This window comes from Felis catus, chromosome A1 (genome assembly GCF_018350175.1).
Source record: "Felis catus isolate Fca126 chromosome A1, F.catus_Fca126_mat1.0, whole genome shotgun sequence".
Classification (NCBI taxonomy): Eukaryota; Metazoa; Chordata; class Mammalia; order Carnivora; family Felidae; genus Felis; species Felis catus.
Genome location: NC_058368.1, coordinates 209,707,992 through 209,780,080, shown reverse-complemented (window position 1 = coordinate 209,780,080; position 72,089 = coordinate 209,707,992). Strand labels below are relative to the sequence as shown.

General features: G+C 41.3%; 3 long non-coding RNA genes and 1 other non-coding gene across 5 annotated transcripts in view; 3 read left to right on the top strand and 1 right to left on the bottom strand.

The window, feature by feature from the left end:
* LOC109491962 overlaps positions 1–4,618 on the bottom strand; it is a 13,215-nt gene extending 8,597 nt beyond the window's left edge. Inside the window, exon 1 of one of the 2 annotated variants that reach the window (XR_002145631.3) lies at positions 4,315–4,618. This is a non-coding gene — a long non-coding RNA (uncharacterized LOC109491962). The other variant, XR_002145635.3, reaches the window with a different exon arrangement.
* A 53-nt stretch (positions 4,619–4,671) lies between these two features.
* LOC109491964 lies at positions 4,672–12,409 on the top strand. Its single transcript, XR_002145636.3, has 2 exons — positions 4,672–4,920; positions 12,121–12,409. It is a non-coding gene; the product is annotated as an uncharacterized LOC109491964 (long non-coding RNA).
* Positions 12,410–24,986: 12,577 nt separating this feature from the next.
* On the top strand, positions 24,987–66,867 carry LOC123380241. The gene is made up of 2 exons (XR_006585783.1): positions 24,987–25,591; positions 66,681–66,867. It is a non-coding gene; the product is annotated as an uncharacterized LOC123380241 (long non-coding RNA).
* On the top strand, positions 61,232–61,368 carry LOC111556705. The gene has a single exon (XR_002736416.1). It is a non-coding gene; the product is annotated as a U4 spliceosomal RNA (small nuclear RNA).
* Positions 66,868–72,089: the final 5,222 nt, after the last annotated feature.

The following is a 72,089-nucleotide window of genomic DNA, read 5'->3' as shown; positions in this document are numbered from 1 at the left end:
GCTTGTGAACCACGAGATCATGACCTGAGTTAAAGTCAGATGCTTAGCTGACTGAGCCACCCAGGTGACCCTCAAATAATTTCTTTTCAACACAATGAGGTCTTGAAAACAAGATGAGAAGACATTCTTCAGCAAGGATGGAGAAACATGCAAACTCTGACTCATAGACTGAGTTTCCCAAGACAACATCAATGTCCAGACATGTACTCAATGACAGAAAAAAAACAAAAAAACAAAAACCTGATGATTTGTCAGAATGAAAATTAGCTCCTCTGATTCAGTGGGTTTGAGTGTATAAATTTTGTTAATAAAATCACCTGCTATAGATCAGATTCCAGGAGACCTATCATGTCTTAAATCATTTCCTGAATTTATTCAAATCTGCCTGTTGAAGAAAGGTTCACTCTCATGCATAATGCCTTTGACCACAAATAAAGTCTCTGCCATCTGTTTTCACACTAGGAAAACACTATTTGGATTCAGTGATGAAATAAAAAAAAAATCCTATTCACATAAATCCAAGTTTTGTTCTCTTACCCTGGGATCCCTCCTGCTGAAATTACAAGAAAAAGAACTTTGTTAATTAAAAAGATGAAGTGTGAACATGTGTTATTCAAGAATATTGATACCTCCACCTACATCTCCAAATTATTAACATTCACATGGCCCTTGGTTTTTGTTTGTTTATCGGCAACAAGAGCTTGTTTAAATCAGGGCTTCAGATACGTCATTTTATCAGGCACCAGCAATGTTTCAGAGGGTACATGGAGATGTCTTTCTTTTTGGAGCTCTTTATAGCCCTTTTAAACAAATATTTCAAGGATATTTATTGCCACTGAGTATCTTATTGAAATAGGAAAACATAGGTGGATTCGGTCACTAAAGAACTCCAGAGAATTTAAAACTGGTTAGACAAAGGAAATGTCATTATCATGGTTGATACAGATGGATACTGAATCCTTAAACTCCCCTGTTGATGACTTTTGCTCTGGATTATGGAGGACATTGATCAAGGGTAAACATATAGTCTTCAATACAGCCTGGAGTTTCAGTATCACACTTACAGTTCTACCCTGGGGAGTAGTTTTGAGGACTTTTTTTTTTTTTCCTCCTTTAATACCAGACCTAGAATTAGAGCAGGCTCAATACCTGTTACTTGTCTATTTTCTCTCCAGCCCTCACTATGTTCCTGACTCTCACATCTTACCATTGTCCCTCCAGAGAAGGAAGTAGGGGAATGTGTAAAATGTGAGGGAGCCCTTCCTCTGAACTATCCCCTAGGCTTCTTTTCCCTGGCCCCATCCACAGGAGGACCTCAGGCCTGGAGGTGCCTGGAACCTGACTTTCTATCATCCTAGAAAAGACAGGGGGTGAAGGGTGGTTCTGTTTATAATCTTTACCCTTCTCTCAGCAAGAGCCCCACCTTCTAGCATGCTGGCCTCCTTGAGTGTAACTAATCCACATCAGCATCCCTCCTTTCAGGGATAGAATACGGGGCAGTGGGAGGATGCTTCATCCCTGCAGCTTGGAAACATTATCAACCCGATATCTCAGGGCCACACAAGTCAGAGGTCCTTTCTGCCACCTCTTACTTCTGCCCATGACCCCATCATTCTCCCAGGGCAGAACATCCAGGCCATGCTCTTCCCTTTGTGTCCCAAATTAGTTCAGATGAATCCTTCACACCATTCTTACATCTGTAGCTTTCCATATTCACTGCTTTGACTCTAATTCAGACTTTACTATTTGCATACCAGGATATTTTAGAAGAGGCTCTTATCTTGTGTTCCTTGACTCATCCACCAATCACTCTCTGTTGTTTCAAAGGACTCTTCCTGAGAGTCACTGTTTTCATGTCATGATGGTGGTATAGGAAAATATTAAGGGGCATGGATACTGAGGTCAGTCTGTCTGGGCTCCAATCCTGAATCTGCTACTTATTAACTGTTACTTTGGGCAAGTTACTTAATCACTCTGTGCCACAACATCCTCCACCTGAAATAGGGATGATATATACATATCTCATAGGATTAATCTGAAGATGAAATGAATTAACATAGAAAAGGGTCTGGTATTTAATAAGCATCCAATAAGTGGTAGCTATTATTACTATTATTATGGAATATGGCTCAGACTTCTTGGCCCAGCATCCGTTGGCCTACACAATCTCTACTCTGGAACTGTACTCTTAAAACGGTAGATGCTATCTTGGAGCTCCCCATAGCTTCTAAAAGAAATTAGAAACCCACTTAAGGTGATAAGCATGGTGGCCAATGAGCAAATATTTAATTCGAGCCAAGAGCCTAGAAGAAGTACAAAAAGCCGGGGAGGAGATGTGGTTTTCTTCCCTCTGCTGCTCCTGGGGACACATGCTATGCTCTGTGAAGCCAGAAGGAAGATTTGAGCTGATTATAATCTAATGAGGCTGCCAAATCAGTTTTACTTTCCAATACAGCATAATGACTGGTGAGTCCCATGGGCCCTAAGTCAGGGTTATTTTAACTGGTGGCATTATCTGGGTCAGACCAGTCAGCCTCCACGGGGAACACTCTGGGAAATGTCATCTTCCAAGGCAAAGTGGGAGCAGCCCTTACCACTCAATAGATGGTGATACCCATGGCATTTCCAGGGCAATTTCTGAGTTTGTGCGATATAACAAGGGAACACAGGATGGGAAAAAACAAAAGGGAAAGGAGAGAGAAGAGGGACAAGGACACAGCATAGCAGGGGGAAAAAAACAATACAAGTGGAATAGCAGTTAAGGGGCAGAGGAAAAGTGATTTAAAAAAGAGAAGAAGAAGAAGAAGAAGAAGAAGAAGAAGAAGAAGAAGAAGAAGAAGAGGAGGAGGAAGGAGGAGGAAGGAGGAGGAGGAGGAGGAGAAGGAGAAAATAAAAAACAAAAAGAGTAGAAATTAAAGGAACTGAGTACTGGGGGACAAAGCATGTCTGGAAAAAGAACTAGAAGCTCCAAGGGGCTTGTGTGACTGATGGATTCCGAAGACCTAAAATACACAAGACCAAAAAAAAAAAAAGAGGAAGGAAATACACAACACGGACACACCTTTGGCGTCTAAGCAGTGTCATCTAGAAATATTTGTTAATAAGCTCAGTAAAGTGCGAAATCGAAGACTGGCCAGTTAGATTCTTAAAGCCTCAGACCTCTCTTCTCCAGCCCTAGCAGGTGGCGTGGGCAAGTTACTTGGGAGTTCCCCCATATACTGCTTGGAAACAAGGCTGGTTCAAGAGGCTTTGAATCCCCAGGCAAACCCATGCGGTTGCTGAGAGGAAGTGGGATCCACCGGCTTTGCCCCAAGGTTAGCAGCACGGGGGCGGGGCCTCTGCCTCCCTCCCCATTAACGGTCTGGAGGGGAAGGAGGCCTGGGCAGCATCAAATACGCTTTGGGGTAATAATTTAGCCACCCCAAGTTACAGGGTCTTCACAAAATGGTCACTATCTTTCCACACTACATTGTGGAGAGACGGTGAAAGAGCTTATATTTCTGAGCTCTTTGTCTCGTATGTCAAAAACATCATGAAAAATACACTTGAAAACCACTGCTATCACCTACAAAATCAGGAATGGAGATCAGATTTACAGACCAGTTTATCCTTTATACCGCCCTCCACCCCTCCCCCGAAGTAATAAAAATGGGAATATGGGGAAATGCCAAGGTGCAATTCAACTAAGCAATATTTTTCAGAAGTTGAGAAACCTTTCTCTATTAAAAGTTCCAGGGGCACCTGGGTGGCTCAGTGGGTTGAGAGTCTGACCCTGGATTTCAGCTCAGGTCATGATCTCCCAGTTTGTATGTTCAAGCCCCAGGTCAGGCTCTGCACTGACACTGTGGAGCCTGCTTGGGATTCTCTCTCTCTCCTTCTCTACCCCTCCCCTGTGTGCGTTCTCTCTTTCTAAAAAATAAATGAACTAAAAGACCAACTAAATAAACTAAAAAAAAAAAAAAAAAATTCCCACACAGGAGATGGATGCATTGAAACTAAGGAAGGGGGTGGGAATTAAATAATATAAACCTTTAGACTAGAGGGCACTACTTGGTTTTGTTTTGCTTCTCCTAAAGTTTCCCAACGTTAGCCGATTGCAATGTGTTTTTTCTTGGTTTTGCTTAGTTTAGGTTTTCCATTTACCCTAGGCCTATGACGGGGACTTGGTAACGATGAGGTCATGTTCCACGGCAATCGGTTAGGTTCTTAGAAGGTTTTTGAGTTTTTTCCGCCTTTCTCCAACTCGAGGGCCACCCCTGTAACGGAGCCACCACCACCTCTCACCGGCTTTCCTGCCGTGGCTTCCACACTTACCGGCTTTACTACCCGCTGTCCACGCGGCAGCCGGCCAGCTCTGCACTGCCTCTACCACGCCCCCTGCCACTTCCTGCACCCTGTGCTTCTCCTTCTTGGCACTGTCCACAGTTTGTAAACGTGCAGAGGTGCAATTATTTGACTACCGACTCTCTCCCGCTGGACTATAAGCACAGGAAGGCAGGGGCAGCGCAGAGCAGAGAATCCTCAGGGCCTGTTACACCGCCTGTTACCCGCTGGAGCGATGCCGGCGGGCTGGCGGGATCAGGTCACGTGGGTGTGGGGGAGGCAGGGCAGGGAGGGTAGGCTGCCAATCAAAGGCCACGGGCATGTGACCTTGGCTGGCCAATCAGAATTCTTTGCTGAGTTGGTAAAAAAGCGAAGCTGTGCGAGGCCTTCTGTGTTGGGTTGGGGTTTTCTAGAAGCGTACGTGGACTCGAAAACTCAGGCGCAAGTGCGCTTTTGAGGCAAGGCTCCAGAAGCCTCCCAGGAGAAACTAACAAGGAGAAGGGGAAGCAGGATAGGGAAGAGGCCAAGCAATGGAGGAGGCGTCAGGAAAAAGACTTTGGCGGCTACCCTGGAGCCCTCTTCTGGGCTGTTGAGGAGGTAAGGTTGGTTCAGACAGGAAGGTTGGTCCTTGTCTCTTCCCGGAGTCCTGGGCTCTAGATAAAAAGTTGCCACAGCCACCTGCGCGGGCTTTGGTTCTGGTTCACTTTTCATCCGTTTTATCAAACTCTTTCTGCCTTGGCATCCCTCACCTGAACCACAGATTTTGCATTTTGCTCTTTTCCATCTGCACCGCTAACCTGGCTCCCGATGTTGGAACTACGCATATTCTCTGCTTGCTTCCATGCGCTGCATCCCAGGCACGAGGTGCCTCCGCGGTTTCTATGCGCCTTATGGGAAAGCCGAGGCTCAAAGACCAACCCAACTCCAAGACGCTGTGCTTACATGAGCTTTTTTTTTCTTTTTTAAATGTTTATTTTTATTTGAGACAGAGACAGAGTGCGAGGGGGGAGAGGAGCAGAGAGAGAGGGAGACACAGAATCTGAAACGGCTCCAGGCTCTGAGCTGTCAGCACAGAGCCCATCCTGGGGCTTGAACTCACAAACCGTGAGAACATGACCTGAGCCGAAGTTGGACACAACCAATTTTGCCACCCAGGCATTCCCTACGTGAGCTTTAAAAAAAAAATAGTTCATATTATTGAAGGAAAACCCCGGAATCTATTAAAATCTCTTGATATGTTTAAATTAAATAGAAATGTGGTGAGTTTCCCCCAATATTTTCATCTAAGGCAGCTTAAATGACTATGATGGGGGAAACTGCCCTTTTAAAATTCAGTGCTCCATTTCTTTCATGTATCTCCATCATTGATAATGTAAAGTACCACATTTAATGCCAGGGTTTGTGTATTCACATACAAATTTCATTCTCAGGCTTGGGGGAGATAATTGCCCCAGAGTCACACAGCTGGTAGGTGGAAAGGCTTAGGTGCAAATTTGGGTCTCCTTGACTCCAAATCCATGCTCTTAACTGTTTCACTCAACTTTTGCCAGTAATTATATCTCCTGGGCTGAATGCCAAGACTTAAATCCATAGGGATTTGGGAGTAGAATGAGGAGAAAGAAAGTAGGTCTTTGGAAGTGCTTCGGAAATGGTTTCTACATATCTGGGCAGCATTCCATGACCAAAGGATCCCAAGTCCTTTACCACTTGTACTACAGTGTATTCATTCATTCAACAAATACAGAACACTTCTTGTGTTAGGTACTCTTCGAGGCACTGGGTGTTTGTTAATGAACAAAACAGACCAAAAAAAAAAAAAAAAAACCCTAAAACAAACAACAACAAAAAATACCTCTGTGCTTGCTCACAGAGTTTATATTCTGGGATGCAGGAAGGAGGCTGAGAATGGTGGTAGGCAATAAAATACTAAAAACTAAGTAAATTTTGTAGTGCTCACTATGGGGGAGGGGGAAGTAAAAGAAAGGAAATTTGGAGTGCAATTTAAAATAGGAGGATCAGGGGCACCGGGGTGGCTCAGTTGGTTAAGCATCAGACTTCAGCGCAGGTCATGATCTCATGGGTTGTGAGTTCAAGCCCCTTGTCGGGCTCTGTGCAGAAGGCTCAGAGCCTGGAGCCTACTTTGGATTCTGTGTCTCCTTCTCTCTGCCCCTCCCCCACTCATACTCTCTCTCTATCAAAAATAAATAAACTTAAAAAAAATTCTTTTAAATAGGGTGGTCAGGTTAGGCCTCCCTGAGAAAGTGACTTTTGAGCAGCCTTGGAGGAGGTGAGGAAGTTGGGCATGTAGCTATCTTGGGAAAGAGTGGAATAGGCATAGAAAAAGAACCAGTGCAAAGGCCCTGAGGCATGTCCCAGGAACAGTGACATGGCCAGTGTGGCTGGAAGTGAGGGTGATTAGAGATGATGACAGAGAAAAAACATTCACCAGAAAGTCCAGAAGTTTAGGGCACTATTTCATGTTCTGGTCTCTTGAAAAATCAGTAATGTATAAAGTCCTTGAGGTCTTTATGTACTTATCATTTTCAGGATTCCAAATGAAAAGAATAATGTAGTCCTGATGGTAACATATGGCAGCTTCTGTTGCTCATTAAGCCAGTCCCCTCCTACCCGTCCAACCCCGACACCCACACTCGGTTTTTTCAAGAAAACCTTTTCAAGAAGCTGGAGTAATTGGAAACCAGAAGAGACAAAACTCCCCACGTCTCAGGCTATCTGCAGCTGCCACTTCTGCACGCCTTCTCTCCCTACGGAGCCGGAGCCTTCCCTTTCCCTGTGTACTCGGGGCTAGCCCCAAACCCATGCTGACCTTCTACAAGAAGACTCTCAGAGAACTTTCACTTTGTTCGTGAGACCCTTCCCCACCCTGGGCCCATTCTGTGTAACTTTCTTCCTTATACTGTTGACCTGGTACCCCACCTCCTCTAGGACTCAGGGCATGCCTTGGTATTGTCAGCCCCCAGCCTGGCACACGTTCAACATGCCAGCCTGCTCGGAAGTCACAGTGACCTGTCAACCTATGGGGACTAGCCTTTCTCTGGGGACTGGGGCTCCCACCTGAGGTCTGGGGAACCGGTTTGCAGAACTGGTCTTCCACGATGCCTTCTAACTTATTGCTGCCATGTCACCTTCCTTCTTCACTGTGAATTCCTATCCATGATGATATACCCGAAAGGCCTACAGCAGAGTTGAGGGGAGGCATGCAAAGTGTAGCAGAGAGCGGCTACTTGCCACTGCTGACCTCTGTCCAGCCGTCACACCCTTGGGTGCTCAGATCCTCCTAAGGCAAGCTCGAGGGGAGGGGCGAGGGCATTGGCCAAGGGAAATCTGAAACCTGTGAGCGGAATAGGGAGTCCTGGGAGTACTAGATCAGATGGGCTTCAAGTCCTACCTGTCGTCTACATTTGTGGCAGAATTGTTTCAATTATTGCTACAATTAATATATAGAAAGCATTAGCTTTTTAATTCCAAAACTCACACATGCTTATATATTTTTTTGAAGTTTATTTATTTTGAGAGAGAGCGAGCACGCAAGCAGGGGAGGGGAAGAGAGGAAGAGAGAGAATCCAAGCAGGCTCCACACTATCAGTACAGAGCACAGTGCAGGGCTTGAACTCACGAACCGTGAGACCATGACCTGAGCCCAGATCAAGAGAGTCGGGCGCTTAACTGACTGGGCCACCCAGGCGTCCCTCACACATGCTTATTTTTAAGAATTCACATAATCCTGAATCTTATAGGCACTCCCTGCACCCTATTCTGATCCTTCCTCAATCCCAGCCCCACTCCCAGTCCCAGACTATTGTTAAGAGTTTGGTATATATCATTCCATATATTTTTCCTATGCAGATGCCAAGTCATAAAGTTTATCTATTATATACACTGTTCTGCAACTTGTCTTGTTTTTTAAACTGAACAGTATACTGTAGAGCCATTTGTAGCCGTACATCTGGGAAATATTAACACATACAACCATGTCATGTTTTTAACAGCTGCTTGATTCTATAGTATAAACATATCATGGAATCAAGTAGCCTTTATTTGCTTAATTAGTATCCTATTGATGGATAGCAGAGGGGTTTTCCTTTTATTTATTTATTTGCTAGTACAAACAATACTGCAGTGCACATTCTTTTAAATGTAACTTTGAACAGACGCATGAGTAGTTATATAGAATAAATTCCTAGAAGTGAAATTACGGGACAGCAACTGCCAAATTGCCTTCCAAAGAGTCTATTTACCCTCCTGCCAACAGTGTATCAGTAAGTGAGAAGATTAGGATTGTAAATATTTTTTACAAAGTACTTTTTCCAAGAAAGGGAGGCAGAATTGCAGTTGGGAGCTAACTGTCATTAAGCAGGAAAGCACCAAAGTGTATCAAATCTCAGGGACAGGATGAGCCCATGATGAGCAAATGAGTAACAAAATCAGGGACCAAGAGAGATACCAGCTAAGATGCAAGTTTGGGTTTGGTCTAGTTTCTTGAGGGGAATGGAGAATTCCAACTTGTGCCATAGAGGTGGTTATGTGTTTAAAGGAGTCCTGCCAGTCTGGACAGGTGTGACTGCAAATCTCACCGTCCTGAGTTCAGGTCATCCATTTTATTTATCTTAACTTATTGGTAGGGGGCAAAGCAGAGCTTTCTGCTTCCTGTGGCTCCATAGAGGTGACACTGGCACGTGTCAGCCTAGATTGTTTACAAAACACATTAGCCCCACTGCTACTCTCCCCGGAGAGAACGTGACACACAGCCAAGCTCACGGTTTCAGTCTGGAGTTTGAGCTGCCTATGAACACCACCCAGCATTTGGAGTCCTACACAGGAAGAAGGCAAAACCATAAGACAGAGAGGTCAGAGACTTGAGGTTGAATCCCAGATCTGCCACTTAACAGCTGGGTGGCAAGTCACTTAGGTTCTCTGAGTCCTTTTCTTTAGAAAACCAGACCTCAAAGGATTGTGAAGATGAAACAAGATGTAAAACACCTGACACAATGGCTGGCCAGTAGCACCTGCTCATATCACCTGTTTTGGAGGAACACCATCCAGGATATCCTTTGGACCACAGAATTAGATGCCACATTTGAGAACCTAGGAGAAAATATGGAAATCTGAAGGACACTCTCCACAATTTACTCTCCACGATAGTGAATCCAGCCTTAGATTCCTGAGCATCGGAGGAAAAGTAGAATTTTCAGCGTTTAACCAAGGGCTTTGCAACAATGACTCCAAACAAGCACAAGAAAAATCCAACTTGGATATCTTGTTTGTCTTGTTTGTTTTTAGTGGATTTTATGGAGGAAAAGATTTAAATAAATGAAAAGCTTATTCCAGTACAACACTCTCTAAAATGATTCTAAGGAAAAGGCAGCAAGTAGAGATCTCTTGGCAGTATTTACTTCCCTTGACATTAATTTGCATAACATGAAATTGATTTCAAAATATTTTCCCAAATATTTACCCAAAATCATTAAAGGCAAACACAGCTAATGTTTGTGTAAAAAGTCACCTCTTTCTTACAAGTTTTGGACCTTCATAAAGATATTTTTATGCAAAAAATAAAGAAGCTGGCATTAACTGGCCAATATTTTAGCAAGAGAGTCAGAAAGATCGTGGGTAAATTCAGGAGTTTTTTTCCCCCTTTAGTTGGTACACACTGTAAGAGGCAAATGATTTCTAAGATTTACCACCAGAGGGCACTGATGCAAAAGTGAGTCACAAAGAGTGTGTTTGGTCTTTTATCACCAAAATGCTGCCCTTTAAACAAAATGCCCCCTTTATTTGAGCAAACCTTTGAATACAAATATCTCACACTAGCATTTACTGAAAGTAGAATGTCTAAGTACATGCAAATACACAAACACAAATTATTCCAGTATAGTATTCTTAAGTGTTGTTAATGTCTTGTTAAAATTAGAAGGTGCAGGAGCACCTGGGTGGCTCAGTCAGTTAGGTTTCCAGTTCTTGATTTCTACTCAGGTCATGATCTCGCAGTTCGTGGGATGGAGCCCTGCATCTGGCTCCGTGCTAAGCTCATGGACCCTGCTTGGGATTCTCTCTTTCCCTCTCTTGGCCCCTACCTGCTCACACTTGCTCTCTCTCACTCCCTCTCAAAATAAATGAATAAACTTTAAAAAAAGTAGAAGTCCATAACATTAAAAATAGGGTGGAAACAAAAACATGTTCAGAATGACCAGGCACTTATCTCTCGAGCTCACTTCTGCATTCCTCCACTTCTCACCACTTATACCACTCCTTTGGGCTTAGTGCCTAATAAACTCCAGTGTAGTATGCGTTTGAATCCCAGCTTTACCACATAAGAACATCTCCAAGCCTCAGTTTTCTCACCTGTAAAATGGGAATAGTAATGCTTACCTTGCAGAGCTTTGGTGAGGTATAAGAGATTATGCTTACAATAAAGTCCCTAGCACGTTCTGGGTGCCTAATTCTTTTACTAGGATTATATATGAGATTTACACACACAAAGAAGTACTATTATTAGTCCTATATTATGGACATGAAAACTAAGGTTAAATAACGTGACAGATGTCACAGAGCTAGTAAGTAGCAAAGAGGTTGACAAAGCTCATATTATTTTCATTTACTTTCCACACTGCTTCCCCTTGGAGGATAGAGGGTGAGTGGGTGGGTATTGCATATTATGCTTCTTTGTACCTCCAAGGCTGACAAACATAGTTGGTACTCACATGCCTGATGGTGATGAATATGCAACTTCTTTAAAAAATGAGACAGGGGCACTTGGGTGGCTCAGTCGGTTAAGCGTCCAGCTTCAGCTCACGTCATGATCCCATGGTTCATGGGTTTGAGCCCCACATCGGGTTCCATGCTGACAGCTCAGAGCCTGGAGCCTGCTTCAGATTCTGTGTCTCCCTCTCTCTCTGCCCCTCCCCTGCTCATACTCTGCCACTCTCTCTCTCTCTCCCTCTCTCTCTCAAAAATAAACATTAAAAAAATTTTTTAAAATACAGTTTGCTCTGACAAATCAAAATAACTTTACCAAAGCGATGTATTGTTATTATTATCATCATTATCATTATGATTAAATGCATCACTGATTTGGCAGATTGTAGGGTAATGATATACAGAGACTATAATTCAGTCTAAAACATGCTAACTTTCCAGGAAAGAGAAAGAAGGGAGGCCACGCTGGTGCCCAGGTAGTTCAGGGTTTTTGAGGAGAGAGAGAAGCTAGGCCTGTGCGGGTAGAGAAACCAAGGGGAGCACTGAGACACACGTAAGCTGGTCTGGGGCCCAGCAGGTAGCCACACCTGGATCAACGACATCCCCCCAGCAAGACCAAAAGAGTGGTGTGCACCCAAAGTGGCTTCATCCCTGAAGCCAGCGAGAAAGATGTAATCACCTTTTGCCCCTGGTCTCTGTGTGTTTATCCCTGCCTCTGCCCCCATCATGATTCCTTGCAATCAAAGACCATGTCGAGCCCATCAGTATATTCCCAATGCTAGGCCTAATAGCTTGCTCAGGAACTCTCTGTAGCCTGAAAAATTAAAGGCCCAGCACTCACCACCACCACCACAGGAAGAAGCTTTTGCCAGCATCTGTCCTGCAGCATCAACATCAAGGGCTTTTAGCTACAGCACCCTCAGAGCTCTCCTCAGAGCTCTGGGACCAGTGTTGTCTTGCAGTAAGAAGCACGGGCCTGCTGCTGCTACAGCAAGCCAGACAGAAGCTAATTACAGCAACTTGAACCCGCCATGACTAACATGCTTATTTAATTTCAGATGTTTCTTTGTTGACCCACAGAAATCAAATGCAGCAGCCTCACAGGCCAGGGCCCCACCACGGCCTGAGGAGCCATGTCTGCGTGCACATCAATTACATAGGCCCCACCTGGGCAGGGATTGGCTCTCACGGTGATACCTGGAACAGAACCCACTCTGGAAAGATGTCAGCTCTTTAGGGAATGTGGTTCAACTTTGGCAGCAAATGAAAGGCATGAAGTTGGTCACAGAAGGCGCTTGGCCAGTGAGGGCTCTCCAGCATGAAGGCTAATTTGCAGAAGTAATAAAATAGCTAATTCATTTATCAGGAATCTACTATGCATCCTGTCCTTTATGTACATTATCACATCTATTCCCCAATCCTTATGAGACTGATAGAACTCTTCCAATCTCACAAGTGAAACAATTGAGTCTCTGAGAGGTTAAATAGCTTCCCATGGCCATATGTGAAAATATTACTGGTAACAAATATTTATTGGGTACCCACTATAATTCTGAGCTGAGCGCTTAATGTAGTACCATTTAGTCCTCGTACTAATCCTATGAAGTAAAGATTATTTTAACCCCATTTTTCAGATGAGGAAGCGGAGGCTCAGGGAGATTACGTACTTTATCTAGGGAATAAGTATTTCAGCATACACAGTCTTACTCTACAACTCAAGCCTGAAATCACTGGGCTATGCCAGCTCCCTGGGCTAGGCTTCCTCAGATCATAAGATGTGAAACTAAGATTCAAATTCAGTGTGTCTGGCTTCAAAGCCCATTCTACCTTCTGGCTCAAGATTACACAATTCTCCAAATGAGGCTCTAGTCTAAGAAGCAGCATCGCCCCATTTAAATACTGACATATTGACACAGGTTACTCTGACCCAAGGGTAGTCAAAGAGAATTGAAAGTGGAAGCATCTAGGGGCGCCGGGTGGCTCAGTCGGTTAAGTGTCCGACTTCAGCTCAGGTCATGATCTCACCTTTTGTGAATTCAAGCGCCATGTCAGGCCCAGTGCTGACAGCTCAGAGCCTGGAGCCTGCTTCGGATTCTGTGTCTCCCTCTGTCTCCGCCCCTCCTCTGATCTCTGTCTCTCTCTTTCAAAAATAAACATTAAAAAACAACACACAAAAAAACTTAAAATGGAGGCATCTAGAAGGAGAAAGGAATCATAAGGGGAAGACTGAAGCTGGATGTTAAGGCCCATTGCCCAAATCAGCAGCCACGCATCCCCATTACAGCCAGAAGTAGGTGCTGTCAACATCGGCATGAGAGGCCATCTGTACATGGGAATTTGGATCAGGCTTGGAATGATGCTCATGACCACTAATATTTACCAAGCTCCAGCCAGGTACCAGACATGCTTCTAGGCCACTACATGCATTCTCTCACCTCTTATATCCCCATTTTACATACAAGATAACTGAGGCTCAGAGGCCTAGAAGACCTGCCCAAGGTGAATCATGTAGGAAGGAAGAGGCAAAGCCAGTACCCCGATCTCAGTCACCCTAGAGCCCCCAAGCTGAGCTCTTCCTGCCACTAACATCACTAGGGGGTGCGCTAATTCAATGCCTCATTTAACTAGGTTTCATCATCTACAAAATGAGCTCATAAGTTCCTCTCCTCTTTTAATAAGGAGTGAATGTTTTAAGCCAGTTTAAAAAAAAAAATCTTCCAAATGCTTTAAAATTTTCCAAGCTGTCATTAAATGAATCTACCTATCACAGAAAGGATGCAAGACCCTTAAAAAAGACAGTGACAGGGGCGCCTGGATGGCTTAGTCGGTTGAGCGTCCGACTTCGGCTCAGGTCATGATCTCACAGTTTGTGGGTTTGAGCCCCATGTCAGGCACTGTGCTGACAGCTCGGAGCCTGGAGGCTGCTTCGAATTCTGTGTCTCCCTCTCTCTCTGCCTTTCTCCTGCTCACACTCTGTCTCTCTCTCAAAAATAAGTAAGCATGAAAAAAAAAGTGACAACATCAAAACCAGGTACATTTCCAGTGTTTACTGTATCAAATAAGCCCATAAAACCGTAAATGGAACTGTATCACATCTCATTAAAATGCTAGTTACACACACACACACACACACACACACACACACACACACCTTTACTACCCTATAATTTATGGCAAGTCCTTTCTGCAAGGAGGTGGGCAGGTCTATATGAACTGAGCGATGTCAAGTTAAATTCCAACATTATAGCTCCCCTACCTCTATAAGCTGTTTCTGCCCAGTGTATTAGAGAGTTTCTAAAGAAATCCCTAAAAGATTCAACAGGACTAGGAACAGATCTCACAGCTTCATTGATACTCCAACACAGTCATTAGTCATGAGTCACACAGAACAATGTAGAAGTTATCCTAGAACTTCCCCGTCATGAGGCAGAAAGGACTCTTTCTCCTCCGCAGCTTTTCCCCCATCGTAAGAAAAACCACAAAAGGTTCGCGTTGGTTTTGATACTTTCACTTGAACTCAGGCAACTCATTTTAATTCATGTTTGCCTCAGAGTCACAGTATCAAGACCAAAAAAAAAAAAAAATGCTAGCAAGTATTTCTTCAAAAATATTCATTTCTGCACGTTTTCACATAGCACTAGAATCTTACTACGATTGTCACAAATTGGTACTAAAGACCACATATTTAGCAGTTCTGTGTGATGGGTTTATTACTCTATACGCTAAGTCCCTAGAGAGTGTCACTTAATTAAATGCAAAGAAGTCTTCCTGGATAGATTTCTAATTTACCGTTCCTATGCCAAGTCTCAGAGGTCTCATTTCCTTTCAGAAAATTCTACTGCCACAAAAAGAGAGAATAATGAAATCAAATGACTACTACGTCTTGTAAGACTGAAACCTGCTTGTATCTGAACTATGGATTTAGGGCATAGGTCAAAAGAACACTCTTTCAAAAGGGAAAACCTCTTTCTTCCATCGACTTGAGGACCTCTCACATGCCAGCAAATGCCCAACGGTAGCATTCTTTGCTTCTAAAAATCCATATAGATTTTGCAAGATTATTGGAACTGAAGTATTTAAAATCCTTACCAACATGTTTCTCCACTCTAGCCACCATCTTGGCAGAAATTCTTATAAAATGAATGAAAAAAGTCAGTGCTGAGACCTTATAAAAACATTCAAGGCTTGTCATGGAAGAATGCATGTGGCATTGTTAAGTCGTAGGGACAGTTCCAGCTTCTGGTCCTCCTGTCAGGTTTCCTCATCTCTGAACAAGCTAACAAGAATGTCTCTGCGGTGCAGTGTTAGACAGCTTAAAACAGGACATGAACCCTATTCCCTGTCTCACCCACATCTATTCTGCCCTAGGCATAGTTTACCTTAGTCTGAGGGAATGAAAGATTTGGTATTTCTTTTTTTTTTTTTAATTTTTTAAAAAGTTTTTTGCTTATTTTTGAGAGACAGAGAGAGACAGAATGCAAGCAGGAGAGAGGCACGGAGAGAGGGAGAAAGAATCCAAGCAGGCTCCAGGCTCTGTGCTGTCAGCACAGACCCCAACCACAGGGCTCAAACCCACGAACCGTGAGATCACGACCTGAGCCAAAGTAGGTCGCTTAACTGACTGAGCCACCCAGGGGCCCCAGATTTAGCATTTCAAAAGACATCTTTAATAGAACAAAAGTTTGTCTGTTGGGCATTCAGTCAACCAGAGTGCTTTATGAAAACTAGCCTGTCTATGAATGTGTAATGATTATCATTGTTTAAAGTGACAATTTTGATTATCATTGTTTAAAGTGACAATTTTGAGGTCCTATGATCCTGCTGCATCAGCCAGCAGTCATTCAGTGTCTGTGTCCTGTGGATTCTGTTTTCACAGTAATTCTAACTTCTCATCCTCTCTGTTTTCACCCCCTTCCTCAAATGAGGACTCTATCCCCCCTCACCCAGTCTGCCGTCATCATCCCCTAACTGATGTTCTCACCGATCTGTCCCACGCATCACATACTGCCATGTTATTCATCCTAGAGAACAAGTCCAGTCGTCATTCCTCTATTCAAAAACCCTCAGCATCCCCCTGCTGCCCACCACGCTGTGATCTGCCGTTGCATCGTCTCCACAAGATGATCCCCCACATCCACCTTTCCAAATTTATCCTCCAGTGGCCACCATTACATAGTTTCCTGTGTTTCCTTCCACCCTTTACTCCTGAGATTGCAAATCACCTTCCTGCTCCCACGTCTGCCTGTCAGAACCCTACCTCTCCCCACAAATACACACCACATATGATCTCCTCCTCCTCTGAATCCCCTTGCCCTTTGCGCTTTTCTGAAGATGACACACCCTGCCCAGCATGTGAGCTACTCGTGAACTTGCCCTAATCACAAATACCTTACCGCGTCCCATGCAAATTTGTGTTCTTACAATGCTTAGTACAGGGGGCTAAGCACACACCGAATATTTGGGAAATATCAGTGGGCGCTATGGATCGATAATGTGTCCCCCCAAATCCATCTGTTGAAGTCTTAATCACCAGTATGATGATACTTGGAGGTAGGACCTTTGGGAGGTGATTAGGTCGTAAGGGTAGAGCCCTTATGAATGGGATTACTGCTCTTATAAGAAGAGACACCACACGAGAGATGATAGCTCTCTGTCCACTGTGTGAAGACATAGCAAGAAGGCAGACCTGGAAGCAGGTTCTCACCATACACCAGATCAGGTAGTGTCTTGATCTCGGACTTCTAGGCTCTAGAGCTGTGAGAAATAAATTTCTGTTGTTTAAGCCACTCAATCTACGGCATTTTGTTACAGCAGCCCAAACTGACTAAGACAATGGGTACATCCGTGCAAGCAAACAATATACATTCATTTTGCTTACAAATATACTTAGAATTTTAAAAATTTCATACTCGTTAATAAAGAATTTTAAAACAAAGCGCTGTGCTAAAAGGCTTAAAAGTATACGATACCATGCACAATAAATAAGATGTTTGGATCAACTGAGCCACCTTGCCATAAGTGAGCGAGAGCCTGTGGGTTTGACAGTTCTAATGTATAATATTGTGAATGCTGATATTTAATATATCCCAATGATCTGAAGCCAGCCTTATGTTTCCATCTCCACTCCTTGTCCTTTTCCTCTGTGTAGTTTCTTTATAGGCTTTTTTTTTTTTTTTAACGCAAGTTGGTACTGAATTTTTGGCACTTAAAAACCTATCACTTTAAAAAGGGAGCTCAAAAAGTAATAAGCAGACCCAGATTTGGGTTCAGTGCCCAAAATAAAATGCAATTTCTCCACTTTAATCAGATCCAACCAAATGGCCAGTCCAATATGCAACATATGTCCAGCCAACTGGTTGGAGTCCATGCATTTGGTTCCTTCTGCAGATTAATGAGATTATGGCATTGTTTAAAAGAGGCAGAAAATGCTAATTTGACATCTACCATGATATACTTTACAGTTTAGGGGGTTTCTGCATTTTAAGACATTTTTAATTACTTTGGTATGCTGTGCCAATGAGGACCATATGCCCGTTCTTGTGCCTCCACGGCTGTCTCCATAGTCACCTGCACATTCCCAGGCAGTGCAGACTGTCAAGAACTTGTTTATCACAGCCTCTATCTAGAAGAATCAAAGGGCAGCCTTCTCCCTCCACTTAGGCATGAGCTTTCTGGTTAAAGCTGTTTCCGAAGAAAATAAAAGTCACCTCATATGCAGAGCTAAAGAATTAACTGACCTGTAACAAAAACTTTGTTCAAAAGTTACCTTTTTCAAAAGGTACATTCCTCTGTGACTTGGAAAAGCTTTGGAATTTTACTCATACAATGAACATTATCTACATTTTTTTTTAAAAAAATCATCTGTGGTTCTGCAATTTGTTACTGGGCTTCATGCTATAAGCTAACCCAGAAGTTTGCTGGGGATGATTGATGTGACGTGTTAACATATAGGATATTATTTCATCCTTTGCAAAGGCTTCTGAATATTCTCAGAAGCTTTAGCAAAGCAGAACTGTACCTCCCTCTTTCGATCCTCAGGGAAGCCTCATCCGATAATCATCACCTTGTACACTGATGGACTTCACACGGACAGGGTGCTCAGGATGAAGTTCTGTACTACTTATCTCTCCAAAGCTTTCCTAAAAGCATATTTGGAGCTGAGGATTAGAATCCCCCCCCCCAAAAAAAAACCTATGCAAACTAATTAATGAATAATAATGGTAGCTTGACACTATGAAATACCTACTATGTGCCACATAGTCTAATTAACTCATTCAACCTCATAATCATACTGTGAGACAGATACTATTATTACTTCTTTCTTACAGATAAGGAAGGGGGGGCACAGAAATGTTCCGTAATTTGCCCAAGGTCACCTACCTAGAAAGTGTGAGATTCAGGATTTGAACTCTGGAAGAGACTGCACCCTCACCCACTACACTATATGGAGAAAAAAAAAAGAAGAAGAAGAACAAAGACAAGCATCCTGCTGAAAATATAAAGATGGAGAGAACAAGCTGACTTTTCCAAATTCTCCTGAGCAATTATTGAAAACATTTTGTTTACCATGAAAGCGATTTAACATTTGGGGTTCCAAAATACGAAATAATGGCATGCGGATTTAGTTAAACATTGGCAAGATGGCAGCCGTCTACTGAGGAGAAACACGGAAAAAACAGTGCGCAAGCATAGGCACCTCGAATCCACCAAGAACACGAATGGCAGCGAAGAGAACATGAGCATCTCGTCCTCTTCACCCCCCACCCCCCAAAAAAACTTCCTCTTCCAAGGTGGGAATCTGGTTCTTCTTCTTCTCATGTTTTAGGAAGGCAGCGAAAGACGCCCAGATGTAGCTTCCCCACCACCTGCAGGCAGTCAGGTTGTTTCTTGTACTATTGTGTAATGGACAGAAATGTCAGCCCCAGGAACAGGGGTGGAAAGCAGTCAAGAGGCAGTCAAGAAGCTGTCATAGAACTGTTCCTTGGTGCCAGCAACTGTTGCTTGGTCCCCAGGCTAAGACACACCCTCTTCTGGGCCATTGCAGGTCCTGGGGAAATATTAAAAAAAAAAAAAAAAAAAAAAGGGAAAGCCCGTGAGGGGCTGGGAGTAGGGAGAGAATATTGGTAGAAAACCACAAATGAGTCACCACCTTTTCTTCTCCAGTTTGTGGAAGTGTTTTCTGACAACATGGGATGAGTTTCTGAATTAGATGGAATCTCATTTCCAACCCCAAGTTACCACTTTCTAGTCATGCAACATTGGATAAGTCCCTTAACCTGTTCCTACTTTATTTAAGCCACCACTACCTTCATCCTCTGTCAGGTTGCCTTAAAAGCAAGTCCGAGCCTATTGTTTATTTATTTTTAAATGTCTGTTTATTTATTTTGAGAGCCAGAGAAGGCCAAAGAGAGAGAGAGAGAGAGAGAGAGAGAGAGAGAGAGGATCCCAAGCAGAATCCATGCTGTCAGCACAGAGCCCAACCCGGGGCTCAAACTCACAAACTGTGAGATCATGACCTAAGCCAAATCAAGAGTCAGACACTTAACCAACTGAGCCATCCAGGCACCCCAAGTCTAAGGTTTTCATGATAATACTTAATATCTGGTCACTGCTTAACTCTCCAGCCTTATGTCTCCTCAAAATCTGTATTCCAGCCAGAATTAACTCTCAAGGATCATGGTAGTTCTCACCTCTGGCCTTTGCATATCCTGTTCCCTGGAAACACTTTCCTTCCCCTTTGTTGTATCCCTAGAGCCCGGCACAGTGTTCAGCACATAGCAAGAAAGTGATAAATATGGTTGACTGAATGAATAAACAAACCTCTCTGAATCTCCATTTCTCCATCTGTAAAATTGGGGGAAACAATATTCATCTAAATAAGAATGTGAAAAGTCAGTGAAATAGCATGTACAAAGCACTTGACACATGGTAGGAGTCAATAAACGATAGCTATGTATATCCAGTACACAGCTTCATGGTTGCGATCACCCTTTAGGTCTAGAAGAAAAAGAATGTGCATTCAGCAGGTTGCTCACACCCCAGCTCAGAAATATCACTATCATTTTGCTTAAAAATCTCTAGAGGGGCGCCTGGGTGGCTCAGTTGCTTAAGCATCTGACTTCGGCTCGGGTTATGATCTCACAGTTCATGGATTCAAGCCCGGCATCGGGCTTTCTGCTGTCAGCATAGAGTCCACTTCAGATCCTCTGTCTTCCTCTCTCTCTGCCCCTCCCCTGCTCTCTCTCTCTCTCAAAAATAAATAAGTATTTTTAAAACTCTCTACAGAGGAAACCACACCTCTCCCTTTAGCAAATACCTGTTTCACAGGCCCTGTTCAACCAGTCAATAAGTATGTATCAATTATCAACATATGCTAGATATTCAGCTACACTTTCCATGTGCTTATTTGATATCCAGAGTAACAAAACATTTCCAAAAGCAGTTATTCGTGGCCTTTTTCACCTATTCTCTCTCTTGCTCTTTTGCGCTCTCTCTCTCTCTCTCTCTCTCTCTCTCTGTCACACACACACACACACACACACACACACACACACACACACACACACAGAGTCTCCAGAACACAAAAAGTTTTCAAAGGACAGAGCCAGTCACCATCCACTGAGGCCTCACCTAGTGCCAGCTAGAAATATTCAGCTGAGGCAGAGGGACAAAGAGAGATGGACAGGAGCCATGCCCTTTGGGAGTTCGCAGGCTCCAGGTAGGAACAAACATAAACAAATAACCACAGTGTAGTAGTAAAGAGACTGTGGAAAATGCAGGGTAATACTGCGGGAGCCCAGAGGAGGGAGCTAGAGCACAACCACAACCTAGGCAGACCTTAAAATGGACTTTGAAGCAGGATTTCTATTTCTGACAGGATGACTCTATTGGCTACACCTTCAGCCCAGTTGCTCTCATTCTGTCCTCTGTGAAGATGGAGAACACTTCATCAGCATCTTCCTCAGAATAAGGGCCTTAATCCATCATAAAGGCCAGCTCTCACGAACACGGAAGTCAGCAAGGACACGGTCCTGGTCTGAATATTTCTCTGTCACAGGTCTACAAGACGGGACTTGGAATCTGTCCAGGTGAATTAACAGGAGCTTTCTGGACACTTGTTATTCTATCCTTTCATAGATAAGCTCTTTGTAGGTGGTTGTGCGAATATATCACTCTGTTTGCTTCCTCTGAGGGCTACTTTAAGTGCTAACTTGGTCTTCAACCCCCATGTATTTTATTCTGTGTTTTGAAAAATAGGGCCCCACCAAGATTTAGAATCATTATTAAATGAAAAGAAAAAAGTATGAGTTACAAGTGCAGTAAAACTCATTTTTCTGTCTTACTAACGAGAAGGGACACATTTCTTTCTGTTCTGAGCATGCTTTCGGAGGAAGGCACATGGAGAATCTATTGCCAGAGACAGCCTTAGGAACAGGTGGCAGAACAGTCCTCGAACAGCTGTGAGCTGGGTACTCAGAAAGGCGTCTTTGACCAACTCTCTCTTCCACAAGCTCTGCTCTGGACACCAGAGTCCCCACCAAGGGGAGCCTCCCAAGATACCACTGTTATCAAGGAAGGATAACCTTGTTTTTAGTTCACAGGGGACAACATTTCTGATGGCTACTAAATACCACCCACACCATATCCAGATAATCAGGGGCTAGGAAACAGGCTGTTAAAACGTAAGCAGAGGGATATGTTGGCAGCATGGAGCGCCCTCAGCTCAGATGGGCTGGAGGTACAAGGACACTGGTTCCTGGAGGAGAGCATTCGTTTGCTAGGGCTGCCATAACAGGATGCCACAGACTGGATGGCTTAAACAACAGAGATTTATTTTTTCACGATTCTGAAGACTAGAAGTTAGAGAACAAGGTGCCTGCGGGGTTGGTTTCTTTCCTTGGCTTGTAGATGGCAATCTTCTCCCTATGTCTTCACGTGGCCTTTCCCTTGTGTGTGTCTTTGTCCTAATCTCCTCTTCCTCTAAAGGCACTGGTCGATGACTTCATTTGATCTTAATTACCTTTTTAAAGACACGGTCTCCAAATACAGTCACCTGCTGGGGGACTGCGGGATAGGATTCAATATATGCATTTAGGGGAGACACAATTTAGCCCATAAAGGGGGAGGAAAAGAGGGATGAGGCTAGGAATCCACCCATGTGGACACTAACACGGGTTTGACCATGAAAGCCTAGGGGGCCGGAGTGAAGGATTTCAGCCACCACCTCTCTGCTAATGATGGCCAAACCTCATTGTCTAGCTCTGACCTCTCTCTTCCAGTTCCACATTTCCAATGGCCTCCTGGACATGTGCCACCTGATGACCTGCCAGCATCTTCAACAAACACAGCAACACTCAAAATGAACTCATTTCTCATTTCTATTATTTCCATTACCAGACTTCCAGGAATTTTATATCCGTTCCCTCTGTGTCACTAAGGCCCTCTTTTCTTTGTTCTTGCTTTGTCATGTCTCTTTCGTCCATCCCCTTTTCTGAAGCTGATTGCTATCACATCTCCTCCAGTCACTACTCTCTGGACCACTGAAGACATCTCCCAACAGCTCTCCCCACCTTCAAGTTCTCCTCCCACCAATCCTACATTTACTACTCTTGGATCAACCTTCCTAACACAGCTTCCACCACGAATCTACCTCTGCTCCAAAACTTCCCAAGGTTTTCTGCTAACCACCAGGAAAAAAATCTTAACTGTATAGCCTAGTATTCAAGCCCCTCCAGTCTGGTCCCTTCAAATCCGATAGTACACTCCTTCCCTAAACACTCCGGAAGAAAAGTGGAAATGAATGAACACCCCTACACAAACCCTCCATTCCATAAGATGACAAGTAAATCATCTTATTTACTGTCACCTTGTAATCTGTCACGTATATGCTCATGTGCCCGACATTTCCCCCTCTACCTGTCTATATTTAACCTTTCTTTTAGTCCCAACACCAATCCTGCCTCCTTCATTCCTACCTTTCCTGCTTACTGAAAATATCTTCCTTCACTCAATAGTACTTACTGTCTATAGTACCCCATTTAGCACTTTAGTAGGATACTGTTCTGCATCTTTATCTGTTCCTGTGTTATCTAACTTCACAGTTACATGTGGAGTACGCTGTATTCCCTAAACTCCACAAGGCCAGACACCATGCATTATGTATCTTTGCAATCCTCATGACAGATTAGTAATAATAAACAAAACATTCATTGAGTGTTTACCATGTGCCAGGCTCTGTGCTAAATGTTTTCTAGCATTATCTCATTTAATTCAAACAACAAAACAAGGTGGGTACTATTACTATCCCCATTTCACAGATGAAGAGATTGAGGGTTAGAAAGGTTGTGTAACTGGCCCCAAATCACGTAACTAGTAAGTGGCAGAGCTAGCACTCAAATACAGGATTATGAGACTCAGGAGTCCCTGCTAATAGTACCTTTCACAGAGTAAGTGCTGAGCATGTTTCTGAATTAATTAAGACTATGCCTCCCACCAAAGCAGTTGGGGTGTGTGGCAGGCAAAACAGTGGCCCCCAGAGATGTCCACGTCTTGATCCTCAGAGCCCATGAATAAGGCTTCCCCTTTTCCACCCTGACTGCACTATTTTAAAAACCGTCTTACCAAGAGGGACATGAAACTCCGAGGGAAAGCCACGTGTTATTGACAGAATTCTCTCAGGAAGATTATTACAATCTAAACATGTATGGTATCCTTTTAAAATATCATTACCTAATGCTTTTATTCCAAAGCACTTCCCATATATTGTCTCAGACATCTGTGCCAGCCCTTCAGTGTACATAAATGACAGTTACAAGTGCATACCGTGGCTTTTGCATTGCATTTTTTGAGTCCTTTCCAAGAATTTTATTCGTAAAAGGCCCAAATAGCACTTTAGAAAAATGTATTTTTCAAAATAGCAGGAAAACCAACAGTTTAGTATTTTTTGTACTGTTTGAGCTGGTAGGTGGCTTTAGTATAGACTCACAGACTCAGGCCCCTTTTCACTGGGCTTTTCTGACCCTATGGCTTCTAATTGTTTTTCTAGTGTCTTTAGCCGTGTCTGGGCTGTGGACACATTTGGCAAGGTGGTGGGGATGAGGGTGACACATCGATGGAGTTGGAGCTGGGATCCATATTCCTATTCCCCAATCCCTGTTCAGCTGCCTCTGATGGATTTCCCATAACCACGTGGGCCCTCACCCCCCTCGGTCACTTCCCTTGTAAATCAATACTGGGTCCATTACATCTTAGCTAGGATCAGTTTGATGAGTATGTGCCTATAGCCACCCCCTCCCTGCTATTTTCCAGGTACTTTACATACATACGCATTATCGCTTAACGTGCAGTTTAGCATAATGGTTAGAGCGTAGACTTTTCCTTTCCAATCCCAGCCCTACCACTCATCCGCTGTGCGGTTAACATCTCTAGGACTCAGTTTTCCCATTTGTGGAACGGCAATTTTAAAAAGTGCTTCTTTATAAGGTTGTTGTGAGGACTGAGTGCTTAGAAGAGTCCTGCAACATAGTCGATACCGCATAAGGGGAGAATTAGCGCGGCATAGGAAAGTATCAACTTGCCCGAGGTCACATAAATTTAATGAGGGGCAGAGGCAGGATTTGGAGCCAGGTCATTTTGTCTGCACCTACTTCCCACCCTGCGGCACTATCTGACTTTTGTCCCTGATTCCTTCAGAACCAGCCGCGCCCACCCTGCCGGGGTCCATCCAAAGATGAAACGGGCAGTCTCTCGTGCCAGACCTCCACTCCGGGAGCTCCCCCGGAACGCTTAGAGAAAACCAGGAATTGAGAAGTGCGCCCTCTCGCCGGCCCCAGGCGTGCGCTCAGGAGACGCCAGCCGACCGGCTCCTCCTCTGCCTCGGCCGGCAGGGCAGCCGGACGCGGTGGAAGCGCGCGAGGCTCCGTCTGCGAGCGCACCCGGAAGCCCGCGGTCGGAGCCTCGCCGGCGATGCCGGCGCACAGCGCGCACCGTGGGCTGCCTGCTGGGAATCCCTCCCCAGCTGGGGAGAAAGGCAGTTGTTTTCCCCCTGGCGGAACGCTCCACTTGAAACCGTTCCACCAGGGCTGTTCTCGCCTCCGACTCGGGGAAGAACTGTAATTAACACAGCAACAAACGCCCACGACGCTAACTGGCAAAGGGAGTGTAACACGAGCCGCTTCTCCAACCGAACTGGGCCAATTGCTTTCCCTTCTTGCCTCCCCATTTGGTCTGTTTTGGTTCCGCAGTCATCCAACTGTGGCGTTTCTTAAAACATGTCAGTGGCTGGTGTTTGTGTTTGGGGTTGAACAGTTTCACACACGTCGCTGGAGACGGTGCTCGGCCAGCTGCTGTGCTGGGTCTTCGCTTTCTGCGGCTCCGGGAGTGTCAGGTAGAAAAATGAAGAAGTGACTGGGGAAGGCGGGGGGCGGGTGGAGGTGAGGAAGGACGCCGGCCTCCTCCGGTTGCCTGCAGTTGGATCGGTAGCCACTTCTGGACGAGGACGGGTAAAACCGGTCTGCCGGGTTTCCAGGAGGAGCAGTTGGAGATGTCCCACGTGAGTCGCGTCGTCTGCCCGCGCGGCGGCGCTCACCGGGCGGCTGCGCTCCGACTCCGACTCGGAGAGTAGTGAGAGGCACGCCTTTCAGGTCCTTGCAAACAGCTGTCATAGGCCAGCCAGGCGCGACTACCGGCGGGCGAACTTGGGGTGCTGACCCGGCAGGGCGGGGGTGGCCTGGAGAGCGGCCATGGCTAGGGGAAGCGCTCTAGCTTCTTTAGGGTTGTAAGAGTCTGGTCCCTAATGCGGCCATTACATATAACCTTGCATCAGCCAAGTCTGATCCACACAGAAGCCCCGGCATCACGTGGGAGCTTGTTACCAGCACAATTTCAGGCCCTGCCCCAGGCCTATTGATTCACAATCTACTCTTTAACAAGATCCCTAGGTGATTGCTACGCACACGAAAGTTTGTGTAATGTGTATACTTTCCTCCAACGTCTTTTCATCTGCGTTCTGTACTGTCAACACGTTGCCTTCAAAATGTGCGGGAAAGGCACGGCTTTTGGAGAAATGTAACCCTACCCTCTGCTAAATGTCTGCACCTGTTTGATGCTTAGCAGCAATCTATCCACTAATTACCGCTAAGGAGTAATGAGTGGAGGGAGGGCAGAGCCTGCTCTACAGTCCAGCCCTGTTAAAGCTCAGAGATTCGGTGGGGAGCCAAAACCCAAATAAGAAGAACGAAGTAATTATATGAGATAATAATTCAAAGGGTCACACAAGGCAGAGTGACTCTCATATGAGCAGCTTAAACAGTATGTGCTACCTATTTAGTAAATTCCCTGTGCTAAATAGCTACCACCAATTTTGTACCTGTACGTTTTCTCTATATACAGATTCATATACAAACACGTGTGTGTGTGTGTGTGTGTGTGTGTGTGTGTATTAGAGACAGACAGTATGTATTCTAACGTGGTGCCTCACACATAGCAGGTGATCAATATTTATTGCATCAATAGACGGATCCTGTTACAACATATTCTCCTTGGAAGAGAAGAATTTTGTGTTTTAAACCAAACCAATGTGGATCTGTTCCAAAATAAAATATATTACCAATAACCAACAGTCCATTTAATATGTCTTTTATTTATTTATTTTTAAGTTTATTTTGAGAGAGAGAGAGAGAGAGAGAGAGAGGCAGAGTCAGAGAGAGAGAATCCCAAGGAGGATCCACACTCAGTGCAGAGCCATATGTGGGGCTTGAACTCACGAACGGTGACATCATGCATGACCTGAGTCAAAATCAAGAGTCAGGCACTTAACGGACTGAGTCACCCAGGCACCTCTAATATGTCTTTTAAAACATTAATTATACATGATACAGAGATATGTGGCTCCTATTTGGTAGGAGCCCAGAAAGGCCCAACATAGCTTCTTCAAGAATCCTACAAAGTCTTTTATGTCAGAATAACCCAACACGCCTCTCCATATCCATTCAAGCCTCCCAGACCACAGTACCCTCATAGATCAGAGACCAACTTTTTTCAGAGCCATTTCAGTCTTATGAGTTATTGATCTGTAAGCCAAACGTTTTCAAACGGAGACCTCGCTGAATGGCCTGTAATAGCTCCAGTTTATTTTGTCAGATACTCAAAGTTTCCTAACCAGGCACTTAATCATGTGCGTTTGCCTAGTGAGCACTGGTGAGAAGCAGGGGTGGGACACCCTTCATTTCTTGGTGGTTAGGAGCATCTTTACAATTTTTAAAATTCATTTTTTTCCCCCTCTGCAATGTTCTGTTGGCATTAGGCCACCAGGAGATGAGGGATGCTCCTTGGTACTCACTAGGCACAACTCATATGACTGGGTGCCTAATTAGGGAATTTTGAGTACTTGACGGAATAAATGGGAGCTCTCACAGACCGTTCAGTGGGATCTCAGAGTATAGGTAAAGAAGGGCAAGGGTGCTTCTGTCTAGTACAGTTAGGGCAGCGATTGGGAAAAAAAAATCTTTAAAATTTGCACCCCAACCAGATTAAGGTTTTCAATTTTACCAGTTACACTTTGATTCATGATGAGAGTTCAACAGAGCCCGTCTGGATATACTATCGAATACTGCTGAGTAAAGATGAATTGTCAAATGCTAATGAATGAACGAACATTCATTATGAAGCAGTTGACATCTACAGCGTCTCCATTCTGAAAGCTTTCTCTGCCTCCACCATTACGTTAAAACAAAACCAAAAATTCTTTGCAAAACTTTCAGGAGAGCTGAGCAACAAATATCTGAACTGAACAAGAGTAGTCCATTTTTTGTGGCAAGCCACATGGGTACCTGTCCACTACCGGTACAATTTACTTTAAAATATTGGGAATCTTGGGGTGCCTGCGTGGCTCATTTGGTTGAGCATCGAATCTTGGTTTCGACTCAGGTCATGATATTCTCGTTTCGTGAGTTCAAGCCCCGTGTCGGGCTCTGCCCTGGCAGCATGAAGTCTGCTTGGGATTCTCTTCCTCTCTCTGTCCCTCCCCTTCTCATGCTGTCTCTGTTTCTCTCAAAATAAATAAACTTAAAAAATAATAATAATAATAAAATAAAATGTTGGGAATCTTGATACTGAAAGAATTCAAAATGTGTTTCAAATGAGAACTCTGAAAACTGAGATTTGAAGAGATTGCCACAGGGAATATTGTTGGTAAACTTTACAAATAGCATTATTGGTTTGCAAAAGCCACCAACATACTGTCATGGTTCTGGTGGAGCTAGGCACTGTATTCAGGAAAAAAGAAAAGTAAAAAAAAAAAAAAAAGCTTTCACCATCAGCAATGTTGAGAACCATAAAATCAGTAATTAGATTTAGAGAAAAGCCAGTGGGTGTTAAAACCATAGTAATGCAATCAACTAATCCGGAGCTGGTTAGAATTCTGGCATTGCATGGGCACCAGTTGCTATCTTTTGCTGACACAAACCAAAGGAATGAAAAAACAAACAGAAATGACTATTGATAATAATAAAGAAGTCCACTGTTCCTCCTTACTGACTCTTATGATAATTATTTTTCAAATATGCCATCAAGAGGATTTTTTTTAAATTTTTTTTTCAATGTTTATTTATTTTTGGGACAGAGAGAGACAGAGCATGAACGGGGGAGGGTCACAGAGAGAGGGAGACACAGAATCGGAAACAGGCTCCAGGCTCTGAGCCATCAGCCCAGAGCCCGACGCGGGGCTCGAACTCACGGACCGCGAGATCGTGACCTGGCTGAAGTCGGACGCTCAACCGACTGCGCCACCCAGGCGCCCCATAGAATTTTTAATGCCATATTAACAAGAAATATTCTGTAGAAAATCTGTATACAAATTGTGTGTGAGATGTTCATTAAAGACCATGAGATTAATAACGGAGGTTTTTTTTTTTTTTTTTTTTTTTTAATCCCAAGCAGAATTTAGCCTTTGTAAACAGAAAAAGTAAAAAGATATCTTTAAAATTAAAAACATCTTTGGGGCACCTGGATGGCTCAGTCAGTTAAGTGTCCGACTCTTGATTTCAGCTCAGGTCATGATCTCATGGTTGGTGGGTTCGAGCCCCACATTGGGCTCTGCAGTGATGGCACTTTGGAGCCTGTTTGGGATTCTCTCCTTCTCTCTCTGCCCCTCCCCTGTTCATGTCCTGTCTCTCTCTCACTCTCTCTCTCTCTCTCTCTCTCTCTCTCTCTCTCTCTCAAAATAAATAAACATGAAAAAAAATTAAATTAGGGGCACCTGGGTGGCTCAGTAGGTTAGGTGACTCTTGGTCTCTGCTGGGGTCATGATCTTGCGGTTCGTGGGTTCAAGCCCCCACGTTGTACTCTGTGCTGACCGTGAGGAGCCTGCTTGGGATTCTCTATCTGTCTGTCTCTCTCTCTCTGCCCCTCTCCTGTTCACTCACTCTCTCAAATAAACTTTAAAAATTTTACATTAAAAACATCTAAATATTTCTTCCAGAGGTAAATATAAGGAATCAAATGCACATATTTACAGACTACAGTCCTATTAGATTATTGGACATTTGTCATTCCTCTTGGCCACCCAGTGTCTGAACTTCTTCCCAGTGTCTAAAGGACACCCCTCCCCAGGCCCATCTGCACTCCTCAGAGAGAGCCCCTTTTCCACCATAGAAGTTGGAAATGCCAGGCCCTGGATTTCTCAGGCTTCCTATGGCTCCATTCATTCCCCTCAGAGTTTAATTAAAAGAGGAAGGGCTGCCCACATTTACCGTGGAGATGGGTGTTAGTGGTGGCAATGGCAGCATGTGATTTTCAGAGGCAGCAATGACAGTTATGGTGACAGAAGCTGGTGGTACCAGTGTCAGGAATATAAACGGTACGAGCCATAGGATTTGGTTTCCAGAGGAAGCACTTCTCCAACATGATTTGGCCATCGTTCATGGCCTGTAGCTTCCCCACACAGTCTGTGAGCTGCCCGATATCCTTTTCTCCAGCTTCTGAAATCACGTGGGTTCTTTGACACAATTATCATTCACAATATATTGGAACACTGCAAAATGGCTTGGAGCAATTGTATCCATTAGAAAGAAGGGAAAATGAAATTTCATCAACTACCCTTCGGGGTGAGGATAGTCTAAAGGCAGTCCCTTTTGCCACCAAGAGAATTAAGAGAATAAAACAGGAGAATAAGCCTGTATGCCTACAAATTTAGGTATTGGAAAAGAGAAGGGACAATATTTTATTCTCATGCAAATCCTAATTCTCAGTAAGTTTTTTCAAGAGCAATTTTTTTCAAAATCTTCTTAATTTTTTCTTGTAATTAGTAAGAAAAAAAATGTTCAGAGAGATAGAGGGTTAGAGTATTAAAAATCCATCACTAAGTACAATATTTCAAGCAGAACGTGAAAGAGAGGCTTGGATGAGAACATCTAGGAAGCCATAAGTGACAGCCCAAAATAAGCAAAGGTCAGTCTAGTTGAATGACCTTGGACAAGACACTTTACAATGTGAGATGCATTTGATCTCTCAAAGAAAAATTATCAAAATTCCGTCTGGAGACAGTTAAAAACCAGCCAGACATGACACTTACTGTCTAACAAATTGTGGCACAAAATAATAGTTAACACAAAAATAGCAACAGGAGAAACACCTTTCATTAGGGGATCAAGGTTCAAGCAAACATTCCCTAATTAATCCTTTCAACTGCATCGGGAAGTCTGTATTTAGCATTTTCATAGATAACACTCAATGTTTTCAAAGTGTTTTACCAACAGTAATTAGTTGTTCTCATCAACCTTTTGAAGTAGGTCAATATCATCATCTCCATTTTAAAGAAAAACAAGGCACTGAATAAATATGTGCAGAGTATAGAGACTACTAGCATAATCCTTATGATGATCAGTTCCCATTTTTCTATCACTCCTTTAACATAGTGTAAAGACCTTTTAAAAAATTGCTTCATTTTAAAGCCCTTCAAAAACCCAGTGAAGTAGGCAGAATTGCCTCCATTCTGCAGATGAAAAAACTGAGGTTCAAACACCTATATACACACTCCTCACACCAGAGAGCTGGTTGCCTATTTATGTCTACACATAAGTCCTAACTCAACGATGGTCCCAGAGTCCAAGAGGACTGAAGTTGCCCAGACAGACAACCTTCAACTTCTAGGACAATTCCCATTCAAAGAGAAAGAAGCTCCCAAGCATCAGTGTAATACAGGATAATGGGTTTTACCAGATTTCTTCTTACCATGAACAATTTTGAGCTTCTTTTATTAATAGCAAATCTATGGAACACCAATCCCCTCAGACAACTACACGCACCATTTTGAACAGAAAAAATGACACTTGTTATATATGAAAAACAAAACTACTAGATTCCCTAACGGCTTTTGGAAAAGCAGTCTTGTTGAGAATAATATGAACTGATTCGTTGGTTTGTTTGTTTTTTTTTAAGTTTGTTTATTTTTGAGAGAGAGAGAGTGGGGGAGAGAGAGAGGTAGGGCCAGAGAGAGAGAAAGAGAGAATCCCAAGGAGGCTGCTCACTGTCAGAGAGGAGCCTGACGCAGAACTCAAACTCACAAACCGTGAGATCATAACCTGAGACAAAATCAAGAGCCGGGCACTCAACAGACTAAGCCACCCAGGTGTCCCTGAACTGATTGTCTTTAAGAAGATTAATCCAAAACTGGGCAATCAGATTTAAGAAACTAGTTTTGACCAAAACAGAATCAACTTGAAACCTATTTACAAAGGTTTTCATCATGTATGGTATTTCTTCACAGAAAATACAAAATTAACCATACCAGTATGCCTTTTTTTCATTCTCTGTAATTATACTGGGCTTAACATTTTCCTTTTATGAGAAGAAATGTCAGCTGTGTATTTTATTTGTAATTTAGTTGGACTGTTTGCTAAATGTTAGCAATTATAGCAAAATATGAATAATAAAAAAGAAAAAGTTGTCAGATCAGAATCTGACCTCCTTTTTTTCCCCACAGCATGAATTTTGACTATATCAAAGCAAAATAAATTGGAATTAGTAACATGCTATTTTCCATTCATCTAACTGACAATTAAGCTAAGTGAAGCAAATTTGGCCTTGAAGTATATAGAATTATTCCACATTAAACAAAAAAGAGCTAGAGCCAGTCAGTGTATCTTCGGTCACTACCCAGCAAATGATGTTTTGTTATTTTGGAAAAGCTACTTTAGGAAACTTAAGTTTTAATATACACTATTTTTTAAACCTGTCCTTTCATTATAAGCACATTATAGTAATTCTAGTTAAATGTTTATTTTCTTTAGCTCCATCTTACTGAATGCTTCATCTAAGGAAAGCACCAGTTGGAGAAGCCAAACCTGAGCTATGACAGAATTCTACAAATAGAAAATGACTTAGAAGTTTTCATTGGAGAAGTTCCAAAAGAAAGGACATGCCAAAACCCAACAAATCAACACTAGGAATTTCCCTTTAATACCTTCCATGAGTTCTTGTTATTTAGCTTCACTTAGGAGTTGAAACCAAAGGCCTTCCTTGATCCCCTGTTTAATGATTTCTTCTCCTAATTCAAGTACTCCAACTTTGAGCGGAGGTATAACTGGAAATTCCTCCCTTTGAGGGAGTTCTGAGAGCAATGCCACTCTGTCCTCATCAGAGTGCCTTCTGTGGATAGCTCAGTCTATTGAGCACCATTTGGGAACACTGGGAAAGAGCTTGGGAAGGGGCACACACCCCAGGAATGGTGAACAGTGGAAAGCAACAAGAGTGAGGGGCCGTGACAGAGCCAAAGGTAGCTGGATCTGTCCCTTTCCGCTGCATGCGTAGCCAGTTAATCCTACCCTTAACCTTGCTTTTCTTCTCATTAAAGTGTCTACACTCCATAGACCATCTTCATGTGGCAGTCTCCTTGTGTCCCTGTGCCTTCACCTTACAAGGACACCAGTCATACTGGATTAAGGGCCCACCCAACTCCAATATGACCTCATCTTAACTAATTACATCTGCAACGACCCTGTCTCCAAATAAGTTCACATTCTGAGCTACATCTCTCTTTTGGGAGGACACATTAAACTCATAATACCTCTTAAGGGAATGAGAGTGCAGAATAGGGTGGGGAACACGTTTGGCCAAGATATAGGTTCAGTTCGATTCCAGCCTCAGCATGATCCCTCAAGGATTTCTGCAGGCTGAATAGCATCATGAAGTTGTCCCCTATTGAACAAAGGGACTAACAGCCTTTTGTTCTTCCTGAATCATTCAGCTATTGGCTGCAGATAACCCCTGAAAGGAAGATGTATCATCCTTGGCATTTCTGCTCTGGGTTTCCGTTCACTCTAAGGCAGTAATTGACCCACTTTAATGTGCATGAGAAACACAGGTGGTTGGACCCCAATCCACCTTACTCAATAGCCCAGGGGTGGGACCTCAGAATTTGCATTTTTAGCAAATGATCAGATGATGCTGATGCTGCTGGCCCAGGGACCACACTTTGAGACCCACTGATGTAGGGCAGTTCTCAAAAAGAAACAGCTTTTTTTTTTTTTAATTTCAGTATAATGTACAGTGTTATATTAGTTTCAGTTGTATAATATAGTGATTCAGCAATTCTATACATTACTCAGTGCTCATCAAAACAAGGGTATGCTATTTTTACAGATTTTTTTTTTAAGTAATCTCTACACACAACATGAGCTCAAACTCACAACCTCGAGATCAAGAGTTACATGCTCCACCAACTGAGCCAGCCAGGTGCCCAAGACAAGTGTACTCTTAATCCCCTTCACTTATTTCACCCATCCCCCCTCCCCTCTGGTAACCATCAGTTTGTTAAGAGTGTGGGGGGTTTTTAAAAAGTTTGTTTGTTTTTCTATTTTTTCTTTGTTTGCTTTGTTTCTTAAATTCCACATATGAGTGAAATCATATGGTATTTGCCTTTCTCTGACTTATTGCACTTAGCATTATACCCTCTAAATCCATTCATGTTGTTGCAAATAGCAAGATTTCATTCTTTTTGTGGCTGAGTAATATTCTACTTTATATGTGTATACCACATCTTCTTCATTCATTCATCTATTGATGGACACTTGGGCTACTTCTATAATTTGGCTATTGTAAATAATGCTGCAATAAACAGGATGCATATATCTTTTTGAATTAGTATTTTTGTATTCTTTGGATAAATATCCAGTAGTGGAATTACTTGGTCACATGGTAATTCTATTTCTAATTTTTTGAGGAGCCTCCATACTGCTTCCACAGTGGCTGTGCCAGTTTACATTCCCACCAACGGTGCATGAGGGTCCCTTTTTCTCCACATCCTCACCAACACTTGTTGTTTCTTGTGTTTTTTATTTTAGCCATTCTGACAGGAGTGAGGTGTTATCTTATTGTGGTTTGGGTTTGCATTTCCCTGGTGATGCGTGATGTTGAGCAACTTTTCATGTGTCTGTCACCCATCTATATGCCTTCTTTGGAGAAATGTCCGTTTGTGTCTTCTTCCCATTTTTAATTGGATACTTGGGTTTTTTTGTTTGTTTGTTTTGAGTTATATAAGTTCTTTATGTATTTTGTATACTAACCCTTTATCAGATAAGTCAAATATCTTCTCCCATTCAGTAGGTTGCCAATTTGGGTTGTTGATTGTTTCCTTTGCTGTGCAGATGCTTTGTATTTTGGTGTAGTCCCAATAGGTTCTTTTTGCTTTTGTTTCCCTTGCCTTAGGAGACATGTCTAGAAAGATGTTGTGACAGAGAAGGAAGCCGCTCTGAGTGGTCAGTAGCCCCCACTTAGAGTAGCCAGCAAATGGGATGAGGGCACCGAGAGGAAGGGGAATCTGGGCAGGGCAGCAACAGTATAAGAACTGCACCATCCTTCTTCACAAGCCTAAAGTATATGGAGAAAGGAAAATAAACCCAAAAGGGATGCAGGAGAATCGGTGTCCTTAGGAGACAGTCAGAGTTTTGCTGTAGCAAAGAAAAGGAGAAACATCTCAGAAAGACAGACGATACCACCATAGACTGCCAAGTTGTCTAGATAACAAGCCAGAAAAAGAATTTCTCTATTTTTTAAACAATCAGTGAGACAAGTGGGGTGCACAGTAATGATGCGGGTGATCTTAAAGCTACAGAATCATTCGTTCTTGGATCTCCCCTGCGTGCTCTGTGACCGAATTGGCTGCCACCACCAATTCGCTCTTTTTTGCAATCTCTCTGAATCATTGGGTGGCCATCAACTATGCAGCAACACCACTCAGTCATTAAGGACACCTGAGGAATCCCATCAAGTGTGCTACAGTCTGGTTATTTAACCGGTAGAGTCAAAGCTTTATGGCAGCTTTGAGCCGTGGCTGAAGCATACATATGGCTCTTCTAGTAAGAGAGTTACCAAAGATTGTATAAAATTGCATCAATTTTACTGAACCCAAGAAAATGTTCTGTGGTTAAGAAGGGAAAAGAAATTATTTCAAATGCATCGTATGAAAGACAAATTAAAATAGACATTTTTTTAATGGACTAAAAATAAGTAAAGGGAGCACAGAATGTATCAGCTTTGATATCCACAGAGGTTGCTGGAAAAAGGATTTGGGAATAAAGTGTATATTAATTTAGCAGCATCAGACTGAATTATGAAAATAGAGGCTTGGCAAATAGCAGAATATCTTCAAGTTAATAGCAAAGAAAGGAAAAGTTTTCTAAGGATATCTTTTTATTTCAAGCTGAACGGAAAGTAGTTGGGAAAGTCTGCATGAAACAAGAGAGGAGCTTCCTTGTGGAGTAGCATATTCATAAAGGATCCACAGTTTCTGAAATCGAGACCAACTTTATTAGGCACCTCCCCAAAGAAATCTTATGGGACAAAAAGTTGGGATATTCAAATGTCTTTGATTTTGTATTGGAAGGTTATTTAAATATACATATAAATATATGAAAAATCCATTTTATTTTATTATTTTTATTTTAGTTTGAGAGAGAGGAGGGGCAGAGGTAGAGAGAGAGAGAGAGAGAGAGAGAGAGAGAGAATCCTAAGGAGGCTACACTCCCAGCACAGAGCCCGATGCAGGGCTCAGTCACACGACCCTGGGATCTTGACCTGAGCCCAAATCAAGAGATAGACACTCAACTGACTGAGCCACCAGGCGCCCCCGAAAAATTCATTTTAGTGAAATTATTAGCCTTTGTGCACCTCAGCTTGTGGCTTTAAATGAGTTCATATAAGCAATTAGAAAAGCATCTTGCATGTGCTGAGTTACCAGTTAGTTATTGTTATTTATCTTAAACAAATCAAACTTGGGGGGAAAAAAAGGACAATTTAAATCACATGAGCAATTTTGTCCATTGTTCCATTCAAAGAGCATGTGCCTTGACTGAGAGTGAGATGGGAGATACAAATCTGCTATCTTGGTTGCCAGGTACTTTTGTGAGGAGTCTAATATTTAAAGATAAATATTCTTGCCAGAACATAGCCCCTAAACACAAGCCAACTCCTTCATCTGCCATCTCATGTGAAGAAACAACACTCCATTCCAGCACTTGCTGGGGACAAAACTTGCTATATTGTTCTCCAATGTGGTGTGTTCTTAAGTGATTTTCAGGGGTCAATGATTTATCTGTATATGACTTTTGCCTTAAATTCTGGTATCTAAGATGTCACTCCACCATATGTCCTTTGCTGCTGGAACAAATTGCCACAAAGTTAGTGGCTTAAAACAACAGAAATTTATTCTCTCACAGTTCTTGAAGCCAGAAGTCCAAAACCAGTCTCCCTGGCCAAGATGTCAGCAGGCCCACACTCCCCCCCAGTGGCTCTAAGGGAGAATCCAGTACTTTCCTCCCAGTTTCTGGCAGCTGCCCACATTCCTTGGCTTGTAACTGCATCAGTACAATCTCTGCTTCCGTGGCCACACGGCCTTCTCCTCTTCTGTTGTATCAAATCTCCCCCACCTTCCTTTTATAAGAATATTTGCAGTTGCATTTAAGCCCTCCCCCTTGATGATCCAGGTTATTCTCTCCCATCTCAAGACCTTTAAGTTAATTCCATCTGCAAATGTCTTTTGCCATATAAAGTAACACTCAAGGATTTCCAGAATTAGAATATGAACATACTTGGGGACCATCACTCAACCTACCAAAATACTCATTCCCACTAAAACTTTCTGTGTCTCTGCGTGTGTCTGTGAGAGACAGACAGAGACAGAGAGAGAAAGAATGAGTGAAATGAGAGAGAGATATCATGAGTGAAACCAAAACTGTGGTTTGATTTGATTGGACTACCACAGGGCCAACCCAGCTACGTTCACAGGTACAAACTGATCTCCAGAGAAATTGGTTGCTGCTCAACAGGCTTTATAATCTGCTTTGAACACACCAGGTGGATCTTCAATTACAATATTTCCCAAGCTTTAGCTTAACAAAGCAAGTTCTAGCTCCCCATCCTCTCCATGTGTTGTTTTCAGTAAATACACATTTGGTCTTATGTGAATAGAGAAGATTTCTCAAGCCCTGTTTCAGGATCCATATATCCTATCCCGTTTGTCTGATTCCACCACCCTCACACCACCCTTGCTGGTTTTTCAGATGCTTTAAAGAACAATCAGTTTTGCTGACACATAAAATCCAATTTTATAAATTCTCTAATGAGATTTAACCCAGCCAGTAGAAGCCAGAAACTGCCTTTCATCAGAAGGCAAGGATTGCATGCCTTTATGCATATTGTCAAATTTTTTTGAAAAAGAAAATGGAAAGATGGAAAAGTGACTCCCATGCGTATAATAATCAACCCATTTTTTTTTTTACTCTTCTCTAAATTAAAAGGAACTGATGTTTAAGAATTGGTGCTAAATAAATAAAATAATAATAATAATAACACTATTGGAGAATTATATCCAGAATTTATGCATGGAAAAGACCAGAAGACGCTAACGTTTCCCTATTAATAAAGGCAATTATACCAGTTGAAGAAAGTTCAAGAGAATACAGGTTATGTGCCCCAATTTCTTTTACTGGGATGAACAATAATGTGAGAGACTGCAGATCTTGTGAAACTTCTGATTAGTATTCATTTAAATTCAGAATTTGTTGTTTTGGAAGCAGCTAGATCAAGGTCAAGATTGCATGAAGAAACTAAGTGGAAGAAAAGAAATGGTTGAATCCGGGTAGCTCCAGTTATTCCTAAGGAACCCACCACAATAACCATAATAGTCAATATAAACAGAAAACAAAGCTTCAAAAATATAAATTAATCATGAATTTATCTAAACTGCTTATACACTTGGGAATTTAACTATACTCCCTCCACCAACAGCCCTAACCTCCCTACCTTGAGATATATTAATATTAAACACCTCTCACCCAGAAAGGCTCACTCCTTTTTTTGTCTCCATTGGCCAAAACCTACTTATAATTCTAACCCTGCTTCTTGTTTAAAATCTTCCTAAGTCATCCAGCTTATTTTGATTCATACATACACGCACACACACACACACACACACACACACACACCATTGTACTTGATAGAATTCTATCAGTTGTTTTTGTATGTGGCACACACTCCTTTGTATTGTTTAATTACAAGGATCACTAATTAGGCGATGAAAAAAAGGAAATAACTTTTTGCCACCATGTCAGAGTTGAGATCCCACTCCTAGGCCAGTTGCTTGAGAGCAGCTTTTTTCGGAAACTGCTGTAAGGAGGGCTTGGATAGAGTAAGTGCTGGATCCCTGGCTGAAACTTGAATCTATTGAAACCTTGACAGGACGTATGGGAGCTGGAAAACTGCCATTTCAAAGCATCTAGCAGTTTGGTGTTATGCAAGAAGCAAAGAGTTGCACACACTTTTCTTTGTTCTGGAAAAAAACTACCTCTATGGTATATTTACGAATGTAAAGACCACAGTCTAAAAAAAAAAAAAAAAAAAGATGTTTGAGACTGGCTCCAAGCGGTTAGGGGCTAAAGCTACAGTGGATGATAATATCTGTGTGGTCAGCAGTTACAGTTCAGTAGAATGATGTTCCATTGAGAGAATGTTTCCTTTCCAAGTGTGCATTTGAAACAGATCTGTTGCTGGAAAACTGTGGTTCCCTGTCATGGGAGTGTGAGTGTGTGTCCGGAAGATGCTGTCAAGGGCTCAGAAACTGAGTGTTAGAAGCGAAAGCAGCTCTTTGCATGAGAGAAGTTCTGAGACTTGATCTGGATCAAGCTGCTTTGAAGCCTAGGTCTCTTTAGTATCATTAGCACTGATCTAGTCCTCTAAAGAAAGATGGCTTTGGGGAGACAGTATCCCTGGAAAATGCTGCTGGGTAACTACACAACAGAAACCCACACCGCCCCCCCCCCATTCTTCTCTGCCAACAGAACCTTGATCTAATTTGGAGTATCCATGAGTGGAGCCCAAGGAAATGAATCCTAATTGACTATGCCAGTTATATTTATCCTGTTCCCCTTCATCAGGTGATTGCCTTCTCAGACTGCCTTGAAGGTAGGGCATTTCCTGAGACCTAGTTCTGACCAATGAGATGTAACAGGAAATCTGGGTGTGTGTGGTTGGAGATGGGGGGATGACATCTGCTGCTTCTGGAAAACGTTTTCTGGTTTGAATAAAAGAAAAGAAAGCTCCTGCTGGACACCGTGACATCTAAAATTGTGAAGGTCCCCTTGTAGCCACTAGGTGACTTGTACAAGGACAGAACCAACATGCTGAGGATGGCACAGAGAGAGGCAAAGAGCCTGAGCTACAAACATCCGTTGAGCCAGTTTCAAACCTAGACCTGCTTTCCTCCAGGCTTTCTGTTCTGTGAGAAAATTAAATGTCTGTATTACTAAAGATATGGTGGGTTAAGATAAAGGAGAGTATTCTGTTACTTGCAGCCAAACGTATCTTAAATAATAGAACACTTCAGTTTTGTCACTGAAAATATCAGCAGCAGAGGCCATGCTGGGACGATTTGGCTAGCAGACCAAAGTGAAAGAATTTGAGTGAATTTTTCCTGAACAAATATGAGACAGTTTTCTAGGGACTCTCAGAGCATGGCCAAGTTCTTATGCAGATAGTTGGGGCTCAAAGTCATCATCACAGTCCGGACCTAATAGAAATATGATTTTAATTGGACTCCCATCCCGGTGAGTTACAGAGGGCAGACACACACATCCTTATCTTCCACCATGATTAGCTGATCAGACCCGAGTTATACTGTGCTGTGCACGGTACAAACCTACAATGAGATATGGAGCTGGCACCAGACTGTAAACCAGCTTATTGCTTCCTCCATCGAGAAGTCTTGCCACCAAAAAAATAAAGTAAGTAAACTGAACTAAACAGTCTGTTCAAATGATGTAGTTCCTTTACATTTGGTGGCAGGCTCCTTATCTCCTTATCTCTTGCTAATTGGTAACAGTTTGCAGACCCATAGCTGGTTCACACACCACACAGGCTAATGAGCTAGAGGTCAGACACCTGGGTAGCCCACATATGACAATTTACAAGGAAATTGACAAGGAATCCCATGATGCTACTCTGAAACCTACTCCAATGATCACAGTGGACAACTTCTCTACATCTAAGTGCATTGCCTACCAAATTATAGTTCCTTTGAAATCCTCTTGGATACTCAATAAATGCATTTGTAGGCATCATTGCCCACTTTAAGTAAAAAGTAAGTATCTCTCTGTTTAATTATCTCATTTGAAATTTGCTCACAAATGAGAAGGTGGCAACTGTGTAGCTAAGCAGATGGTTGGAAGTAAATAAATTCATGTTCCCTGTGATTTCCAATTAGATCTTTCACCTATATAGCACAATTCTCTTTTCCATATATATATCTATATACACTAAATTCTGGAATATATACAGTATTTATTTAGTATATATAAATATTTAGTGTATATAGATATATACATACTAAATATATGGAATTATACACACACACACACACACACACACACATGCACATACACACCAAATATCTATGGTATCATTTAGGAATTGCATTCAGCTATGGGAGATAGAAACTTGAAGGGGAAAAAGTGGCTAAATAAGTTAAATGTTTTGTTTTTCTCACCTACAAGAACCTGGAGTTAGGTGGCACTAGGTTGGTACAATGGCCTTATGATGCCATCAGGTCTCTTGTCTTTCCACTTGGCAGTCCTTGGCTGTTGCTTCATGGTCCCAGGTTGGCTACTACACTGTCAGATTTATATTTCCATTCCAGGCAGGAAGAAAGGAAAGGGCAAAGAGCAAAAGACACATGGGAGCTAATTCTGACCTATTCTAAAAAGTTCTAGCAAATGGTCAACCAAGGAATTTCTGCTGGTATGTCTCCTTGGCTAGAATGCTGAGTCATGGCCACCCATGTTTGCAAAAAAACTGAAAAACAAAACAAAAAAAGGTTTTTGTTTACCTTTTATATTAGTTTGCTAGGGGTGCCATAACAAAGCACCCACAGAGTAGTTATTATTTTCTCATAATTCTGGAGACTAGATATCCAAGAACAACCTGTCAGTAGGATTGGTTTCTTGTGAGGTTTCTCTCCTTGGTTTGTAGATGGCTGCCTTCTCTGTGTTTTCACATTGTCTTTTCTCTGTGTGTAATCTGTATCTTTGTATTTATGTATTCGTGTACTTATTAAATTTTTTTAAATGTTTATTTTTGAGAGAGAGAGAGAGAGAGAGAGAGAGAGAGAGAGAGACAGAGCACAAGCGGGGGAGGGCAGAGAGAGAGAGGGAGACACAGAATCCCAAGCAGGCTCCAGGCTCTGAGCTGTCAGCACAGAGCCCAACGTGGGGCTCAAACCCACAAACCATGAGATCATGATATGAGCCAAAGTTGGACACTTAACCAACTGAGCCACCCTCACACTCCATGTGTTATCTATATTTAAGTTTAGGGGCACCTGGGTGGCTCAGTCCATTGAGAATCTGACTTTTGGTTTGGGCTCAGGTCATGATGTCATGGTTCATGAGTTCAAGCCCACATCAGGTTCTGTGCTGCCAATGCAGAGCCTGTTTGGGATTCTCTCTCTCTCCATCTATGTCTGTGCTTCACTCTCTCTTTCTCTCTCAAAATAAACTTAAAAAAGAAAATGTATAATTCCTCTTCTTATTAGGATGTCAGTCTATATTGGATTAGGACTCATACTAGTAACCTCATCTAACCTAATTACTTTTTTAATTATCCTACCTCCAAATACACTTACACTGTGTGGTACTGGGGGTTATGACTTCAATATATGAATCTTAAAAAGACACAGTTCAGTTCACAACACCCTTCCAAACGTAATCAGGGTTCTATTTGTAAGAAGGGGGAAATTGATATAGGATAGACACTGCAAAGCCCACCAATCCTACTATATTGATTGATTTTCTTTTTTTTAAAGTTTATTTATTTATTTTGAGAAAGAGAGAGAGATGAGGGAGGGGCAGAAACAGAGGGAGAAAGAATCCCAAGCGGGCTCCATGCTTAGTGCAGAGCCTAATGCGGGCCTTGATGCCATGCACGGTGAGATCATGACCTAAGCCGAAACTGAGTCAGGCCTAACTGACCTGAGCCACCCAGGCACCCCTGCTTGATTTTCTTTAAACAAACAAACAAGCAAAAATGCTTGAAAATTGCCCCAAATTCCGTTTAGATAGTTATAAATATGATGCATGGTGAGGTGTACCTACCTGTAACAAAACACCTGTTTGTTTATTTAAGACATTTTATCTGTCTTATAAGAAAAGACTTTCCCCAATTGCCATGAGCTAGCATTCAGAATGCTCTGGAAGGCACCAACAGGTGTCCATTATGTTGAATAGCAATTACCACAAATAAAGGAGAATTTGCTTCCTTGCGGATCACTATTCGTATGTTTGCTGAGGCCTTTATAATTCACTTTATGATTAAGTTGGGCAATTTATGATTAGCTGTTTCTTCCTAACCTTTTAGTATCAGAAGACTTTTATCTTTCCTGATCATTAAGTGGAATAAGTAAAAATCCTTGATTTTGTTGGTGATATTTTCCTTTCATTTTTGTTAGATTGTCCATCATATTAGTTAAATGACCATGAAAAGAAACTACCTGAAATGTTGCTACGTAGGTCTGTCCTTCAAAGTCTTAGGGAAATGCTACATCTGATAGGAAGTTTGAGAAATTATTTGTTAGGCAAAATTCTTTGATGTCTTACTCTGATATTTTTTCATAAATTTAACAGTTGTGTTGAAATACAATTCTACCTATCAAAAGATTCATGCTTTTAAGTTATAAACTCAGTGATTTTTAATATAATCAGAGAGTTGTGCAACCATCACCACTATCTAATTCCAGAAAATTTTTATCACCCCGAAAGGAAGCTCCATTCCCATTAGTAACCCCCCACCCAACCCCCACCCATTGCCCTTCTTCAGCCTTGGCAACCACTAATCTACTTTCTGTCTGTATAGATGTGCCTATTCTCGATATTTCATATAAATGAAATCATACAATATGTGGTCTTTTGTGTCTGGGTTCTTTCACTTAACATAATGTTTTCAAGTTTCACCCATATTATCATATATATCAGTATTGTGTTCCGGTTGTGGTTGTTGTTGTTGTTTTGCTTTTGTTTGTGTGTGTGTGTGTGTGTGTGTGTGTGTGTGTGGTTTTTGTGTGTGTTTGTTTTTAATGGCAATAGCTTTTATCTAATCTCCCTGGCTCTTCCTCCTCCACTCTATTCTCTACAATACAATGGAGGTGGCATTTCTCAAATACATCTCTTTTTTCCCTCTTCTATCAGTTTCTTTTTTTTTTTTTTCCTTTTTAGTTCTCCTGGAAATTATCCACTGAAGGATAAATACATCATCTAGTTGTGCCTGTCAAATGAAGAAAGAAGATACTCTTTGAGTATTACAATCCTCAGCTTTTAATGAGGGAGGAATTCATTTATGCAAACATGCACACAGTAAATGCGTGCCGCTTCTATTTGTGAGCACATCTGGCTCAGAAATAGAAGAATCTAGTAGTCAGAACCACCTGCAAATCCCACAAACACAAAAAAGACAAACCACACCAATTCTCTTTACATCTGGTCTAACTGAACTTGAAAAAGGATGCCTGTTATCATATTGTGTATTCTCATTCCAGAATATCTCTCTTTCATTCAATTCATAGGGGACTCTGTGGGTGGGAGTTGAGAGCGTGGATGTCAGCATTGATTAACCCACCGCTGTATATTTTATAGTGAGAAAAAGATGAAGAGCAGCTTGGGTGAGAAGTAAATACATGTGGAATATCTGTATATGTAAATGAAAATAAAGGGGTTTAAAAGAATATATAGCAAGTGATTAATAGGACTGGAATGCCTTAGTAAGGCATACACATGTGGCAGATAAATTTAGGGACCTGCTCCTTCGGAGAAGTTTCTGGAAGTCCAATAGATGGAACATCTCAGAATATCTTCTCAAAAAACTGAAAGAGGTGCCACACTTTGCACCCCTTCCCACCAAGAAAAAGGCACAGTGCTTGATGGATTTCCTGGGATTTAGAAACAGCATATAACACATTTCAGTGCATGGTTCCACCCCATTCACTAAGTGACCCTTAACGCAACCTGTTCTACATGGAACAGAGAGAAACAAAAAGTTCTTCAGCTGGCCTAGGCTAACATGTGTCCCTTACAACAATATATTCAACGAAGTTTGAAATGTCAGTGGCAGATCTGAGGAGCTGCATTCAAAGCATCACTGTCCAGTCTCCTAGGGTTTCCTAAGAAAGCCATGCTCTCCTTAAAAATAACTATTTTCCTTCTGATGGGATGCCTGGATGGCTTAGTCTATTAAGCATCCAACTCTTTTTTTTTTAATCTATTTTTTTTCCAACGTTTTTTATTTATTTTTGGGACAGAGAGAGACAGAGCATGAACGGGGGAGGGGCAGAGAGAGAGGGAGACACAGAATCGGAAACAGGCTCCAGGCTCCGAGCCATCAGCCCAGAGCCTGACGCAGGGCTCGAACTCACGGACCGCGAGATCGTGACCTGGCTGAAGTCGGACGCTTAACCGACTGCGCCACCCAGGCGCCCCTAAGCATCCAACTCTTGATTTCTGCTTAGGTCATGATCTCACAGTTCGTGGGATCAAGCCCCGTGTAGGGCTCCATGCTAACAGTGCAGAGTCTGCTTGGGATTCTCTCTCTCTCTCTCTGCCCCTCCCCAACTCTCTCTCTTTCTCTTTCTCTCTCTCTCTCTCTCTCTCTCTTTGACACACACTCTCTCTCTCTCTCTCTCTCTCTCTCTCTCAAAATAAGTGAATAAAAACTGGGGCACCCGGGTGGTGGCTCAGTCGGTTGAGCATTCGACTTTGGCTCAGACCATGATCTCATGGTTCATGGGTTCCAGCCCCGTACTGGGCTCTGTGTTGACAGCTTGCTGAGAGCCCAGAGCCTGCTTCAGATTCTGTGTCTCCTTCTCTCTCTGCCCCTCCCCCAACTCTCACTTTGTCTCTCTCTCTCTCTCTGTCTCCCAAAAATAAATAAATGTTAAAAAAATTAAAAACAAAATAAGAATAAAAACTTAAAAAAACTATTTTCCTTTTGAGAAACAGTTTTTGGCTTGCTACTGTGCCCTAGTAGAGACTTAATATCTACCTGTATTAGTTTCGGCTGTAACAAATTACTGCAAACTTGGCTGTAATAGGCTAAATAAGGACCAACCAAAGATATCAAGTCCTAATTCTGGAACCCATAAAGGTTCTTATAGGGGCAAAAGGGTCTTTGCAGATGTGATTAAGTTCAATGTGACATGTGTGATTATGTGACAATCACACGTAAGAGAGAGATAGAGGGCAGTTTGAGGACAGAAAAGGAAAAGACACACAGAGAGAAGACAACGTGAGGACAAAGACAGAGATTGGAGGGATGTGGCCACAAATTTAAGGAATGCCAGAAGCCACCAGAAGCTAGAAGAAACAAGGAAGGAATTCTGCCCTAGAACCTTCAGAGGGAGTGCAGCGCCCCCTCCCCTGCCCCCCCAATACCTTGATTGTAACCCTCTGATACTGATTCGAGACTTCTGGCCCCCAGAATTGTGAAAGAATATATTCCTGCTGTTTTAAGCCACAAGGTTTGTGGTAATTTGTTATAGCAGCTACGGGAAACTAATATAGTGCCTAAAACAATGTAAATTTATTCTCTTTACAGTCCTGGAGGTCAGAAGTCTCAAATCAGTTTCACTGAACTGAAGTCAAGGCTTTGTTAGGACTTGTTCCTGCCAGGAGCTCTGAAGAGAGAATCTATTTCCTTGAATTTTTTGCTTCTAGTGACTGTGGCCCTTGACTTCTGGCCCCTTCCTCCTCCTTCTCAGGGCATCACTCCAATCTCTGCTTCCATCCTCACATCCCCCTTTCCCCTGACTCTGCCTCAGATTCCGCTTACATTCTTCTTATAGGGAATGTGATTACATTGGATCCACTCAGACAATCTTGGGTAATCATCTCAAGATTCTAACCACATATGCAAAGTTGCTTTTGCCATATAAAGCAACATTCATGGGTTCTGGAGATTAGGATGTGGATGTACTGGGGAGCCATTATTTAGCTTACCACACTATGGAACCATTGGATTTTAAGTGACTATGCAACCTGATCTTCCCGTCATGCACTGAGGTGTTATCTGATCCAGTAAACACTAAAGCTGTGTGCAACTATACTCCATCCTCAAGGAAAAAGATTAGGCTCAAGCAGGTTCTAAAGACGTTAGAATTTGTCAGGGCACCTGGGTGGCTCAGTCAGTTAAGCGTCCAACTTTGGCTCAGGTCATGATCTAATGGTTCATGGGTTGGAGCCCCGTGTCGGGCTCTGTGCTGACAGCTCTGAGCCTACAGCCTGCTTTGAATTCTGTGTCTCCCTTTATCTCTGCCCCTCCCCTGCTCATGCTCTGTCTCTCCCCTCTCAAAAATAAACATTAAATAAATAAATAAATAAATAAATAAATAAAGACATTAACATTTTTCACAAACATGTAGCTTACATCCTTAGTATTCCTACTCCTGATGCACTGCCCTATCCCCTTCTTCTCATCCATTGCCTAGGGAATAAGAAAAATTAAAGAAGGGTTTTCAGGTCATTCTGCGTAACATGTTGGCATCTTCCGTAAATGGATTGCCTCAGCATTACAGGGCTACTCACATTGGCTATATGAAGGACAATAAGGCAGACACATTCGGTGACAAGAACTTTAAGCAGTGTATGTGTTTATCCTCTGTTTGGAAATATACACACCCAGAAATATAGACCAGTATCAATCCATGTGTAAGGGCTACCAATTTGGGTATACAGTGAGGATCTTGAAAGGAACAAGAATGAAAATTGGTGATAAGGAAGTCTACAGAAGAAGTATATGATTGTGGGGCAGACTCTTATTTTCCACAGATGACCATACCAGTATATCTCATCCCACATGCACTCCTTATAACATGACACTGACATTCTCTCACTGAGAGATGAGATCTGTGATCCCTCTCCTTGAGACTGGCAGGTCTATGACTATGGCAGAAGCAATATCATGTGACTTATAAGGCTGTCATAAAAAGCAATACAGCTTCTTTTACTCTTCTTGGGATGTTTACCTTTGGAACCCAGTAACCATGCTGTGAGTAAACTGAGCACCCACATGGAAAAGCCGCATGTAGATGTTTCAGTCCAATCCCAGCCAAAGACCTAGCCAATCTCAGCATCAACTTCCAGATATGTGAGTGACCAAACCTTTAGAATAATCCAGCCTCGGTCTTCAAGTCAGTCCTAGTGACACTAAGTAGAGCAGAGATGTATTATCCCTGCAAGATTTGCCTAAATAGATTCAGAAGCAAAATAGATGTTTTCTTCAGCCATTAAGTTTGGGATGATTTGTTAAACAGCAATAGATAACAAACAGATAATCTCTCAGAATTGGCCTAAAGTGTGAAACTATTTGTGCCCTTGTGAATGCTAATCAGAAGTCAACCACTGCTGATGAAGCACTTAAAAACCTGGAGGACAGGTAGAACTGTTCATGGATGTTAGTCAGACTCTTTCCCCAGTCACCCAGTACTTGCTCAATAGGCACCCATGATAGGAGGGATGGACTTTCCCTCACCAAGGCTGATCTGGCTACTTCCACTGCAGAGCAACTTAATCGGCCAACCACAAAAACCAGCAATGAGCCCATGATACAGTCCCATAAACTAGTACCTAGTGACAGGTTGACCACAATGGAAACCTTCCATCATAGGGAAGCAGAGATGGTCCTAATGGAATAGAAATGTATTCTGGATATGTATTATCTTTCCTATTTGTCCTATTTCTGCCAGTACTACTATTCACAGACTTACTAAATGCCTTATTCACTCAATTACTGACCAAAGAGCTAAATGTACAGAAAAAAAAAATGGTATGGGATGAATCGATGCCTATGGCAAACAACGATCTTACCATGTATCCCCACACGCAGAAGCAATCAGTCTTGTAAAACAGTAGAACAACTTATTGAAGTAGACACTGACGATGTCACCTGGGAAATAATACTGTGTTAGGTTGGAATGCTTTCCTACAGGATGTGATACAGGCTCCAGTCAAAAAATCAATAAGGGACCAACATGTAATAATAGGGGCAGATTTATGCTCTCATCTGTCACATCGACAACGGAAGGAGAAAGTATTTGAAAAAAACAGTTTTGAAGACACTAGACATCAGGCAATGAAGAATAGTGATCCCTGAGGAACAAGAAACAAATGATGTGAACCCTGCAATTACCTTCACTTACTGGCTTGAGAGAGTTTCTAGGCTGTAGTGCAGGGAGGAAAAACCCAGGTGGAACTAGATGGACTTCCTGAGTTAAGGAGAATGAACTGAAAGTCTAGAGAGACCAAAATGACAGAATTCACATGACAATACCAAAGAAGAGAGAGCTGTGCATATACAGGACCTCAGAGATACACAAAGGTTATTCCTTCAGTATTCAGGAGAATAATGATCATCCTGTGTGCGTGAGGAAAATTATCTTAGGCACAGGAAAGAATTAGGGAAGAAAAAAAAAACAGTGCCTGGCATCCAAACTGGGTCTGGAGTGGTGCCTACCAATTAGATTGGAAAACCTCATCATCCACAGGACATTGGGTAGACTACTTGGAAGGTTTTTGCCTCAGTAGTGAGAAATAATTAGCCTAGACTAAGCATGGCTTAAATCCTAAAAGCAAGACTCAAAAGAATCAAAATGTGTTCAAGTAACTTACCTGCGTTGAAGAACAAAGCTCAAGAATATTTATAGAAATACAAAAATATCCAACACCCAAGGTGTGCCTTCCTGCACTACAGAAGCTAGAAAGCTATAAACAACATTCCTGAGATGTATTTCCATGAGACTTGAAAGGCAGAAGTAAAGCAGAGACATTTTTTTTCCCCTGAAGCTTTGGTTGATTCTAAAGATACACACACTGGTTTTATTCTGGAGCCACATCCCCATATCCAGGTAGGAGCTTTGTGGGTATTGCAGCAGTGGCAATAGTAGCAGAGGCTTCCTGATTCATTTGGGAGAGCCCATTGAAATCAGCAGTTTCAGGGGGGAGTTTCTCGATTTTTCACTTTCTTAATAGCCTCAGAGGTGGCAGCTCCTCTTATAGGTGAAAATAGCGGTGTGATTCTGCAAATATGGCTGAAATACCATTTCTCCAGTCCTTCCAGCTCCTTATTATACCTCTTTTAGATTAAAACAGCTGGAATTAATTGCATCTTGAAAATAAATCCTAGTATAGGAATTTGTATTCGTTATCTGTTGCTGTGTAACAAATCCCCTCCTCCCCAATTTAGTGGCTTAAAATAACAAATATTAATTGTCTCATAGTTTCTGTGGGCCAGGAATTCAGAGAAGATTTACTTGGTGCTTCTCGCTCAGAGCCTCTTAGGTGGTTGCAAGTCAAGATATCAGCTAGGGCTGCAATCATCTGAAGACATGACTGGGGTGGGAGAATCCACTTCCAAGATGGCTCACTGACAAGGTCATTGACAAGATGCTTCAGATCCTAACTTGCTATTTAGCAGGAGGCCTCACTTCCTCACTGTGTGGGTCTCTCTACAGAGCTGCCTGGTTGTCCTTAAAACATAACAGTTGGCTTTCCCCAAAGCAAGCAATCCAAGAGAGAGAACGAAGAGGAAGGTGCAGTGCCCTTTATGACCCTGTCTCCTAAGTTGCATGCTATCACTTCTGCTTTATTCTATTTGTTAAAAGTGAACCCTTAAGTCCAGCCCACACTCCAGGAGAGGGAATTTAGACTCCACTTCTTGAAGGTACGTGTGTCAAAGAATTTGTAGACATATTTTAAACATATTTTCTATACAGACATGAAAGTATATTATTTTGCATATTTTCTAGGCAGTTTGTATGTAATATCTAACATTTATAAAATACCTCTCATCATTAGTAATAATTCCAGCAACCCCAAATCAGGCTATCTCATCTTTTTTGGCAACTGGTCACATTTCTTCAGTCTTTCTTCTATCACCCCAATTTTTCTTCTTCAAAGACAAGGTTTCATGAAGGTTAATTTGCCTCTCCTTACTCAAGCTAATGTAAAGATAAGATTTGTTCCCCATAGTCACTATGGATACCATGATTTTTCATACTAAATAATTACCAATAACCACAGACCTATCTTATATATGAGTAAAAAATAAAATGCTACAATTGTTTCAAGGCAGGAGTCCCCAAGAATAACTAAAATATAGGTATATCTGGCTCAGTCAGAAGAGCATGTGACTTTGATCTCAGGGGTATGAGTTTGAGCCCCACATTGGGTGTAGAGATTACTAAAAAATAAATAAGTCTAAAAAATAAATAAATAAAAAGTGTCAGGGTAAGGGAGTAAGAAGGGCTTGAATTATCTTACTGAATTCATTGAAGAAGTGAATCCGAATATTTAAGAATAATTTCAATTCATTACATATTTTTTAAAGAAGCAATCGTATTATTTTTAAAGGGTTCCCATTGGGGGTGCCTGGGTGGCTCAGTCGGTTAAGTGTCTGACTTCAGCTCAGGTCATGATCTCACGATTTGTGAGTTCAAGTCCCACATCAGGCTCTGCGCTGGTGGTGTGGAGCTTCCTTGGGATTCTCTCTCTCTCTCCCTCTCTCTCTCTGCTCCTTCCTCCCTTGTGCACATGCTCTCTCTCTCTCTCTCTCTCTCTCTCTCTCAAATAAATAAACTTTAAAAATTATTTTAAATAAAAATAAAGGGTTCCCACTGAAGAAAAGAAGCGTGCCCTTTTTTGAACAGAGAACACCCTCATATAACAGTAACCTTTAGCAAGATATTTCAGAAGTGTTTTGAAAATGCAAAAGAAAAGTTCCTAATGAAGCTATAGTTATGTCACAAAAATTATGAAATTGCATTATCCATTCAAATCTACTTTAATGTCCCAAGCCCTAACTTTGAAATTTAAACATTTGAAGTGGTATGTGTGTACGTATATGCCCTAAATCCTACCAGCAAAAGTGACCTAGCACTTAGCACAGTGTGGCAACAATAGTTATAGATGTAGAGTGAGTGCCCACTAAATTTCCTTGTATTAATTGATGGATTTATGTAGCTAATGAGTGAGATCCAGCCACCTCAAGAAGAGTGGTATCAGCCTGGCTGGCAATCACTTCAAAATTCATTAACCTTCCAGCTCATTTCACTTGACTTGACTGGTTTTCTTTTATGCCCTAGATGTGTGAGCCCATAACAATTTTCAAAACTAATATGCAGGATATACCGTAAGACGTAGTCCACGTCCCCACCCCAGCCTGCCTAATAAATGGAAATACTAAAGCATGACAGATAATAGTGAATGAAGTAGGGATGCTGAATTCTAAAGATAAATCCCTGGCACAGGTATCATCAAATTCTTATTACTGATTGTCTTTTTGCAATACTTCATGCGGGTCAGCCTGTACCTGGTTGGCTTCTTGTCAGGCTATTCTCAACTCTTCTTTAACTACATATATGTAGTTTCCATCTCAAAAGCTAAGATAAATTGTGCTATAATGTAAAGCATTGCATGAGACACGAGTGCATTTGACATGGTTTTAATGGTAAAACTGACCTCAACAGATATATAGGGACAACAGATGGCACCCACTATTGAAGGGTGAGGATAAACAAACTTATGTAGACTAGAAAGTGCAAAGCATTTCAGCACTTGAATAGCCTTTGATCCTGAGAATGCTACCAACTGTGAAGGGAGGTATATTAAAAGACGATATGTAGGCACACACCTGTTAATTTCGGAGAATGCAATAGCCTTGACTTACATAAGCCACCCATCAAGAAAGGGAACACCCAAGAAATGAGTCATGGGCCTTTTCTTGACTCTTTGGCTGTATTGGTCAAGTGTATTGTTTAACACACACACACACACACACACCCCAATAATAAAAAGTAGTCATTTGCTTTTTTCACAAAAGACTATTGTCAGGACATAGATATGAAATTTGAGGAATCTCTAGCAATCATACTATGAATACCATCAATACCTGGAGAAGATATGATGACCACACCCACAATGTTCTCTCCAAATGACTTCTACAATCTAGTCTTCCCAGTAGGATGAGGCAAAATGATGCACTTGACCCTAACTATAAGGAGGCTTGGGAATAGTCTAGTCTCCAAGAAGAGTTGTGACAACAATTCTTCTGGTAGCATTAGATAATGACTAGTCCTACAGTCCTCTAATTGTATGTTTAGCTCCTCAGAAAATGAAAAATATGTTTTTAGATCTGACAAGCTTAATAAAGGATGTCTGTAAATCAGATTGGAATGTTTAGTTCACACATTAAATACATATGTTGATTTATTCAAAAACTCTTTACATACCTACAATTGTGCCAGTCATTCTGCTAGGTGATAGGGGCAGAAAGTGGAATAAAAAGATGGATAAGACTGAATTCCTCCCTGCATAGGAATTTACAATCATATAAGGGGAAAACAAGGGAAGAAAAAATGGGGGGAAAGTTCACATTGTCCTCCCTGTCACTCTTCAATATATATATTTTATATTTTGTATTTTATTATCATTATTTTAAGTTTATTTATTTATTTTGAGAGAGAGAGAGAGAGAGAGAGAGTGCAGGGGAAGGGCAAGAGAGAGGGAAAAAGAGAGAATCCCAAGCGGGTTCCACACTGTCAATGCAGAACCTGACTTGGGGCTCAAAACCACAAACCGCGAGATCATGACCTGAGCCAAAGTCAAGAGTCGTTTGGTTAACTGACTGAGCCACCCAGCTGCCTATTATTTTTTTTTATTTTAGAGAGAGAGACAGAGAGACAGAGAGAGACACAGAGACAGAGAGAGAATTACAAGCAGGGTCCATGCTCAGCATGGAGCTGTATGCAGGGCTGGATCCCACAATCCTAGGATGATGATTCTAGCCAAAATCAAGAATCAGACACTCAACCCACTGAGTCACCCAGTCGCCCCTGTATATTTTTATTTTTATTTTTATGTTTATGTTTATTTTTATTTTTGTTTTTATTTTTATCAAATACATATGGTTGATTCTTTGAACAAGTAGTTCTTCAAGGTTTTCCCTTTCACTTTCCATTTAATAAAGGCAAATGAGTCATTCTTCCAGAAGGCTCATGGAAAAGGCAGCACAGATTTCTGGGTTTTTTTTTTAAGTTTTTATTTTAATTCCAGTATAGTTGACATACAGTGTTTTATTGGTTTCAGGTGTAAAATATAGTGATTTAACAATTTTATACAGTGCTCGGCGCTCACCATGATAAGTGCACTCTTCATCCCCTTCACCTGTACACCCATCCCCCACCCACCTCCCCTCCCCAAACCATCCGTTTGTTCTCTGTAGTTAAGAATCTGTTTCTTGGTTCCTCTCTCTCTCTCTCTTTTTCCCTTGCTCATTTTTGTTTCTTACATTCCACATATGAGTGCAATCATATGGTATTTGTCTTTCTGACTTACACTCTCTTACACTTACAATCTCTAGCTCCATCCATGTTGTTACAAATGGCAAGACTTCATTCCTTTTTATGGCTGAATAATATTCTATTATGTATATATTATATATATCCTTATATATATAATATATAATATATTCCAATATATAATACAATCTATTCATATATAATATATGTAATATATTCCTATATAATATATTCCAATATATATAATATATATTATATATATTACAATATATTTACAATATTCCAATATGTATAATATAAAATACATATATATTTATCTATCTATAGATATATAGATATATATCACATCTTCTTCATTCATTCATCTATCAGTGGACACTTGGGCTGCTTCCATAATTTGATATTGTAAATAATGCCGCAATAAACATAGGAGTGCATGTGTTCCTTTGAATTAGAGTTTTTGTATTTTGGGGGTGAATACCCAGTAGTGCAATTACTGGATGATAGGCTAATTCTATTTTTAACTTTTTGAGGAACCTCCATACTGTTTTCCACAGTGGTTGTGCATTCCCACCAACAGGAGACAGCACAGATTTCTAAAATAGGGTTGGTATGGAACGACATGTTCTGTTTATAGACTCCTGAATAGGAGGGTTTGCTTGGGAATACCATCTGGTCTAGATTTCACTAATAGAAAGAAGAAAGAAACATTAATTTGCACCATACCAAACAGCAGAATCTTTTTTTGTTTTCTCGACATCATCTGGAAGGCACTGATAATCACACAGGTGGAAAATCCCCATGTGATAATCAGGAATTGGCTGCAAATGTATCGACATGTTCCCATAGATGACTGTGATTTTTCCTGATTCTCCTGACTCACCTAAAAAGATCATAATTCAGGAAATACATTAAGGGTCAACCTTAATGGTCTAAGTGGAAACTTGTTTTGGATGTCTGCATTGATAATGTGCCCTTTGTCAGTAGTAAAAGTATTAGTATTTTTAAGTATTAGAACTATGCACATATCTTGAGAAGATGATTTGTAAGTGTACATATTTCAATGTTTATAGTATATGTAAAGATGCTATTACAGTTATTCATTTTATTTTTTCCCTAGCTTTATTGGTATACTTGACGAATAATTGATTTTATTTAAATCAAATGCATTCCATCAACGTGCCTTCTTCACAACAAATACTGTTCTGGGCATTTTGCAAACATTAATCCATTGTATTGTTCTAACAACTCTTGGATTAGGTATACTTAGGCCTAATTTATTACTCAAAATCTCAGGATCTGTCTTCTGGGATACGATATAAGATTAGAACTTCTTCAAAAGACTTCTATCCTACTTCACCTAACAGAATGATCCAAAACTTTACTAGCAACCACCAAACAAGAAAAGGGGTTTAAGCTAGTGCTACAAACCTTAACATCAGGTGTTCAAAGAAAGAAAGAGAAGATTCTGGAGTTGAGCAGAGAAGTGGTTTAGCTCCTAACACCACCTCCACCACCCAGACATTGTAATGAATTTGAAGAATTCTCACTAATCTCAAGTCTCGAGAAAAGCAAACTGGATAACCACCCTGTCTTTCTCTCTCCTCTTCCTCCTTTGTTCTTCTTCCTCTTCTTCATCCTTCTTTTCACAAAGCAGTAATGGAGAGGCACCTGGGTAGCTCAGTCAGTTGAGCATCTGACGCTTGATTTCAGCTCGGGTCATGATCCCAGGATCATGGGATCCAACCCAGTGTTGGGCTCCGTGCTGAGTGTGGACCCTGCTTGGGATTCTCTTTCTCTTCCTCTGCCGTTCTCCCTTGCTCACGTCCACTCTCCCTCTCTAAAATAAAAATTTTAAGAATGTTTTTTTTAAAAAGGCAGTAATGGAAATTGGCAAAGAAAAAGACAGAATGCTCAAACCCAAAGAAAACCTAATTCAAGGAACAGAAGGAAACTCCCTGAACTTGCATCACTGTATAAAAACTGAATAAGAATATAAACTAAAGAAACCAAGAAATGAATCAAGAAACCAAGAAAGATCAAAATAAAATAAAAAGAGGGCTTGTGAATCGAAGGGAAAAATTTTTTTAATGTTTATTTATTTTTGAGAGAGAGAGAGAGCAAGCACAAGGTGGGGGTGGGGCAGAGAGAGAGAGAGAGAGAGAGAGAGAGAGGGAAACATAGAATCTGAAGCAGGTTCCAGGCTCTGAGCTATCAGCACAGAGCCAGATGCGGGGCTCGAACCCACGAACTGTTGAGATCATGACCTGAGCCGAAGTTGGATGCTTAACCAACCGAACCACCCAGGTGCCCCGAAGGGAAAACTGAAGGCTAAAATAATATCATTAAAAAGCAAATAAATATATAAAAAAAAGAATAGTGTCTACTAAAAATTTGAATTGCTGAAATAGAGGAAAACCCTGAGATAATTACAATATATATTGATGAAAATGAAAAGAAGTGGACACAGAGAGAAACTGAGATGGAAAATAAAGACAATCAAATATAAGGATAATTGTTGTCTCTTATTTAGAGAACCAATATAGAATCCATGAAAATACGCCACTCAGATCTCCTACCTTGGGGAGTGTGACTTTCACTATTTTTCCTTCTACGATAAATGTAGACAAAAGCATGGTTATATTTGTTTTGCCTGTGACCTTGTTGTCATCAATATAAATTAAATATGTTCATACAAATTCCAATTAATGCAGACTTGTGAAATATCTTTAGTGCTCATTACAACTTCAAAATTATGGTAGTTATTAGTCCCATCACTAGATCTGATTATTTAATGTGTAATAAAGAAGGACATATATTTCTATATCACAAAATTTTTAAAATATTTTGATTATTGAATATGTTGGACTCCTTTGCCATCCTATGTGTTATACTTTTAAGCTTCTTAAAAAATTTTTTTTACTATTTTTGAGAGAGAGAGACAGAGGGTGAGCAGGGGGTGGGGGAGAGGCAGAGAGAGAAGGAGACACAGAACTCTGAGATCGTGACCTGAGCTGAAGCCGGATGCTTAACCTACTGAGCCACCCAGACACCCCTACTTTAAGCTTTCTTAAACATTTATTTTTGAGAGAGAGTGAGAGAGCAGGGGAGGGACAGAGAGAGAGGGAGACAGAGGATCTAATAGGAGAGAGCCTGATGCTGGGCTTGAAATGTGAGATCACGACCTGAGCCAAAGTTGGATGTTTAACCAACTGAGCTACCCAGGTGCCCCTGGACTTTAGGCTTTCTAAAAAACATTTTTCTGAAAAGGGGTCCATAGTCTTCACCAAACTGCCAAAGGGGTCTACGACACAAAAAGTACTCCTACAGTTATATCCCAGAAGCCTTCAGCCCCTACAACATCACATAACACATGGAAAGGATCCATGTAAGTGAAGGATCCTGAAACTGAATCTTCATTAGTTTTACAATAAATTGATCACTGGTGTAGCTGAATCAGCCATTTTGATTTTGGCTCAGGTCATGATCTTGCAGTTTGTGGGATTGAGCCCTGAACTGGGCTCTGCACTGATGTTGTGGAGCCTGCCTAGGATTCTCTCTCTCTCTCTCTCTCTCTCTCTCTCTCTCTCTCTCTCTCTCCCTCTCTCTCTGCCCTTCCTGCATGCTTTCTCTCTCTCTGCCCTTCCTGCATGCTTTCTCTCTCTCTGCCCTTCCTGCATGCTTTCTCTCTCTCTCTAAATAAATTAAAAAACTAAAAAACAAAAAACAAATAAAAAAAAAACACTCTCATGTTGATAATGTCAGAGTAACAAGATAGTGCTCCTGAAACCATGGCAAAGTCATACTGTCACTAAAATGCCTCTGCAGACTTCTTTGCGAGAGAGAAATAATCTGTCTTGCTTAAGCTACTGTAATTTGGTGTCTCTTTTGTACAGCAATCCAATCTGTTCCCTAACTGACATATTACATTTGCAAATATGACTCCCAAGAGATAAAATTATTCCCCACAACTGGCAATAAAAAGGCAGACGAAGAAGAAGACAGGAGGAGCAGAGTTTGGGGCCAGAAAGGACCTTACCAACAATAGCAACCCAAAATGTGACTCAACCCACAGAAACCTAATAAATGGTAGAACTGGGCAGAGTTATATATTCAGTATTAGTTATTTTCCTTCACAGTATCTAATCTCCTAAAAATATCTAATGTCTTACAAATACGAATATTCAAGTGAAAAATTTTTTCATGTTAACAATGTCCAGTGAAAAGCATTCCTAAATTTTTTAACTTTTTCCACCAAAAGAGAAATGAAGAAGGTTCCCAATATATGTTTAGCTGTGTAACAAAAGTAACACCACCATCTCTTTCTCTAAATTCTCCAAAATCTTCATTTTATAGTGATGCTTTAAAAGAGGAAACAACTTCAGGGCACCTGGGTGGCTCAGTCAGTTGGGCGTCTGACTTTGGCTCAGGTCATGATCTCACAGTTTGAGAGTTTGAGCCCCGCGTCAGGGTCGGTGCTGACAGCTCAGAGCTTGGAGCCTGCTTTGGATCCTGTGCCTCCCTCTCTCTGCCCCTTCCCTGCTCGTGCTCTGTCTCTCTCTATCTTTCAATAATGAATAAACGTTAAAAAATTTTTTTAATAAAAATAAATAAATAAAAAGAGAGGAAACAACTTCATAGAAAATCAGGTGTTTTTAGATGAAAAATCAGGGCCTGAGCTGATACATTGCCTAAACTTGTTTGATAATTGCCTTTGGAATTTGAACCCTAGGTATTCCCTCCCTTTAATGAAAAAGCAATATACACATCAAGTTGACTTTGTACTTGTGCTTTGACCCTTGTTAATGTTGCCTGTGAGTATTAATTTCAAATTGTGTGGCTTATCCATTAAAGTTCTCAACTCATAAGAAATAAATGCCTACATTTTGGGAAGCTATGCATCAGAGATGGTTTCTCAAAGAGGAATTAACTTAAAAAAAAAACACTGCTTTTCCCCAAAATACTAACTTTCCGAATGGATTATTTTTCCCCCAATAGCTGTCAAGGAACATATGTGGAGTGTTCAAGTTTGCAAACAGCCCCACAGTGTTTACTTGCCTAAAAATGAAGATCCCAAGAATCACACAAAGAAGGCATGGTGGTCCTTCTGCCTGAAATGTATCTACAGTCTTCTCGGCTCGGAAATCTCCTCCTAATCTCTCAGTGCCTGTTAGTTCATGCGCCTTCAATGGCGCCAGCTAGAATTAGCAGCTTTGTCTTCTGTTTCCATAGCATGTAAGTTAGGTCCCTATGTTAGCACTTGCTACCTACTACTTGACTCTGATTACATGGCTGTCTCCTCAACCAGATTATGAGTTCCTCAAGGTTCGGGCCAGAGTTGTCAGTTCTCTCAGTGATGCAGAGATAAAATGGGTGTGGAATCAATAAGACAGAAACCAGGGAGAACAAAGTTTGACAGGGAAAGTGGGAGGCAGAGTCCAGAGTAACTCCTCAAGCCAACTTTCACCGGCAGTGGCTTTTTCCTTCCAATGTATTCAGTCTCAATGCAGAAGATGAAATGAGTAGGGCTCATGGCCAAAGAACCTTACTCACTGTAGTAAAATAATTTTCTTATAAGAAAATCAAGGTAATTTAAGGTTTACCTCCAACTGTGCGTTTAACGGAGGCTGACTCATCACACATTGTATAACCAGCACAAGTGCTCAAAAGTGAAAGCTAGGTCCCAAGTCTTCTCTTCTAGCAATTGCCTCCCACCATTTTGCTTTGCTTTGTTCTTTGTTCGCACTACCTACCCTATACCCATCTCAGTTTATCACATCAGAACTTCCTGACTTTTTCTGCTGGAAATCACTGGGAGGGACTTTGAGTCCATTTTCAGGCTTCATAATGCAGCTTTAAGGCTTCAGGGTTGTAGTTGGGGTTGGAGATGGAAGAAAGAACCCTCAGGCAAAGACTCAGGCACTGGCAACTGGAAGTTCAGGAAAGCACACTGACACGTTTAGGACACTGACAGCATGTACTACACATTGTCTACTATGGGCTCAACTAATACCTTTTTTTTTTTTGTATAGGAGGAAATGCAGCCATTTTATGCTAGTTCCTTATTCAGACTATTACAGAGATGATAATGGGATAAACAACAGTCTTGGCCCTACCCCCATATTATTCTGATCCCAAAATGAGCCAGAGGGTGGAGGGGTAGCCAGAGTATACCTATATTTCTTGTCTTTAGGATTACCGTCTTTATAAATTTGATTACTCTAGGTACCTCACATTAATTGATTCATACAGTTTTTGTCCTTTTGCGACTGGCTTACTTCACTTAACATAATGCCTTCAAGGTTCATTCATGTTGCAGCATGTATCAGAATTTCCTTCCTTTTTAAGGCTGAATGTATATACCACAGTTTATTCATCTGTTGATGGGCATATAGGCTGCTTCCACCTCCTGGATTGTAAATAATGCTACTATAAACATGGGTGTATAAATATCTCTTCAAGTCTGCTTTCAAGTCTTTTGAGTATGTACCTAAAAGTGGAATTGATGGATCACAATTCTATTTTTAATTTTTTGATGAACTGCCATACAGTTTTCTATAGCAGCTGCACCATTTTATGTGCCCACCAACAGTTCAAAAGTGTTTCGATATTTCCGTATCCTTGCCCACATTCATATTTCTGTTTGTTTTTCTGTAGTAGCCATCCTAATGAATGTGAGGTGGTATAGTTATCCTAAACAGAAAAGGAAGTTGATCATTAAAAACTGTTTGAGGCAGTGGAGCAGCAAACTCTAAACTGGTCTTCCAGAATGATTCTGGGAACACCATAAACCAATTCACGAGGGGAGCTATTACATTTGTCACAATCACAAGAGAGGGAATCAAAAGGCTGTTATTGGAACTACTGAGTTCAATAATAAACTACTGCTATTGTGGTATCAGTTAACTATGCCTACAACAATGATGCTTAACAAACAACCACAGATTTTCATTACCCTTACGACAGTAGGTATTTATTTAGCCCATGAGCTAGCTTGTGGTTGGCTGATGCAGGCTGTGCTTGTTAGGGGCAGCTTGATTGAGGCAGCTCTGTGCCATGTGTCTCTCATCCACCTCCTGGGACCAATGGGCTTATGGAGCATGTTCATTTCATGGTGCTGTCAGAAGAATGAGTGGAACATAAAGAAAAAGTGCCAAAACTAAAAGACAGATGTCAACAACAATGCAATGCAAGGCAATAAATATTAGTACAGCACATTAACAAATGGGCTTGTGTAATCAGGTAAAACCCACTATAGCACATGCAAATATTATGTCCAGAAAATACTCTTTATTTTAAAAGAAACAACTTCCAAGCTTTGCACAGTGGCAGTATCGTAGCCAATGAGTTTCATCCAAGGCACGATTATTGCTAATTTAAAAGAAACAACTTCCAAATTCCAGATACTGGTGAAGTTGATCAATATCTTTTTTTTTTTAATGTTTGTTCATTTATTTCTTTGGGGGGGAGGGGAAGAGAGAGAGAATCCCAAGCAGGCTCCACATTGTCAGCACAGAGCCGGACGCTAGACTCAATCTTATGACCTTGAGATCAGGACATGAGCCAATATCAAGAGTTGGACTCTCAAAGAACTGAATCACCCAAGCGCCCCGATTAATATCTTCTAAAACTTTGTAACAGGGACTCTCCTCTGCAGCACATTCCACATTTCCATTTCTGTCCTTCTTCTTTTTTTTATTTTTATTTTTTTATTTTTTAAGCAGGCTCTATGTGCCCAAGGCAGGGCTCAAACTCACGACCCTGAGATCAAGACCTGAGCTGAGATCAAGAGTCAGTGCTCAATTGATTGAGCCACCCAGGTGCCCCCCATCCCTTCTTGTACAGTGACATTTTCACATTGACGTCATAAAACAGATTCCAGCCTATTTTAGAATATAACCATTTGATCAATACAGGAATGTTCATTTCAATAGCAAGATTCTTCTAGGCAGGGAATGAACGACAGCAGGAACACCTCATAGTAAGACAAAACAACACCCAAAAACCCTGTTGTGTCTGGTACTGAAGATCTAGTAGGTGCTCTGAGATTCAACATTTTATCTTCAAGAAACTACAAATAGGATGGTTTCCAGAGAGAGTCCCTTTGTTACTGAATTTTCTTCCTGACCCAATTTTGCAGAAACCTGGTGGCATGACCTTCAGGGCATGGGAGACACATGCTGCTTATAAATCTGATTTTTAATGTATTTTAATGTAATGATTACTGCTCTTTTGTGAATGTTAAAATTATGTTCTTTTAAATCTGACTTTAGGGAACACCAACATTATTAGTTTTCTATATAGAGTAAGGGCTATAACATTCCAACTATATTTCACTTAAAAACAATTTGCCTCTAGACATAATGGTAAACTCTGTTAGTTAAAACAAGCAGAGCAGTCAACCAGATATTCTAGAGTCTCATCTCTCTCATCCATGAACTTTTGCTCATGTTGTTCATCCTCAGCAGAATTCCATATAAATGTCTCTTTGCCCAACCACAAGCTAAATATTTTTAAAGGCAGCTCAAAGTCTACAGAAGTGTGTGTGTGTGTGTGTGTGTGCACATGTGTGTATGCGTACATGGATGGATGCATGATCAAGCACTCAAAAACACAGATATCCAAAGAAGCTAGCCCCAATGAAGGTAACTTTATGGAAAACATTTAAAGAATTTCATGAAATGTGAGGGTGGGAATACCAGACCTATACAAAACTAGCACTGGGGAGTTGAAAGTTACCTGGAACCAAGGCTATACTCTCTACTTCTCAGGAGCCATGTGACCTACTCTTTGGTCCTCTTTCTCCACCAGAATCTTTTACTCACCAGAACATAGTCATGAACTTCATGGTTGGCTTCTCAGCTTCAGCGACCACTGCTGGCTAAAATGTCCCTCTGTGTACCTTAGTTCCAGGCTCTGAGAGAGGGACTGTGATTAGGTCAACACTGTGACCTGTGATGAGCCCTCTTTGGGCCCTCTAGAATAATCAATTAGATCCAAGAAGACATATCACAAACATGGTCACACAGGCATCATGGGCAAGATGGGGAAAGACACATACATATAGTGTGCCCTCTGTGTATATATGGTTATTACTTGTAAGGCACATTATAGCTTCACAGTGTTACATTTTAAAATTTACCCTTTGTCTTCGTCAAAATTCAACCAGAAAACAGAAAACATATTTACATTTTTATAATAGAGGGAATTTAACAACTAATAGAGGGAAAATTGATAACACAGATTATAGGAGAGCTGACAGTAACAAAATGGGAGACAGTGAGGCAATCCAGAGATTTGTAAGAGCAGAGAGCTACAAGCACCCAAGGCCTGAGAGACAAAAGAGGAACTGGTGCTACTGGGATCCACGATCAGACTTCCCCAACAGCAGCTAGAAGCTAGAAGCTAGAATCAGGCTAAATACAGGGAGTTGAGGTCATGCAAGAGGCTGGAGATGCTGCTGAGGTAGAGAGAATGAGAGACATACTCTGGCCTTTCCCTCCCTCCCACTTTTTAGTCTTCTCCTGTACCTGCCATTGGCCTGACCCTCCTGACATGGTAAACTGCTCCATTAGACAGCTTGGGCTGCCGTAAGAAAATACCATAGACTGGGTGGCTTAAACAGCAGAAATGTATTTATCAGAGTTCTGGGAGCTGGAAAGTCCAGGCTCAAGGTGCTAGCATGGTGAGTTTCTGGTGAGGATTCTCTTCCTGGCTTACAGAAGGCTGTGTTCTTGCTGTGCCCTCAGAGAGGAGAGGAAGAGGGAGAGAGAGGGAGGGAGAGGGAGGGGAGAGAGGGAGGGAGGGGGAGAAGGAGTAGACAGGGAGAGATTTCTTCCTCTTTTTATAAGGCTACAGCCCTCTTGGATTAGGGCCCCACACTTAGGCCCTCATTTAACCTTATCTCCTAAGGAACCTCTCTGTAGATGCAGTCATCTTGGGGGTTGAGGAGCTTCAATGTATGAATCTGGCAGGACACAGTTTAGGACACAGCACTTGGGAAATGCAGCTTCTTGCCACCCCTACTGGACTGTGATACAGAAAAGACAAGAAACAGATCTGAGAATATTCTTTCCAGTACTGCAAGATACATACCATCACTCCTACTTTACAAATTAAGAACAGACAAGTTCAATAAACTTGTTCGAAGTCGCAAATCAGTAAATGACAGCAGAAGATTCTAATCTGGGTCTTCTAGTTCTGAATCCATCCAATAATAACTTCCATTGAGCCCTCAACATATATTTCAACTATCCTGAGCTCACCTTTCTCTGAATTTTTATACCACTTTTATTCTTTGCAATTCATCAGAGGTTACTATCTTGTTTTCCTCCCATCATTCCTGTGAGGAATATTCCATTATGCTACATCTCTCCAAATGAGCCAGAAGTACCTTAAAATCAGGGATCACTTAGCTCTTCAAACAGTGCCCATCCCCTTGTCTAGGCACACAGTAGGTGCTGAATCGCTGAGTGATTCTTCTCCCACAACCTTCGCTACAGTACTGTTGAGGAAGATCCTATTATTTCATGTTAATAATTTCGTATTAATAAAATCTTTCATCCAGTTTCCAAAATGCCACAGTTCTCTGCTCACGAGGAAAAATTTCCTGTGACTCAAGGAAATCGTCTGTATAAAGATTGTTTATTCGTTTAGATGCAATCCCATACAATGGCCTATTGGTGTGAATCAGGATCTTTAAACACTTCCAATTTCCCTCTTAACTGAGTTACCCGTCAAGGTTATCTTTTATCTTCTCCATTATTCATCCTTATTGTGAAACCGCCATCCTCTTTTGTCATGACTGTCCTGCAAATATCCGGCTTGGTCACTATTGATCAGCAGTATGTCGTACCACCCTTTGCAGATAAAACCTACAGAAAAATCACACATTTCCTTGCAAAAGCTCTTGAGGAAAAATGATAGAGATTTCTTTGATTGTCACCATCTGCGTGGTGCACTATGCAATGTATTTTGAAATCACTCGGGATATTATAAGCAGAGTGAGACATAAAACAAGACTAAATTTTATAGTAGTTGCCTCAAACTATCAAAACCACGTTACCTTTCAGTTGACTTTGCCTGAGTAATGGAAGTGGTCACAAATAGTAAACAATTTTTCCTTCAGGTGTCTACCCCCTCAGTCACCAGCACTTCTTTCCCCACATTACTTCTTCTGGAATGGCCTCATAAACTCTTCACTTCTTCGAGAACTCCAGGGCTACAGCCTCACCAAGTTCTCCCCATCCGCTACCACAAAGCCCACTCCTTCCTACCCTGACTGCTTTCCTTGTCCCAAACGTTCTTTTCCTGCATCTTTATTCAAGCTGCTGAACACTCTTGGAGAAAATAACATAATCCAGCTAAATGATTTCTGTGCTTTTGCCTTTTGAGGGGAAGGAGGCGGGGGGGGGGGGGCAGAGGTTGTTTTGTCTTTGGCTTTTGTTCTTGTTTTCAGGAGGATGAGGGCTGTACCTTCTCATAAGTTTTAGGGAAGGTTGATGGTTCCTGTCTAACCCAAACCACACTTAATATTAAAATTTCTTTCATTAAAAAATTTAACTTACACCTGCGGTTTAAAAATTCAAGCAACGTGAAAAGATACAGAGGACAAAATAAGTCGCCCTCCAGCTCCTCCAAACTCCAATAGGTGCCCAGGTTTTCCTCCCTAGGAGGTTTTCCTTTTTCTCTGCCTCCCTTGCAGAATCGTATCATACTAGTCAAGATAGGCTGGGTTATGCTGTGGTAGCAAATTTAACCCAGTATCTCAGTAGCTAGATTTTTGGTTTTGTACCAAACTACATGTTTAAGCTACATCACCTTGTGGTGCTGCCATCCTAGCATTTGGCTCCCAGAAGGAGAGAGCTGGAAGGTTACACAAGGAGGTTTTCTCTCCTGTTGGGCTCACACTGGCCAGAGCTAATCACATGGTCCACTTAACCGCAAAGAGCAATCTTCTGTGTGCCCAGGAAGCAGAAGAGAAGCAGCTTGTGGCAAGCACTAATAATCTCTATCGCATAAGTACTTACAACGTGCTTTTTACACAAATAGGAGCACATACGAGATACGCTTTTCCACACTTTGGCTTTGCTTTGTTTTTTTCACTTACAACATATGTCACATGTGATAGTTTCCTATGTTTGGCCATACTGTCATTTCTTTGCCTAGTATGTAGGTTGTTTGTCATCTTTTTTTCACTGCAAACAGTAGCTTTAATCACTATCCAAGTTAAGAGTTACATTAATAATAACTGGCATGCACAGAGGCCTCACTATATGCAAGGCGCTATCCAAAGCCTAGTGCATGGTTTAATTTATTTAACACTGTCAGCATCCCTATGTGAGACATGACATAGTTCACAGGTGCCTCATGCACAGTGGCAGAACCTGGCCTTACACCCAGGCAGCTGACCCTAGAGCCTATCAAATTCACATACGTGTGTGCATCTATAAGCACAAATTTCTGTAGTATAAATTTCTGTAAGCGAAATTTGTGGATCATAAACTGTTTACATTTTAAATTCTGCCAGGTATGTCCCGAAGTACTAGATACTTTTTGTAGACCCTTTCAATTCCACCCTGTTCTGAGGTAATCCATTCCATACTGGCTTCTACAAGCTTCTTGCAGATGCAATCTGACAGCACCTTTTCTTGGCATTCTCCACACTCACGCATGGAAAACCCAGAACCACAGGGAGGTTTAAGGGCTTTACCCTTGACCAATGACAGCCAACTGATAAATGCTTCTCTCTTTTTTTCCCCAGGTGGAAACTTCTGTGACACATTTCCTGCAACTCCTCAGATTTCACAGAACTCAGTGGCAGTCTTCTAAAGCAGCGACCCACTGGGTAGCACGTCTTTGCACTGGCCTTCCTTCTTCTCTTTTGGCTCTCCTGTCCCTCCCTCTTGCTCCCTGAGATCACTTCCAAATACAATATCTGCTGCAATGCACTTGTCTCAGCCCTGCTTTCTTTTTCATTTAGTGTAGTAAATGCAGTGGCTAACCGCCCCCCCCCCCCCCCCCCAGAGCTCCCCTCTCTCTTCCTCTCTGCTGCCACTGGGAGAGTTGACTACTGGTGTTCACAGCTGAGTACCTTTCACAGTGTTGCCCTGACCAGAGGGAGCTGCTTCACCCATGCTGGCAACCCTTCCCACAGCCTAACAATTGACTGGTAGATTTGGGGGCAAAACAGCCTTGCGTCTATCTGAGACATCTCTGAAGGTCAAACTCAGCTTCAGAGATTTCCATGGGATTTGCCAAACCCTTCTACTTCTCCCTCTGCTCACTCCTGCCCTCCTCACTCCCTTACTTGTGGTGTTCTCGAGAACCGTACCAGTAAACCCTCTGCATTCCAATATCTACCTCAGAGTATATTTCCCAGCAAACACAATCTAAGATATTAAACCCAGACCACTGGTACCAGGAGTAGTCGTAGAAGACAGGTGCTTAGGATGGGATTTGGCAACTGGATCGATCAGAGACAGCGGTAAGACCCCACTGCAATTCCTGAGACTCTCAGTTGTGAAAGATTGAGGTGAAGTGTGGGTGAAGCGAAGTGTTGGAATATGCAGTAAGGATGATACTTAATGGTGGTAATGTTAATTATAATGATTGTGGTCGTAGCCTGAAATGTTTTTATTTGAAAGGCTTTTTAGGGACTTCTCTATTCTTGAATTCTTTAACTATTGTTGGAGGCACTAGACATTGCATTTTCTCTGGACTGTGGTATTACTTCTGATTCACTATGTTGGCTGAGGGATGGGGTGGGGGGAACAGTTTCAGAGGCGTATAGAATGACTGGTCTATCAGCACAGCAACTGACACAACTGTCCCCTCTAATGAAGGGACCCATCTTATGGCATATGCGGTATGTCAGTGGGCACATGAGCACTAGATTCCTTAGTTTTAGCACATACCTCTTTACTCCAAAGCATCTAGCTTATTAGATGGTTAAATAAACTTTTATAGGCTCGAGTAACTCTCCAATTCAAGGCCAATATTTTGGGAAGGGGGGTGGGGGAGAGCACAGCGCCTGAACTGTAGTGAAAGCTTTAAATCAGAGCTCTATAAATAGTGCTATGTCCCCTGTGGTTGGAATACGTAGATCCAGAAAACAAGAAGTGAGATCAATCTCTTTCACTACCATGATCAGTGACATATTTTCAGATTCTGTGCTTTCCTTCTCTGAAACTCTACATTTTGTCAGATTAGATTCTCATTCTCAAGAGAGCACTTCTGCTGGAGAACACAGTAAGAATTTCACTGAGCTAGAAATTCTGATTACCAACCAGTCTCTCTGGGCTCCCCATACCAGTGGGCCAGCAGTCAAAGAAAGAGGTTACTCTACTGTTAGAGAAAATAAACCCTGATTACCAGGAGAAGATAGGCAGGATAATGTTTGGGATTCATGAGGGCATCTCTTGGTGTTACCTAGAAATAGTTATGAACAGGTGATTGCAGCAGCCATAGTCCTCAGTGGGTGATCATGACTCCAACCTCTCGAGTGAAGGCCTGAGTCACCTGCATCCCCTAACCCAGTCAAGCAAACTGAGCTAGCTGAAGATATACAAATGGCCAATAAAACATAGAAAGATGCTCAACATCACTAATCATTAGAGAGATTCAAATCAAAGCCACAGTGAGAGAATTCTCACCCATTAGGATGACTATTTAAAAAAATGGAAAATAACAAGTGTTGGCACAGGATATGGAGAAATTTGAACCCTATGCCTTGCTGATAGGAATTTAAAATTGTGCAGCCACTGTGAAAACAGTGTGGTGGTTTCTCAAAAATTAAACACAGAATTACCATATGACCTAGCAATTCTATTCCCAGGTATATAAACAAAAGAAAGTAGAAACTTGGGGGCACCTGGGTGACTTAGTCAGTTAGGCATCTGACTCTGGATCTCAGCTCGGGTCTTGAGCTCAGGGATGTGATTCCAAGCCCCACATTTAGTTCCATGCTGGGTGTGAAACCTACTTAAAATTTTTTTAAAAGTAGGGACTTGAACAGATACACCAATGTTAATAGTAGCATTGTTCACAACAGCTGAAATGTGGAAAAACTCTCATGTGCATTAACAGATAGATGAATAAACACAATTGTGTGTGTATGTGTGTGTGTGTGTGTGCGCGTGTGTGTGTTATAATGGAATATTATTTAGCCCTAAAAAGGAATGAAATTTTAATACATGCTACATCATGGATGAACCTACAAAGGATTATGCTATGTGAAATAAGCCAGACACAAAAGGACAAATATTATATGATTTCACTTACATGAGGTACTTAGAATAAGCAGGTCCATAGAGACAGAAAGGATAATAGAGGTTATCAGAAGCTAAGAACAGGGGGAAGTGGGGACTTATCATTTCAATGATATGAAGCTTCTGTTTGGGATGATAAAAAAAAAGTTCCGGAAATAGAAAAGCAGTAATGGGTGCACAGCATTGTGAATGTACTTAATGCCACCAAATTTGCACTTCAAAATAATTACAATGGTGACTTTTATGTTATGTATGTTTTACCACAATAAAAAATACCAAAAAAAAGTTTTAAAAAGGAATACATGTAGATAAAAATTCCAGTACACTGATGCTTTATTTGTTATCAAGGATGCAACTAAATAGAAATTTAGAAAAAACAAAAACAATTTACTGTTTTCCATTTTTGTTCAAAATTGAATGGCATAGTCTTCTAGAATATCAGTTGGAATATAGATAAAAGGATTCCACTTACCTTGTTTATCTCTTTATGTGTTATTATCTCTAATAACACACTCTGTGTTATTAGAATAAGCAGTTGTACAGTTAAAGTAGGAAGAGATAGAAACATTAGTCACTGAACCAGTGTGTATTTTATTACTCACTAATCCAGCTATGGAAATTATACATGCCAAATAAATATTTATTTTACCAGTTTTGCACCTTTTAGGGCACTGGCAGTCTTTCAAGAAATTTCCATGGGTAGTTAGTTTTCTTCTGTATTCACATGCTATACGGCAAGTTCTTAGTCTAACTGCATAATTATATTTCCTAGGAATCCCCTCAGAGATTGATAAAAATGATAAACTAACCATTGATGCAAGGTCTGCCATTTTTCTTTTGTGTAATTCCACAGGAAATTTCAGAGACAAAACTGCCATATAACCTGTAATAGAAAATATAATAGTAGAAAATACAAATGCAGTCATAAATTGGTGTAGAAAATGCATAACTAGATGAGGTGGAAGGACTGATAAGCAATATAAAAATCATGCTTTTATTTTTATTACTTAACTGAAATAGTCACAGTGACACATTCATTGCTTTTGTAATACATGAAAGTCATTGTTTCTGTATTTAGAATTAGTAATATAGGGTCTGGAATTTTGGCTATTATTTCCCCTGAGATTCTATAAGCCTCTCCAAAATGCTGATGTAGTTAGTATTTCACTAATGTGATATTTACTTCTTTCACAATTATAACTCTAATACATCCCCTCTTCTAGCATGTTGCTTTGTCGTCTTATTCTGTGAATTTTTCTTTAAAATTACTGCCATCCTTGACTTTTCTGTGACTACACCATCTTTTCTTTGGACTTTACCTTTTTACATAAAAGACACAGAGTATAAAATTAAAGTGTTTCTTTTTTTTTTTTTTTTAATTTTTTTTTTCAACGTTTATTTATTTTTGGGACAGAGAGAGACAGAGCATGAACGGGGGAGGGGCAGAGAGAGGGGGAGACACAGAATCGGAAACAGGCTCCAGGCTCTGAGCCATCAGCCCAGAGCCCGACGCGGGGCTCGAACTCACGGACCGCGAGATCGTGACCTAGCTGAAGTCAGACGCTTAACCGACTGCACCACCCAGGCGCCCCTAAAATTAAAGTGTTTCAAATGAATTCTCTAAACAATAGCTTAAGAGTAAAACATATTGATTGATATCCCTAAGGCTCTGAATGCTCAAGCCTAGGAAACCTGGTTCTACATTTGAGGTTTCATGCTAACCGAGAGTCAGCCGTTTATCCTCAAGTCTGCTGATGCCAGTTGTACTAATTATAATTATATAATTCAACTAAATATTACATAAAATGAGAAATGCGAGTGCAAGTGAGTTAGACTCCAATTCTATGAAAACTAAGTCAAATGCTTAAAAATGCTTAAAAAGTGAGTTGCTAAAAAAAATTATCAAATTACATGCAAGTGAGGCAATTGTAAAAAAAAAAAAAAATCTTTAGTTGTAAAAATCCAGAAAGATTGTGCCCTCAGACAGTTCTGCAATGTCTTTATATTCTATTTCCAAGATAATGAAATAGGAACTATAAAATTGAAGGTACTGCAAATGAATGTGATTTGTGCAAAAAAAAAAAAAAAAAAAAAAAAGGAAAAATTCAAAACTTCTAATCGGGAACCAAAAATCAAAGAAAAGAACTTAGTTCCCCTGAAGATTTGGTGAATGAACGCACAAAATGCAAACCTTAGTTTTAAGAGATGTTATGTATCTTTTGGTATTATTTTCTTCTCCCTTCAGCCACTTTTTAAAAAAATTGAAATATATTTGATACGTAACACTGTGTAAATTTAAGGTGTACATCATGTTAATTTGATACATCTGTATATTGTAATATGATTGCCATTGTAGCACCTCCATCACATCACATAATTACCATTTCTTTTTAGTAGTTGGAATAATTAAAATCTAGTCTTAGCAAATTTGATGGTTATAATACAGTATTGTCTATACTCACCACACTGTGTGTTAGATCTCTAGGGCTCGTTTACTACTCACTGCATTGACCACTTTTTTGATTAACTGACTAATTACCAGCAACTAATGTGTCAGCAAAGAGTGTTCGAGCTATTAAACTATAATCTAGAAGGGCTCTGTTTTCGTGGCATTTTAATATTCCTAAAATGTGTCATTAAAAGCTGAAATGTTTTACTAGTACAAGACTTCTGTTATTTGGTTTATAAAATATGAGAATATGGTTGAGCATAGAATAACAGTGCCTAATATCTTAATATGTTGCATTTATAAAATGTTGGTATGGGCTGATACGATTTATGAAATAAATTTCTATTTTTTGCCTTTTACAGTTTTAAATTTTCATTTAAAAAACAGGAGGAGTTGTTTGCTTTCTAGTTTGTTGTAGTGTGAATTTTTGTTATTGTTATTGTTTTAGTAAAAA